A 69,671-nucleotide genomic window follows, 5' to 3' on the forward strand; every position below is an offset into this window, starting at 1 on the left:
TTTTTACCCTGATCATTACATGGAATACTTCGACCCCAGTAGTTTGCAATTGCTTGAGGTAAAAGACACACATATCATTGTGTTTTCTTTCAAATGTATTCTTGGAGGTCAAAGGTGGTCAGGATTAAATGTTTAGTTTTGAGAGACATTCTTTATGTGGTTTCAATGCAGGCATTCAGTATACAATTAGCCTCTTTAATCTCATGCTGACGGATGACTTGACATTCAAAATTCCATTATAAAAGCTCTGTCAAACACGACCCCACGCTTTGGGCCAAAAGAGAATTAAGCACGTCTGCCAGTTGCGCATTACTAACAGCATGATTCAAAAGTTTGCAATTTGAATGATGGTAATAGATTTTTTTTTTTTTTTTTTTTACCATAAAACTTGACTGAATACCTAACTGTGTAATTAACAGCATACTTTCTATAATACAAGCATTTGCTATAGGAGTGTCATAGATGACTCATTGCCGGTTTAACAGAGCCATAAAGTTGGATTTAGAATGTCAGTTTTGAAAACACCCAACCATCTGTAAGACAACATAAAGCCTCAATAAAATCCAATTATTGTTAAAGAATGATTATTAGGTGGCGAGAGGGATGATTCCAAGTTCACTGAATGCTGTGCAGACTATCTGGAATATTTAATGAAGGGTTATCATGCGCCGTGTTTGTTACCGATGCAGCACACCTGGTAAAAGACTCCTCCTGCTCATTTTGCGGGCCCGCCATTATTAGACACCTGCTGTTCTTCTTATTTTGGAGTGACTCAAGTGCATTACATCAATAAAGGGCAGGGAGAATTAATGAGAAAAGGAAAGGAGGGCATCCTGGGTGCTGGAGCATTAACATCTGGCGGCAGATTTTTAGAGTTACCAAAGCATGACAGCATTGAACATTGTATTTCTGATGAGTGTTATCAGTGCTGAAAACCCAAGTAATCACACGTATAAACAACTGGTCTTTGTGTTTTTGTTTTCTCCTTTACAACAGTGTTTACCGTCTGTGTATACAGAAGAGATCCAGCTGTTGAACTGTGAGCTGATAAGTGATCTGGATATGAACCTTGTAATGTTTCCCCTTTGTTGGTATGACTTTCCTCATAGCGGTTTCCTTTTCTTTTTTTTCTTTTCTTTTTTTTTATGGTGCGAGCAACCTAACTACTGAATAACAAACTGTTGGAATAAGAAAAAAAAGAAAAAGAAATTCAATAAATCCATTGAGGCCAAGAGTCAACAAGCGTAATTAGTCTCACTGAATTAGGGAGCAGCTCAGACTTTTCAAGCGCTGTGTGATGCATGCCCCAAACTGCACCTATAAATTCCTTCGTCATCACACAATGGTTAACAAGCTAATAACCACCAGCCGGGGCAGAGGGGGGGGGGGGGGGGGGGGGGGGGGGGGGGGGGCAGAGGGTGAGCCTATAATAACGTGCATGATCGGACTGTTTCTCCCCTGCAGTTGTACGACAAAGTGCAGCTTTTATACAAATTAAACATAATGAATTGAATCATTGATCCATAAACAATGCCTTCCTTGAGCCCTTGGGTGGAATTCTCTAACATTATGTAGAGTAGCAAATTACACAGCAACAAATCTGTACTCTGTACGGGGAGTCAGGCTGAATGAAACCTTATTTCTTAAAACTCCATCCGTCATTTTCACCAGTGAAAGCGTTGGCTTCATTCATTCAGGTGCCAAAGGCAAAGCGTCTTTGATGAAGGCCCCAATGTCTCAAACAGCACAGCGGCAAGAAACAATACCTCCGCCACATCCTTTTCAGTCCACTCAACTGATGGGTAACTGGAGTCGCCTTGAGAGGAGCCCCGTGCAGCGTTATCAGGGGTGGGAAGGGGGTGTGAACAGCGGCAGAGATGCCTCCGAGGTCAAGCCTTTAATAATGATTACAAACTGGAGCTGGCTGCTGGAGCGACAGGCTGCAGCTGTGGGCCGGCCGGCCTTTGAAGTGCCCCCCGCCTGTTGCAGGGTCCCAGGCCCCCTCGCATGAGGAGACGCTGGAACTATGTGGCTGCCTGTGGGAAAGAATGTCGTGCGACGCCAGGGTGACGGAGCGCAGGATGGCTGAAGGGTGGACGGCCCGACTGGTCCTGCTGGTGGGCTCGTGGCTGGACCGCTGGGGATGGCAGGGTGGGATGAGGGCGAAAGAGGAACAAGGCTGGATGAACATGCTGTTGTGGTCAAAGGCGGTGTTCTTTGGTTACAGACACACACACACACACACACACACACACACACAGGATGGGAGGCTCCATAAAGTTAATGGCGCCCGGAGATCTCGTCTGTGGCAGAAACTATGACGACACAGTGTGCGCAGTCCTCCTTACCATTTTTCATCAATTCCATTATCATAAAGATACATACACATTCACAGATTTAGCACATTATTGTGCTTCTCGCTTGAATAGGACTTTAGATAAGATTTAACTTAGCTAAAAAAAGAAAACTAAATTAAAGCTCGTACAAGATTTTTTATTTTTTATTTTTTTCGTCAACACAAATGTTAACACTTCTTTTGCTCCAGTTAGAGGAGTGCATATTAAACACCTCTATATTTTTCTTCCCTCAAACCACGAAGTAACATATAACTTGAACTTCTCAGACATAATTTATAGGTTGACAGACAACAGAAACCTTTTAACCCTGACGCTTCGAACATGAAATTCATAGGAGAGATTTACGGCTTATCTACATAATTATTACCTGCCCAGGGGATCCATGAGTGACTTATTATGCAGGAATAGCTATATGAGGACAGCGCATCAGAATGTTACAAAGCTCGAAAAAGGAACTTTGACAAGAACACAGCTATGATTTGCTGCAGTGTTGATGCGGCCGAAGCATGACATTATTTGATAGTTCTAAGTGCCAGACTTTTGCGTCATTAAAGGTCTTTTAACCAGCTCCTGGTTTTACCTTGTAACTGTATGTAATAATATCCAACAGACACTCGATTCTAAATACACCTGTGCTGAAATGTTTTTAACAGTTTATTTGAAATTGAAACCTCAGTAAATACATTTTTATTAGTCAGTTAATTAAAAGGAATCTTTCACTAAAGAATATGGGGGGGAAAAAATGGCAACACTGGGCAATAGACAATTATTTCTTTGAAGGGGAATCAGATTTTTCTTTTCTTCTTATCTCTTGATTAAATCAAAAATAAATGTCACATTTTAATCTCTTCTTTTATGATCCTTAATTAATTCCTTTCACATTTGCAGGAAGTTTTAATGAATAAGAGACATGACATCACCAAAGATACGTACAGATATAACAAGATAATTTTTTCTTGTTGGAAAAAAATGGGGGTGGGGGGGGGGGGGGGGGGGGGGGGTGAAGACGAGCAGCAGTGTGTGCAGCCGAGTCATGACTTCATCCGTTCCATAACAATGATCCATTGTGGTGTATAGGCTTCTGCTCTCTGGCAATTGCTGTCCATAAGTTTTATTTGGCATTTTATAGCTGTTAGATCACAGCAGCTCAGTGCCATGCTCAAAGGTGGCCACTCTGTGATAGTCCACAGAGGGGGGGCTGCAGCAGAGAGCTGTGAGGGGGCGGGTGGGGGCTCAAGGGGGTATCCACTTCTGGCACACACTGTTGAGAAAAAGCAAGTGTTGGAGGGCAGAATGAGAAAAAGAAAAAAAAAAAAAGGAGCGAGAGGAAAAGAGACCACCGCGGCTAACACAAGTCCAGGGTTTCAGCTCAGTCCCTCTGATGCAGCGTCGGCCTTTCATCTCCTTCGGAAAGGATTTCCGTCCCATTTCCCCTCAACAGACATGTAATTGCTAAATGACAGTGGAGCAAAATGGTTTAATATGCTGCAAATCCTCCTTTCTCTGAAAAGGGAAAAAAAAAAAAAAAAAAAAGGACTTTAATATGAAAGCAAAAGTCCATTGCTCCCGCTCATGTTAAGCTTATGTGAAATCGAACTTGGGGTTTTGAGGTCACTGTTGCATTACACACAAAAAGATGTCTCAGCTCTGCTTGGGCATATTCACCTGTGAATACTTTCCAGATATTATTTAAGCTGCAGCAGTTAATTGTATTTGTGGATTAGGTACCAGACAAGTTGAACTGTATAATCACAGAAGTGGGAACTGGTCCGTGTTAAGTAAATCCAACTCTTACCGAAAAGTACGTTTTATATTGTAATAGCCGTGGCTCGGCTTTTGAGATCATAAATAGTTTTCCAACTGAAACGCAAGTGCGGGCGGGGGACATTTTGACTGTCGCTGTTGTTTTTGGAGGGAGGAAAGTCATGTCGTGAATTTGCATGTAAGTGACCAATTGGGCCCAGTTGAGAAAAGCTGTAAAGCCACTCGATCACCAAGAAAAATAGACAGAAGTGTATTGTTTCACTGTGGCCAACCTGGCAACAAACCGACAGAAAAGATAAATGATGGCGCGCCACTTGACTTCTGAAGCTTGTTTCTTTTTTCTCCTCCATTCTTGCTTTTCCTTCTTTCACACTCAAGCCGTCAGAAGTCCACGACTCTTGTTGCATGTACTTTTTAATATTCCACTCTGATCCACCGAAGCCCATTACTTCAGCATAATTGAAACGTAAACAGGCTTCAATGGAGATTAAAGGGCTAACTTAATGTTATTACAGCAGTGACATGTCCCCCTGTTCAGATATTTTTAATACCCAGCGGCACCACCCCCAAACCCAACGTTTTATGACCTGCTTCATAAATGAAACCATTCTCCACAAATGTGCCTATGTCCTCTCCTGTGTCCAATAATAGCCAGTGGGCTGATTGAGTGTGCCATAATGTAATTTGGATATTAGACCGGGTTAGCTGTATATGTACTGGCAGACCTCTGGTCTCTTTGCTCAGTTTAACCACAGGACTTAAGGATAATGTTTCCCTTTACCACCATTAATATCAATAGCTTTAAATACTGCTGAGACTCCAAATAACAAGTAATATTGGGCTACCTGGCACATCTGGCTGTTGACATCAAATCGTATTTCTTATTTAATCTTGCATGGCGTCATTTTAACGGTTTCTGTAGAAACGCTGACTGTTTGGTAACACAGCGGCTGGGATTGTCTTTTAGTCACAATATGAGTGAATTACCAGGAATGATATATGACGGAGCGATCAAACAGGGCTGACTGGGAAGTTAATGAACCAATGCACATTATCCCACGTATTGACGTTTTAGTAGCAGATTATCCTCACCATCAGTCAGACCACGAAAAAATAGCCATGATGTCTCGACGGACACGTAGCTGTGGAATACATATAGTACTGAAGGCCCCAGTTCTACCGTCACCTGAGTTTTTTATGTTCACGAGGTCTTGTCAAAGTGCTCTGGCTTATTTTCTCAGTCCAAAGACGTTTGATGGGTGGACTCATGACAATAAACTGGCCTTATTGTGCAAGAGGCTGCGTCATTCTGTTTCTCTCATTGTCAGCCCTGCATTCCACCTGTTGACAGCTGGAATTAGCTCTAATAAAGAATCAAAGATAGGAGAATGGACGTGAGTGAATACTAAAGATTATTGTGCTTCAGGCTAAATGGGGAAAAAAAAATAAAAATACTTACCACAAGCCGATGAATAACAAGAGAACGTGCAAAGACATTTGGTTAATTTGTCACCAACAAATGTCAGCTCACTCTTAGAAAACAAGATGAAAGCGAAGCCATACTCGGTGTTCTCCTCAAATTCTACTTCCTGCTTTCCGAAAGAAAATCTAGTTCGTTTTTAATAGGCCCACTGCATCAGTGATAAACATTTCACAGAGCAAGACAATTGAATCCTAACCGTTTGTGGTTATTTACCTCGTCAATCACGCCGTGCAACCTGCGAGATATACAAGAATAGACGCATTCTGAGTTTCCTGGGGTAATTGCAGCCTGTAATCAGACTATGCGTTCCGGCTTGCTGTATAAACAGTTCCATTTCAGCCGTGTGACTCATTTGGTGTGTACCGTGCAATTCAGGTTCGGTGTAAATACACCCTGTCTAAAACGATGTTCGCTGGCTTTCATGACAGAGCCGGATGCATTATCTAAGCATCATAACTCTCAAATAAAATTACAAGGAGAAAAACACACGGTGGAAGGTGTAATCCACGCATTACCTTAAAACGCCACCTTTTCATTTCCTCAAGATCTGCATGCGCCAGCAATGGGTTCCGTCATTTAAAGGTTATAGACCGGCATGTGTCTGCCTGAGGGGTATAATTTCTGTTGTGAAGATAGATTTATTGATCAGTTGACGGATTAATTGAATGAATGAAGCGCTGGCTGGCCAGTTGATTGATTTATTAACTGAAATGAGTAACATTTCGAAAATGTTTTTGTTTTGCTTCGAAGAAATGGCCGGTACAACCGACCACTTCTGTGAACATAGTGATTTTGTGTCGGTATTTCCTGAGGTGAAAGCCTGTTCGCTTGAGGCGAAGTTGAGTGACAAGGGCAGCGTGTGCAACCACAACCTCCGTCTCTGATGGTCTGATCACCAGACAACAGTGGGAAATAGAAAAACAAAACAAAACTGAGAGACACAGACGTTAAAAAAAAAAAGGAGGAAAAACAGGCGAAGAGTCCAGTGAATGTTACATTTCACCTGCTGCAAAGTCACCCCAAAAGAGACAAACGCTCGTCTCCAACCCCTGTAGCTCGCTCACCTACTTAAGTCACTATTACCTCATCCTAACTGGATGTGAGCCAGAAAACACTTGGCTGCATGCCCACTTTCCTTCTTTCTTTGACTCTTTTTTTTTTTCTTTTCTGAGCATTGCATGCATATGGAAACATTTCTTAAAGTTGTTTTTTAATAACCTTTACACATTTCATTACCTGATGAACCCAGCACCCCCCCCCCCCCCCTTTTTTTTTTTTTGCAGACAGTCTGTCAGTGCCTCTAGCAAGGTTGACGGCTTATCTTTTATTTATGCCACTGCTCACCTCATGTGTGCCATCTCCAGAGACAGATGGATGTGTGTAACACCGGCTCTCCCTTCTGAATGGAGAATTGTACGTGTCTGTAAGGCAGCTCCTCAAGTGAACGCATGCTGAAAGATGCCCTCCTCCTTATCAGTCAATGGGCATAAGTCTATCAGCGGCTCGGGCCCGTAGGAAGGGCTCTGTTTTTTAACAGTTATGAATAGGTGCTTTGCTTCCTTTCCTCCAAACATTTCGCCCCGGGGCAGATACTGTAAATATCTCTCTCTTGGAATTGAACACAACTCTCGGTGAGAGGAACTAAGGGGAGTTAAACCTATGGCACTCTGTGACAGATCCTGAGCTTCGGGGTTTTTCTTCGATTTCGTGCAGAACAAAGTTTTGCTTTGTGTGAAACAGGTCACCTGTGTGCAAATGCTAAAAAAAAAAAAAAAGAAAGAAAATCGCCATAAAACCTTCATTGTGTTCTGAAGAATTACACTGGATTCATATGTGGATAAATTGGTGCCATCTAATCTCCTTGTGGCTTTTTTGCTTTATGATAATTAAAAGCTCACAGCTCGTTCATTTGAGCTCCACTTTCTCTAAAAAAACATAATTTAGTAATACCTGGCCTAAATGTGAACTTATTCCCTGAACTTTTTAATGTTTTTTTTATACTAACAAAATGCAAGACAATTTACATTTTTGGATAGTAAAGTACTAACAATATTTTAAAGCCATGTTATTGATATAAAAGTACATAAATAAAGTCAAAGCATTGCAATTCTATAGAAAATACATAAAAAAAAATTGAAAAATAAAAACAAAAGTAAAAGAATTAAGAAAATTCTATCTATATATCTATCTCTTGTAATTTGGAGAATTATTTATAGCCTGTGAACCAGTTTCATATGTTCTTTGTATTTGTACTGCCAGGTGAAATGGGATGGGCTACTTTTTTTTAAGTGAAGAAGTGAACGTGAAAGGTTGATAGTATTTCTTTCATTTTCAGGTTACACTTTTTCTTCTTACCAATAATCCCGCAATGGAAAAATAAACAATTTTGAATAAATTAATTTCATTCATTTGAATTTGATTATTATTCTCTTTTGGTAAACACAGTCACAACCTGAGCTTTGAACCGTTTTAAATCTTTACTTTTGTTCCTGACTTTATCCCATAATGAGTCGATGATGATTAATGAAACCACGGATTGAGTCACTATTCGTACACACGTCAAAACATCAATCTGTCCACGATGGATTTATTAAACTTACTGTTTAGAGCAATATGCCTTGAACGCTATGTACACTTCTATGAAAAGCTTCTTTTTAAATCTCAACTGTGCACATTGGTGGAAGGCAAATATTATTCATTGTTTGGACATGATTAGCTTTCTTCTTCTTTTTTTGTCCTCATATTGCTCACTTCGTATTTGTAAGGCCTCTTAACTTGTCAAGTCAGACATTTGCGAGTGCATTCAGGTGGAAACAAGTTAAAATTAACTCCCATTTTGTTATGAGTCTTAGGCATCGCTCCTTAGCAACAGCTCCTATATTCCCCTTCGTCTTATTTCTTTGCGTTTTGCCTATTTGCCAGCGTTCGCTCGACATAAAAAAAAGTGAGTGACGTGTATCAGTGAGGATCTGTTCCCACAAACTTACTGGGAACATTGGCGTCACTGGAACGAGGCAAAATAACACTGAGCAAAGGAAAAAAAAACATGAAAAACAAAAGTTGCATCGACCTCTTGTAAAATAAAGACAACCTCTAATTCACCTGGCGAGAAAAGGAGACAAGCGTGTCCAGTCCTGAGGTTCAATGCCAGTGCAGTGATCTCACCAGTCTGTTCCAGCTCGTGGAAAACAAGAAAACAGTCATCGTGACAGATTTTTCAGTACCAAGCCGCATCGCATATAAAAACGTCAATTCTTCGTCGTTCGCCTTTGATAATGTTTATGGACGTCTGGTGAAATATCAGCAGCGACTACTGTTAGTCATTTAAGAAAAAAGACAGACAGCTGAAGGTATTTTGAGCTAAGCCGGTGTACGCATTTGAGGCGAAGCGCTGCAGGACCGCGCTCTTTCTCGTCCTGCAGACGGGATGATTTACAAACCTGTTCACACCCAGAGTCATGTGTTGACAGCCATGCCAAAATGTCAAGCTTCACACACATGCACAAACTTTGTGCTTTGTCAACCAGTTGTGTAATTGCTATTTAATTTATAGACGCAGAGTGCCTCAGAGGCAAATTGCAACCTGTAAAAAGTGGGCCGCGGAGATTTTGCAGGGCAAAGTGACAAGAGATTTTATGCACGAGCCGTACGATATTTTGCACGCATCTTCGAGGCTTGGAGTGATTGATGCTTGCAGAAAAAATAAATATCGTATTGCATCTGGGACAGGTGGATCCATCTCAGTGAATCCTTGTGTTGACTTTGCATTTTTATGGTTTGGGCGCTAAAGGAGTCGTCTTGGGTTTTCAGACAGAGCGGTTGAAAGGGGGAGGTTCACCTGGAGGCAAAATAAAAAAAACAAGACATTTTTATTGCACTGCATCACTTTTTGTTTTGTTTTTTTGTTGTCTGAAAAAAATCGGAAAAAGTCTGAAAAAACCCCAACATTTTCACACGTAAAAACCCAGTGGACTTTGATCAGTATACTACCAAGTTATTGAAAGTCTCAATTAAATTGTGATTTCGTGTAACAGTTGGAGAGTCAATAAATCTTCCTGAGCCTACAACACGCATACACACAGACACACACACACACACACACACACACCAAATCTGCGCTTGAGGTTATTGCCTTGAGTTGAGCTGTGGCACTCGGTCGTTTTGGGGGCCTCGCTGAGCATCTCAATGAGCAGCCGAGCGGTGAAAGCTCCATTTGAAGGATACACCTGGGCCTTTAGGAAAGACTTGTCAACAATTCACAAGTAGAGCCGTAAAATCTCGGGGGAACGCTCGTTCTCCTGAATGGCTTCATTAGTGCGTTTCGCAGTCATTTTCGGCTGCTCTTAAATGGAGCAACACTTAGAAGTGCGATGAAGTAACCCGGGGGCCATTAGCCCGCTGCACGGCACGGCACTGCGCCGCTGGTGCCGAGTGATATTGCCAGCAGCTGGTTGGACAACATACAGCCCCGTATGAGGAGAGGAACTGCGAGGTGACCAGAAAAAAAGCAACCAGCAGACTTCCTTTTTCTGTGTGCTCATGATCGTGGAAATCAAAGCTCAGGAATTTTTTTGAGATCTGATTAAATAGAAACTAATTAACTTTCATTCAGAAAATGCTATTTGGACGGACCAATCCATAAAGTTCCTCCCGTGTCTCTTCGTAATAAGTCATGACGAACTCTTCCCTTTGTAACCCGAGACTCAACTTACCGCAACATTATCTGACACTCGACTGAATGAATGAGTTTAAGTCCCGAGTCCTGAAGTAACACTAATCCATGCACATGCAGCTCACGGGCCAAAGCCAACAGCCAAGTGAGTCGAAACCACTCGCACGATGACTGGAAAGGTTAAAAATAACAGACAAGACAATTTCCCAGTAAACGGACGTGCGGTTCCTAATAAGGCCGGTTATGGTTGCGCGGGCAACACCGAGAGCCAGAACTGATCCGCAGAGGGCAACAATGATCCGTGATGCAGCAGTGAAAAGCTCGCGGCCTTCTTGCGAAGCATCGCCAACACTAACGCACACTGGCTGTAAGGATTTGAGATTGCATTTGTTTTGGTTTGTTTGTTTTTGTAAGAAAATCAAAATTGTTTCCAAACCATTTTTTTTTTTTTTGCAGATGCTTTTCAAGGTGAACAATACCCAGATGTTCTGTGCAGTTTTCCCTCGTTCAGCCCAACTGAGATCGGACCGTATGCGTCTCCCAACTGCATCGCCGTGACTGCAGTAAAAGTTTCTTACGCCGACGTATCAGGTAATAGAATACTTAAGCAGAGGTACTGAACTGAGAAACAACTGTGTGTCATTTGGGTACGTCTGTCACACTGAGATTATCAGGAGGTGCTGAAAAACGGGCCACTAAGCTTGGCCGAGGCCCTTTTTGCCATCCTTTCATGCACATTCCTCAGCTTAACATGTCAAGGAGCGAAAACACATTACGGGTTGTTACTGTCGCCGTGGTTACGCATTAAGCATGTGGCGGGTGTGTGCAGGTATGTTTAAGTGTGCCCAGTTCATTGGAGGAATGTCCCCAGTCCACCCCATCGAAACCGGAGCGCTAGTATCGCCTCAGCAACACTCGGAGGCCACGGCGAAGAGCAGTTACCTGCATTTCACGTTCGCGTCACTTCAGCCTTCTGTCAACTCTTCTGTCATCTGCCGGAGCAACTTAAGCGGAAAGAAAATTACACGCTGCGAGCTAAGAGTCGGTGCGTCACCCAAAGTTCATATGTTCATTCTGCTGGCGTGGCTGCTCTCAGATTTGAAAAGCTCGTCTTTAGTTTCAAGAGGTCAGATGAAGCTGTTAACCCTCCCGTGTGCGGAGAGAGAAATGGTTTTGTTTTCAACAACTGTGAACAAGGGTGAGAGGGCAGCAATTAAAATTTATGGTCACTTTATGACAGGCTAATTTGAAGCTGCCACACGCATCTTAGGGTAGAGATTATTTTTAGAAGAAAGGTGACACGTAATTGCGCCGACACATCAAAACAAAGTGAAAGCGGGTTTTCTTTTCCCCTCTACTGATTAGATGTTCTGAAATTTACAGGAACATATCAAAAAAAAAAAAAAAGAGTTAATCTGACCCATTGCATTGAATGCTATTAATCCAGGACTAGTCCTGGATTTAATGAAGTAAGGGAGGAGGGAAGGAGGTCTCACACACACGAGCGCGCGCACACACACACACACACACACACACACACACACACACACACACACACACACACACACACACACACACACACACACACACACACACACACACACACACACACACACACACACACACACACACACACACACACACACACACACACACACAGATTAACAGCTGTTGTTCACATTTAACAGAGCAAAGAGACAAAGATGGATGGCAACATGAAATGCAGAAAGCAGAGGAGAGAGAAAGAGACAGGAAAAGGTAAACGATTAGCCGCTGGTATTTCGCGCTGGATGATACTTGGCTGGGCCTCCCCTGTGAAACTGGCTCATGGCTTCAGTGACTGGGCCCTTGTCCCTTCGGGCTGATTTACACCCAGCCTCCCGTCTGCAGTTGCCTGTTTGTTTGCCAATTCCCTAGCAACGGCAGGTTGTTTTCCTTATGTACTGTTACCTGTCCTGTTTGTCTCTTGACAAGCACGGCGAGTGTCTCATGTCATTCGTTGCTCAACAGCATTGTTGTCTAAAGGGACAGTACGCGTCCTGCCTCTCGGTAAAGAAGGAGCTTTTGTCTGTTCTGCAGTCAGGGCATCTCTCGCAGACAGGCCGAAACACCCATCCCGTGTACTGTACACATATTACAAATGCATTTCCATCACGGGGCTCGTTTGCTTTCAGGTAATTGCCGTATTTCAGTGAACATGAACCTTGTAATTTGGGGCTTTAATGCAGAAATAAGTGTCTCACATCCTTTTATTCCACCTTATCAAAACACAGTAAAAAGCACTGCAGCGCTGTGACTGACAGGCCGTGGGGCACGCTGATTCAACCGCAGTGCATTAGCTCTAAACCATTACATGCTCGTACAATTCATCTTGGCATGACTGAATGGTTGCTATTGTCCATGCAAATACCTGTGCAGGGAAATCTTGCAAGAGTTAGGTGCGGTCACCCTGAGGTTGACTGATCCGCACTCGGTAGCAGTTGGGGCAGAAGGGTGTGATCGGCCCTTGTTCTGTTTAATCCTGTTATTGTATCGCACCATTGTATATCTACATCTGATTGATCGTTTCACCATCTTCAGCAGATTCATCCTTAAAGCTTGTGTAGTGAGCTGACAAGACTATAAGGTGGCATTTCTGTTAAGGCAGATATAGTATCACTATATGTAGTGTAAAATCTAACCAGGTCTACAGTGCAAGTGAAATAGATATACAATGTCTTATGCATAAAGAAGAACAAAGGGTCCAAGAAGTGATGGTGTGCCTCCCTACAGAGCCCCGATAATCACGTCTGTGGGGGTTTACATGAAGGGATCGAAAGATCTGAACCAGATTACATTCAGTAGAGAAACTGTGGTTCATCTTCCAAGATGTTTTCAAACAACCACAGTGCAAGTTCCATCAAGAGCTGTGTGAAAATGTGCAAATACTGGTTCCTTTCCTGCTAATTCGTTATATGCACATGAAGTAATTACATATTCAGGTCAAGATTAAACAAACAAATAAGATTCAATACACTACTACGGTTACATAGACCAAAAAAAAAAAAAAAGAACACCGATATGCAAACACATTAACATATTATAAGCCAAACTCTTTCAAAAACACAGTGACTTCTCGCTTCGTATTTCTCCGGGATGCACACATTCTTGTGGCTTTGCGTGTTGCACCTGTAAGTCTCGGCATTTTAAGAGAAGTAGTTAATTGTGAGCACTCGCTCCCTCCTCCCTGCCATTACCACAGCTTTAGCAGTCCTGTGCACGGTTATCCATGTAAATAACTCCCATTTTTATTAAGTTTTCTTGACACCATTTTCTTGAAATTGCCATTTTTATGGTCTACTTTTTCAAGATAATTGCATGCACGTGAGTTACTGCACATACAGCTGGTTGTAAAATGCGCGTAGGGACAGTAAAGAACCTTCTGGTGCTGTGCGTACGTCCACGTACTGTTGGAGACATCTTTTGCCAGGGTATGAAGTCATGTTATAAAAAGAAAATCACACGCAGTGCCTTAAAAGTCTTGCCATTGAAGGAGAAATACCACAGGTTAAACAAAACACATCGTTTTTATGGTAAACATTCAAAGGTTTAGTTTTGTTCTTGTTAAATTGTCCTCAGAACAATTTTTTCTTTTTTTTTCTTTCTCCAAAAGGAGCCTAAACTGTCTCCTTTCTTGAGGCTGTGCAGCAACAGGTGCGGCCCAATGACTCCTCTGATGGATATGATAGCTGCTCTCTGGCTGGGATTCTCAGAAGCATTGTAATCCAGCCCTAATCTCCCTGTAATTCAGGGAGGATTGGGTTCTTCAGATGAGCAAGTGGAAACCTTTCGGCGGAGTGTGAGAGTTGAACACGTCTAAATTGGCTCCAAGCACTAGTTTGTTTTTTCATTCATGTTTTTTTTTTTTTTTTTTCCTCCCTCGTCCACAATGCATATATGAGGTGTTAGCTATCAAAACAACTGCCGTTATTGTGTTGCACGTTCACTCAATTTCACTCACTTTTTCACCGTCGAATGTGCCTAATATCTCTACATCTGTAGCTTTGTTTTGCATACATTGTGTACATGGTTTCTTCGTGTGTGCACAGATATTCATAAAACGGATTCACAGATGAAGGAAATGTATTGTGCGGAGAGATCTGTGTCAATGTCTGTGCAGATTAAACACTGAAACTGTCACAGGGGTTTAAAGGCTTATGAGCAGATTTATGAGTAAAATACATTACAAAAGGTTCAGGTCTAGTCGATTGTATTCATGTTACCAAGATACAAAAATACCTCAAATAAAAGGAGACACCATACTGTCTTGTCTATTGTTACATATAGGGGTATAGTATTGTTGTGGATTTAAAGTATGCCAGTCTTTAGTTTACTTTTCATGATAGCTTAATATGCTTTTTTTTTTTTCCTTACATTTTTAACTTACTTCATTTTATTTAATTTTGTTTTGTTTTATATTGTTTTTTTGATTAACATAAGAATAAAGTTGATTAATTCACCTTTGCAACAAATTAATCCCAACATTATCATCCATTACCGAACAATATAACTTCCTACAGATCTTAGTTTCAACACAGAGCCAACTTGTGCCCTGGCATACAGAATTTATAGCATTTCTGCCCTCGCCTTGTACGCGAAACTCATCTGAAACAAAAACGCAAAACAAAACACGTGTTTTCACTTGAAAAACAGATCCTTGTTATAGTGAAGTTTACTACTATTTATATTAGTGAAATGCTATATAATATAATGTGTCGAGGGTTTTGTGCAAGCTGTTTGAAATTTCTATTAATAATAGGTCTCCACACAGTGGAGCAGCGGTTAGTGCGCTCAACTCCGGTTTCCTCCCAAAGTCCAAAAACATACATGTGAGGTGAATTGGTCAACCTAAATGGCCCTTAGGTGTGAGTGTGTGTGATTGTCTCTCTGTATTTGTCCTGCGATCGACTGACTTTGCCCATAGTGAGCCGGGATTGGCTCCAGCGACCCCGAACATGATAGAGAGGACAGAAGATGAATGGAACAAGTATGATCGCTGGTTCGACTGCATGCTTTTACAGTAAGTCATTGTAACTTATACCATAACCTTCTACACAGGATGTTCTACTGCCGCTACTGCGAACAAGATTCAAGCCCGGCCCACCCATACTCAAACTCACGACTTTCCACGGGTGTTAGAAAATAAATATTCGAAAAACAACATTTTCCTCCAGTGAGGTTATGATTTTGAAGACATTTTTTGTTTTCCCCGTCTCATCTCACAGGAAATGAATTAACACCAAAGTGTGCGTTTGACTCGTCGAGTATGTGTCAGTAAATAGTTACAAATGACTGCTGACTGAACAGGATGCTTTCACCTGACATGTGTCACAGTGTCATCAGTTCAACTCACTGCGAGCAACTAAGCTCACCCAGCAGGTTGCTGTCAGCGCACAAGTGCTCGAACTCAACTCGTATAAACAAACACACACACACACACACACACACACACACACACACACACACACACACACACACACACACACACACACACACACACACACACACACACACACACACACACACACACACACACACACACACACACACACACACACACACACACACACACACACACACCTATGTGCACACACACTAACGCAGAGATCAGCCCGGATTACTGTCAGTTTTATACATCATGAATGAGAAATCCACGTACATGTGCCAACAATTTCCTTCCACCTGGGGACAAAGGGGAGGGGAGGGAAGAGCAGGGAACAGGAATAAAAAAAAAAAAACTGGGTGATGGAGAAGATAGGATTTGTTTATTTATCTGAAATGTCTTAACTGAGGCAAAAGAGCGAAAGAGAAAAAAAGGGTTATATTCCATTCTGTATTGTACAGATGATAGATTTATTACCTCAATAAAATAGAGAATTTGTAACGAGGATCCTTGTCTAATAGCTATTGAGAAACAGAGGTCCTTAAGAGATGGAAATCTACGGCAATCCAGCTTGCTTTTTCCACTGTCTGCATGTGGGAGGTCTACAAACTCACTTTGAGGTTTTAATCTAATTAAGAAAACAATAATTTATGTGTGCATTGTGGTCCAGAGAGACTGCAAGACCTTTGTTCTCCATAACTCAGGCCTGATGTTACTCTTATAACTGGATCGTGTAATAGCTTTGAGATCTTTCCCGATTGACCGACTAGGGGATACAAAGAAACACTTAAAATAACATAGTTCATTTAATGGTGAAATTATCAGACGGTTTGGTGGAAATAAAAGATAAAGAAAGAAAGATGGGAATTGAAAAATAAGCATTTGTTGGGAGTCAATAAAACAAACTACTATTTTCAATCAAGGAGCTCCAAAAGCACCCCAGTGTTAAACATTTCCGGGTAGATATTGAAAGCCTAATGTTGACACAATGTGCACTGGACTAGAAGAAAACCTCTGAAATACTACAGTTGTGTTTATCAAATCCTTTATTCTTGTTATAAGAATCATATACATCAAATGAATTCATGTTGAAAACCTCCAATCTCTCTGCAGTATAGCAAAGTGCCTTAAAAACCAATGTGAGACTTGTGGTGACAGCAGAAAGGGGATTGAAAATGTTTCTCGAGCAGGGCACCTTTATATAAAGCCACCAAGCATGAGTTGTATGACCATATTACTAGAAATCCATTCCAATCATTAAAGAGGGCCTGTCATGTCTCTCTTTGTTGATATAACCTGCAATCTTTTGAAAAAAAGCTTCTAAAATTCCTATTTTGTGCTCTGGGGTCACACACAACCCAGATGCTACATGCTAAACTTGATTAAAGTATGACTGATACAGCGAGCTGGAGTGTGTTGAAACATGGTCTGTGTGGAAGAGGTTCACTGTGATGCATAGTCTTCACGTATCATTTCCATACGGAGCATGAATTAGGCTTTATGGTATTTAAGAAGTACTCGGTATTGGCAAGAAGCTAAAGGCACTTTTAAAAAGTGGTATCAGTGCGGAAAGAAATGCATACTAAAATTCACAGAAATCAGCTGTAAAGACATTAATCTGAAGGATGAGGCAAGAGTTCAAATTACTTTTTTTTTTCCTCTTTGAAAAATTCATATTCATAATAGGATTTCTTGAAAAAGTAATGGTCTTAGCTGTAAGATCAGTGAAAGCCAGTTCCACCTACCAGTGTCAAATCCTCAACATTAAGGTGGGTTTGTGAAGACATGCATGCCAAAAGCTTTTAAATCCCCGTGTTTTACAAAGCTCCAGCCTGCATTTGTTTGAAGAAACAAATCTGTGGCAGGTAGGATGTCACTTTCTCTTTTTTTTTTTTTTTTTTCCATTCAATGCAAACAAAGCATAAGAAGATTTGACATAAAACCACACCTGTTTCAATATATAGTCAACAATAGAAATAGGAAAAAGAAAAAAGTGAGGGCTGTTTACATCTCTGTTGCCTGTACTATTGATTTCCATCTTCTCTTAAATTTCTCTCTAAAGTTTCACTTGGAGTCTTGCAGTAGTTTTTTTTTTTTTTCATAAACAAAACAGTTCAGATGTCACTTTCTTTCCTGACAAAATGTCCTAATCAGAGGTGAACACTGCGTATGAGTTGCACTAAACTTAAAGGTCCCAAATGCTCTCATTTTAAAGCGCCGACCCTGTCGTGATCGAACTGCGCTGCAAGTGGCTCCTGAACTCAGATGAGTTTGACACACCTGCTGCAGACGAGAAGAACAATGAGGTGAAGGGTGAAATACTCAAGCAGTTGATGTGTGTACACGCGGTGCCATTAAATATCATGCATTGCACCTTTCGAATGTGGACAGAAACCCAGAGTGAAAAACATTGCTCAATGTGTTGAAAGAGCCGAGTGTCAGAGATGACAGTTAATGGAAAACACAGAAGTATCAGGTGCTATCCGCTGTATCTCTTGGCTGTCGCTCTGTTTTAATAACCCTGCACATGGACAACAAGCTCACAATACACACACACATAAATACACACACACACACACACACACATTCTTTGCAACATCCCGAAAGAGCAGTGCGTGCAGACACGTGTAGATTATGCATAAGTGACTGCACACGCTTGGAGCCGTGCTTGAGTATGTGAATATGCATTTAGGTACGCGCTCTTAACAGTCTTTGATTTATGTGAATAGTGCATCCATCTGAGTTTGCACCACCCACCTGAATCTCTGCAGTTTCACTGTACGACTCGCTTCTTTCCCCGGGTTGGTATGCTGCTCATGCAAGGGTGCCCAGCCCTGGCACTTAAGGCCGAGTAAATCATTTATGTCTCACAGATTTAGTCAGTCAACACAGAACACTGCCTTTCTTTGTGCAGGACCATTGAAGCTAAGAGAAATTTACCAGATGTGTTTTGAGCCATTGTTGATAAAGATAGCAACCATTAGTTGGTATCCAAGGCCGTCTGCGAACAATAGTCCCCATTGTGTATTTTCTTGACTCACTCAACCTGACTGCCAGCTACGCAGGCGCATTGTAAATGACAGCGGTTCATGTTAGATGTTTGTACACATCACAATGTTAAAATCAAACGCTGGCCTCGGTTTATAATATAATATTTACTCATTCCCCGTGAACGCACTCAGACCTGTTTCACATATCTTTTCACGGTAAGTAAACCTAATGTTGCATTTGTAGTACTTAAAAAGCACTTTCTTTTATTCAAACTGTCTGCTGTTGTCTTTGTTGGCAGTTTATGTCGGGCGTTTTGTCGCCGCTTCTTGTCGTTAGTTTATAAATCCGACACTTTAAAGTTCTGCTGCGGAGCGTTTGCAGTTGAAACTCTCAGACCCAAAGAAAGACGTCTGAATTCAGCTGGACAATGTCTTAAACACGCAGTAGAGAAGCCCCTCGCCTGACAACAATACACACATTATCAACACATCATAGTGCCTGTAAGAAGTAGACAATTAAAAGTAAATAAATCGTTTTATTCTCAGGGACAAGCCGGAAGCTTCACTGCAATCTAAATACGTACACTAAGTGCTACAGTAAATGCTGTAAATTATATGAAAGCATGGTTCACTTCCTGACCATAGCGAAGTATACGTCGGATACAAATCAGATTAGAACCATTAGAGTTCGTAAATTTATTGCGGACTTAATACCTGAATTGTGTTTATGTTTGATTGAATACACGCAGAAAAGCGGATGTCAGTGATGAATTATCTGTGTAATCAGAGCAGAAATTCGCAACTGTAATTTGTGTCATGGCTCCACCACAGAGCGGCCACTGTGCTCATGTGAATAAGTTGATGTCGGCCCCAGAGGCCGAGGTGCTGACAGCACTGGAGTGATTTACCGTGAAGAAGCAAAAAGAGAGAGGATTCAAATGGCAGACACTGGTCAGAGAATAAAGTAGACGGTGGATCTAAGAACTGAAGCAGCTGCGAGATTGAGAAACCCTGTAAATCAAGAAAAAAGGAAGCCGAGGAAATTATTTTGAAACTGCTGAATTGAAAATCACACTCATCCCCCCCCCCCCCCCCCCCCCTCCCCAAAAAAAACAAAATTTTCTTTAACTCACTGAAACTCGACTCCGTCCAAAAGGTGAGGGCAGATCAACGCTAGGTTTGGATAACCGTGTGTGACAAGCTGACCTTTGACCCCAGCACCAAGTCACTCCAAAATCTGGATGAGAAGCAAAACTAAGAAAACACTCCCCTCTACACCTTTATGTTGTTTTTGATCCCATTCTTCTGTCCACCGTGAAATCAGTTTGCCCCAGAGCCAAGAGCCACAGATGCCTCTTGGATGAATCTCTGTGAGACTGAATACGTGCGCGCGCGTGTGTGTGTGTGTGTGTGTGTGTGTGTGTGTGTGTGTGTGTGTTGTGTGTGTGTGTGTGTGTGTGTGTGTGTGTGTGTGTGTGGGGCCTGAAGGGGGTCACCGGTGTCTACAGTCTTCTTTCTTTCCTCTCCGACATCCCAGAATGCCGCAGCACATGAGAGGAATGAGGATTAGAGAAAGTGTCCTCTCGGATGACTCGTCCATCTGTGCCCAGGATCGAGTTATAAGGAATTGTGATATTGGGCCGATTCATTTCAATCAACAGCAGATCCAATTCAAATAAGCCCCTCGACTGCAAGGAAAATCCCTCCTGAGGATCCGTTTCCGTGCTCCTTTGGCCAGGGACAAACAGCGTAATAATGTTTTTTTTTCCCTCTATTTCTCTATTTTTTTTTTCTTGATCTGTTGATGAATACATTACCTCCTCTGTCTCTCCATCCTTACCAAACCCATTTTTCATGATTTACAACCCCCCCCCCCCCAACCACAGTTTTGTCACTAATCAGGAAGAGCCTCGTCCCTATTTATCATGTAAACTGAATCATTACCACCCACACCACAGGAAAGAAAAACATCATCATGGCCTAATGCATTTTGCGGCTACATTTATAGTGATTGTCATTATGCATTTTAACAGATGCAAGGAGTTAATGATAATGCTTTGATCTTCCTTAAACAAGATGACTGGCAATTTCAACTTTGAGCATATCCGTGTGCCAGCTCAATGAACATGCCCGGCGGGGAAATATTCCAGATTATCTCGCTTCACATGGTAAATCCCCTTAACATATGAACACTTGTGGATTTTTATGAAAAGGAGAAAAACATATTGGATGTACTGGGATTCCCCCTCAATCCTCAGATTGTTATCTTTGTACGATTATTGAGATTATGTGTGGGTGATTCTCATCAAAGCTTAATAAGCATGTCTGAGTCATTCTTTTTCCAAATCCACATTTAATCATATTATTTCTGATGTTTTCTGCAAATTAGAATGTCCGAATGAATGCAGCTTTTGCAAATTTTTTTTTTACAAATTAAACAAACTACATGCTTAAGTCTCATTCAACAAACATACAGACCCATTCTTTCTTCTTTTCTTTTCAATTCTACAAGGAGTCCTTTTCATATTGAAAAACATTTTTCTTTTGGCATTGAGTAGAAATGTGTATATTTGATTAAAAGTGATGTATTGTGTGTTTACCAAAATAAAATATTGTTTTTTTTGTCAACTTGATTTTCCTCATTAGTCACTTGATATCTCTGGCCTTTAATATCTGCACTGTGTCTTTAAACTGACCGAATACTCCCATGATGCATCACATGCAGCAGAAGATTTAAAATGGGTACAAGGTCAATTTAAATTAGTTTTTTTTTGTTTTTTTTATGTTACTTGGAGTTTTCATGAGAATGACTCACACCACTTTGTTGAGTTATTTTTAAGAGTTCAAATTCCAACTGCAAAAAATTCTAAATTAAAGGTGAATACTCCAAGAACAGAAAATTCTATTCTTTTTTTTTTTTTTTCTCTCTGAGGTTTGAGGAGGGAAAAAAAAACTGAATTAGTTTCGACCTGGCGTTTCAGATTTAAAAGAAGCAACGCATGCAGAACTCCAGTGAAAAAAATAGATGTGTGTGTATAGCGTGTTAGCTTTCCTGCACTAAACAGACTCAGTTCAATTCACACAAGAAGAAAAGATTGAGAGACTTTTTTAACTCGCAGCCGAGAGAGAGCAGCTGAATAACGGTGATCGCTACAAAACGCTTTCAGAGACTCCTTACGCTCCCCCAGAATAACGCAGCCCTGTGGGAGCATTAAAAAAGAAACTATTTTTTTTACTTAGAATTTGCGGTCTCACCAAAATTGTTCTTGCTCATGTAAAAAGATGTACCTTTGCTCTGATATTTTTATTTTTTTTTTTCCTTCCATTCGTTCTCTGTACAACATGAGTCTTGCAGACATCAGGTGGTTTCGGATGTTCTTGTGAGAAAAAAAAAACAAAACACTGCGTCAGATGACTTTTATTCCGCAACATCTCACATTAATAAGAAGACAGAAGGGAAAAAAAAAAATAATAAAAAAGATCTGTGCAAAGCTTCACAAGATCTTAGGAAAACTTTCACCTTTTACAACATTTCGCAATCAAGCTCCCAAGTCTCATTAAATGCACACGGTTTGAATTTAAGATCGTGGACACAGGTACCACGAGAACACTGAGACTTACAGTCCCTGGAATTCACAGATATAAATCGGGGGTTCGTTATATCCTTCTTTGTGCTTGAAAAGATCAATTCTGAGGGCGAATTCACCCGGGGCGATCAAATCCCAGATAATACAGGAGGTGTTTGAAATTCCCACTACTTGCAGAAACTTTTTCTCAAAGAGGTTTGATTCATGTAAAATCGGTTGGAGATCCCTTTAACAGCCTTTGCCTGGATCAGAAGCCTTCGCTGCCGGTACTCTGAAGGCCACATAGGGCCCTTTAGAAGTTCTTACCACATAAATAGCAAAGAGAACGTCAGACCCTAAGAGACGGATTGAAATACGAGTGGCTCGGTAATTTCAACCCAAAACATTTTTTTCCCCCAACATGCTCATTTATTAAGTAATTTAGAATTTACAGAATTTAAAGAGCGGTTACAGTAGATTTGTACTTTTTTTTTTGTTGTTTTTTTTCCCTCTGACTAATAATTTTCTGTTTATAATGAATATAAACAATCTCTTTGAAATGGCTGGCAGTATCAGTATTTAACTACTTCAATTACGTTCGACAACCCCAAAGGCTTTCAGGTGATTGGCAAAGCTCCAGAGTCCCGTTTTAACGGTGGATGCCATTGTTGAGGCGGTTCACAGGAATCAAACTTTGAAAATGTCCCCTTACTGACGAGGTTCGGTTTGGTTTGCAGAAAAAGTGGCGTCGTTCTGAAACGGCTCCAGGCGAAGCAGGAGAACGACCTAACAGGGAGGTTTCTGCTTGTACCACATGGCCGCATGTACACGTACGGCCGGCCGACTGGAAAACATAGGGGAGCTTAAATCATGCTGTCGCGCTGCGCCCTCTGGTACCGGAGGCATTGAATTATCAAATTAAATATGAAGGCTGCCATGATATTTTACTGGGAGGTGTGAACGAAAACAAAATTAGGTGAGGCTCTGAGGCAATGCTTGGAGCAGCAGCACAAAAGGATAGATCAAACCTAAAGGGTCCCCTGTAAAAACTACCCAAAGCTCACAGTCCTGAGAGCTGAAATATGACACTCCAGACAGGTGTCATGCAAAAAAAAGAAAAGAAAAAGAAGCACGGACGCCTTGCAATGAATGAATGTCAGAGACCTGCAGGAGAATGAAACATTTATTATTATTCTGATGATGCGGTTTGTTTATCGTCATATTGCAAAATTCCTGCTTAAAAACTAAAGACAGTTTTTATGTCAACTCCATTGATAAATTCGATTTTGTGGACAATTTTCATGATTTATGATAGCAAAACCTTGTTTTAAATCAATCGCTTCCCTGATTTGCATCACATTTCACCAAATCAACATAAAATAAAAAAGAGCTCTGGTAAATACCAGTTTTTGAACAAAATTTTTACCATAAACCTCCTATTGTGTCTATAGTTTGTCCCCTAGTTTGTCTATTTTTTTGAAACGCAAACATTCATTGTCATTAACCTAAAATGATCAACCAAATATGAAGGAACGGCGGTTGCCCTTTTTAAAGACAGCAATGTGTTGTGCTGTACAAGTAATATCTACTGAAGTGTTCAAGCGAGCAAGTTGACCAACAAGTCTCAGCACATCAAGTTGCAGTGCTGTTTCATGCCACTAGATGGCATGGTGAGTAGCTCCAGGATATCAGCTTTAGAAGAGTGAAAATCTCTCCACTAAAAGATGGAGCATTAAACACAACTATGTCTCAAACTCTTAACTTTTTTCTCACCAAAAAAGAATTTTCCAAAACTCTGAGAGGCAGCAGAATGACAGAATGGAGGCATACATGTGGTAGTGACTTGGAGTCTTATAGAGAATGGAGAACTATATAAATGCTGTCATGCAGACAGTGGGTGAATTTGCCCTTCATTACATTCAACATAAGTGAAACTGAATGCAAACTGAAAATCTCCAGCATGAATGAAAACCATCATCCTACCAATTAAGATGCATTGATTTCCCACTCCCTCTGATAATTTAATCTTTATATGTTGCAAAAACAAACCTAACCTGCACCACACAGCATGCACACAAGAGCTAAAACACACTCTTTTTTTTGCAGCATCTTTACAAATAGTTTGCTTCTCCGAGGGGCTTGAACTCCTGACCTCTCTCTACCTATGATGGATGCATTCTTTCTCTGCCTGGTGCATGCTGGGATGGGCACTGGTATTCAAAGCGGACTGGTGGTACTGACGGAGATGGATTAATAGCCGAAAAGATTAGGCCTAAATTATGAATGAATGAATGACGAACAAGAGGATTACGCCACAATTTGTCACTCTGAGCCCACCTGAGTTCCTCTGCAAGGACCGCTGGTGAAGTGAAGAGAAACTTTACACGCCACCGACGATCCGAGGGCATGAATAAAATGAGGAACAGGTGTGTTGTTTGAGATATGTTGTGAATTGTCAATGAATTCCCTTCTATTACTTGTTTTCCTCCTTGGCACGAGCTGACACTATGATGAAGTGGGGCTGTCTTTTTGTCAGTTAACACACACACCTTCTGGGACACACACACCCCCCTCATCTAAGTGTCACTCCTCCCTCAGCCATGGCCTCACGTTTCATCACCTTTAAGTGCTTATGAAATTATCTATATTCAGTGATGGCTCAGAGCATTTTCCTTTTGCTTCACCAAGCAGCAATGTTGCTTTGGGGCAAACAGAGTTCAAGGAGTCAAAACCGAGGACAGAAACACGACCTGTCCAACCTTCCTTCATCTTCTCCCTATCGCTGCTGTTTTTCCTTCAAATAAATTTGTATTTATTTGTTGGCTTTCATTTGTCTATATATTTAACTCCGTCTTTACCTTCCGACCGCACGAATGCGTGGTTGCTGGTTTTGTGTATGATTAAGCGTGCATGTGCCTCAGCTTGTGCGTACACCCTGAGTGCATGGCGCGGTGCCAGAAGAAGGGCAGATAACATCTTGAAGGAAACATTACAGTATTGCGTCGTCAATTGAAATTACTCAAATGTTTATAGCAACCAGCGCCACAACAGGTGGAGAGGGATGAACCCTTGGCAGACTGGCAGGTCCTGCATTGCTCTTCACAGAGCTGTGGTTTCTGATGGCTTATGACAGCCAGTCAAGAGGAACTGACTCACTTCACAGTGTGTCACACATAAAGGAGGTTTTGTCTGCAGCTGAGAAAGAATAGAAAGTTCAGAAAGTGAGGTGCAACGTCTTAATTTCGCGTGCTGCAATTTGCAAAGAAAAACAAAACAAAAAAACCCCAGACGTTATGATTTCATCTCTTGTTGTGGCCACGGGCTTCCACTCAGGAATGGAAGTACACCTTGTAAAACAAATTGCATGCAATCTTATGATTATTTCGGCAGCTTTCCGTCTCTCGTTCAGGCAGTGTGCATGTACCGTGTCATTTTCTGAAATGACCCTTATTTTAGAGGTTATTAAGCCATCTAAGTGTGTGTAACTTCAGAGAAACAACTAATTGGGTCGGCCCCTGTCAATGGATTCTAATTTACACTCGTTATTTATGACAGTCATGAGTAATGTGCGATATATATTTCCCTTTTTGAATAACCCACAGATGACTCATGCGCAAATCTGCCCAACAAGCCGCTGCTTGCGCGCGCCCTTTACCATGCACAGACGTTTTAGTACATCTGACTATAATGACAGCAGTGCAATTATCTCCACTGAAAAGGAACTGATAATTAACAGTTTAATGTTGTGAAATCCCTTTCTGTTGTTGTTTTTTTCATTCATTCATAAAACCGCATTTGCGATTCAATAACAACGTCCCGAACAAGCAGTGCCAGGGGTGAGCGAAGAGGCTCCGCCCCCCTCGGCTGACCCCTGGCTGCTCCCTGACATCAGCCCTGACAAGAGAGGCAGAAGAGCCCCTTTCGTGGATCACTGACATGCTCTCCTGTCAGAGCGGTTGACAGAGAAGAAGCTAAACATGTTGAGAAAATAGGAGCTTCTCACAGTTTGCCAATCAACAATGCCCATCCTGTCTTTTACTTTTTCTTTTTTTTTTTTTTTCCTTCCCCGCCCCGAGTGGAAAAATATGAAGAGAGACGACAGATTGCCTACCTGAGCTCATTACCTTCCTGCTGGCCCAGCACAACACAATTTAAGTGACACTAAGTCCTTTTACAAACAAACACACGCACGCTTCCCCGTATAAAAAGGAGGTAAGTGTTCATCCGTGGAAAAGAAAAAAAACAACAAAAAAAACCACAAAAAAAAACTGGAAAGTCGATTCTGTCAGCACAGGAAAGTATCTTGGTGCAGATTTGTGTCACAAAGAAGTCTTATTTGAAGAAATGTTGACGAGGAGGAAGTTTTCTTTGCTCTGTCAGTGGTGGTGGTGGTGGTGGTGGTGGTGGGGGGGGGGGGGGGGGGGGGGGGGTGCATCATTTTTTTTGTCTGGATGTGTATAGAGAGTATAGATGAGTCTCTCAGTGACGGAAACTCTCAGAGAAACCAACTGTGCACACACACACACACACACACACACACACACATTTCCCTGGTTCATTTCATTTTATTTCAGTTGGGCACAGACCTATGAAATGAGCTTTCGACAAATACGTAATTGCTCAGTCATTCTGCCAATCTGTTGATCCCACATTACATAGCCAGCAGCGTTGCACTTTTTTTTCTCTGACTCTCTGTGACATTTCCCTGGCTTTTACAGCGACGTCTTTTATAAGCCCAAGCCCGGGTGTAAAATGCGGATTACAAGCGCACTGAGCTCAGTTTTTCATGTAGCTCTAAATGAAATGCATTAGAGGCAGCTTTTTTTTTTTTTTCTTTTTTTTTTTATCAATAGGGAAAACCCTGAGTGAAAAGCAAGAGCGGATGAGGGCGGGCGAGAGAGAAAAATCACTTTGCTCAAGTCTACAAACCTTCACGTGTAAGTTTAGTGGTACTGTTATACTGCGGTCTGCTTCTTCCGGGAAGCTTGTAAGTCCAAACTCTTCCACCACGTACAGTCAGCAAGTCAATACGTTGCTCGCTTTAAGCACTCATTCCTCTCAACAAACACTAACAGGTTTGATTTGTTAACCCTGAAGCAAAGCGAAGGACAGCGCCATAAAATCCCCTCTCTAATGAGAGGATTTCTTTCCTCAAAGGCCAGACCAGGTCACAGCAGAAAGAAGGAAGAAGAAAAAAAAAAATTAAAAAAAAATGCATGAGGCTTTGGTGGATTTCGTACGGACGACTCCGGGGCTCTCAGCTGTGCCTGAGAATGAGTTATGATCACAGTGAGAAACCCCGACAGTGTCTACCACCCACATGGCCCTGCTCTTATTTTGGCTTTTTTCTATGCAGTTCTTTTTTTTGTGCTGATTTCTTCTTGTATTTTGTCCTGAAAATACATATTTGCTGACAAAAGCGTAGTGAACATAAGAAATGTTTGAATGCAGACAGCCAGGGTGGAAATCATGCCTTCCAAAATCTTCACTACACTGTAAATGAATAGTAGCTTCAGATACGTTTAGTCGTAGTTGTTTCATGTTTACCCATACTAAATTCCGTTTTCAGTCTGGGAAGCGGACAGTTTCTACATTTACCAGCAGGCTTGACGAGTTCATATGACACCACTGCATTTCGCTGTGGCTCAAATCTGCTCACGATTCAAGTGTATAAAAACAGAAACAAACCTGATATTGCTGATTTACTAACAGGATGCACTGAACATCAACTGTCAGGCTTTTGCAACGGATTGCACAAAACGCAAAGAGGAGTTTATGCCAATACAGTAATTTACAGTCGGCAAATATATTCAAAATGTCTGATCACGGCGGGATTGTTTATGATTTCGTCCGTTTTTACGGCGTTTCATGAACTTTCAGCAGAGCGGCTCAGCTGGCCCCCAACAACTTTCACTCTCAGACATTATTAGATAGCGTATCTGTTTTATTTGATATGTTTGTCATTACCCTCCAATATGTGTGATAACGTCCTCTGAGAACACAAATAAATCCGTGGGGTCACATTTCATTTCACGCTTGTTCGACATTCGGAACTGTAAATGTACTTTGGTTCTATTTGATGCACTCTTTCCACTTCTGGTGAAAACTCCTGGTGCACAAGTTTCAACGTTGTTGGTGTTCAAATGAACAATTTTACTGCAACGATGGTGTTTCTGAAATGAAACGCAAAGCAAAACACAAGAATTTAGCATTTCCCACCAAAATTTGGATCCAGTGATATCAGAAGCTCCGCAGCAACTGGAGAAATAATAACTTCTAAGTTTCTTTAACAACAATTTTGCAATACTTTGCAGCTGATTACTTACAGTCGATAGAGAGATTTCACAAACATGTTTCCAGTGGGAAGAAGCGAGGACGCGACAGTGGGCTCGGTGATGAATTTCGAGCTCATAGTTTATTGTACGTGGCTCATCTCTGGCAGTGTTTTAGGTTGAGAGCACACAGCTGTGGCTGCATGTTGTTTCTGGACGGGTTCTGTGATTCACTCTGCGGCGGACGTGTCCAGATGTTACGGTTTCAACCTGTACTGCTTCGTGGCACACGTGTAACTTTGCACATGTGCAACCGAGCTCACGAATACAGAACCCCACAGTACAACTCTTGAATAGAACCATCATTCCCGCTGCCCTCTGTTGGGGACACGGTTTTCCTACCTGAAGCAAAACTCACCAGGAAGCTGCTGTTTTCTGTTGCGCTTTGGTCATTTTGGACGACGTGGCTCTAAACAAAGGAGATATGTTATTGATTTAACAAAGGGCAATTCGATTTTTTATTTTTTTTTTACATAATCTATGTGAAATGCAAGAAAAATAAAACGTATAGAAATGTTTTCATAGTAAATATATCTTCAATAACCAGTGATGGGAAATTCACTCACAGTGACGTGGAATCAAACACATGGAACATTTCACTCAGCGGATCAAGATGGACGCTGGGAGTCAAAGGGAGGAAGTGACTTGCAGACCTCTGCTTGTAGTACAGGAAGTGGGTGGAGTTACAAAATTAGGGCACGTCCCACTACCTGAGGTGGGGAATCTTACAGTTTTTAACACCCTCTATGACCTGTTGTGTTTTAATTACTTATTTATTTATTAATTTTAAGAAGTAAAATATTTCACAACACTTGTGATCAGCTGTAGGGTTCCTAATCATTCTAAGGTTTCTCCATTCCGAATGTATTTCTATTAGCTTCATTTTAAATTATTTACTATTTATTCTCCTGCTTTAATTCCCTTTTTTTCCCCTCAAATATACTTTTATTTGTACTTTTTTCATAATGTATGGAAGGTATCTCAATAGTGTGTGACATAAAGTCAGACAAGCCAAGACAAAAGTTTTTTTTACCCCCCCATGTATGAAGTTTAGGTAGAATGTACTTCCTTCCCTTTAATTGTACAACTTTGACGTGAGTTGATCTCCCAATGGATCTGGACGATCTCAATGGTTTCTTGGTGGTTTCTTGGTTGCTACCTTGGACACTCAGCTGGTTTTACTGAAAAACATACATGACAATATCCAGTAACATCTCAAATTACAGTTTCAGAATACAAGTTAAAAGGAAAAAACAAAAACATTCAGACACTTACCTATGCTTATGCATCTTCACTTTTTTTTTTCACTCAATTTTATCCAATGCAGAAAAGTCTGTTTATCTCACCTTTTGTGTCACATGCGGCTCAACTTCCCGAAAGGACCCCAGACAACATCCCATATGCATCATTTTGACCCTGACCTTATTGGACAGAGGCCTATCAGGTGATATTTACAATGCATATAAAGACCAAAAATTCATATGGGACGAGTCAGGGATAGAAATGCGGTTTGTTGCCTGAGGGCAACACTATGCTGTAGGGTTTAACAATAGAATCTCATAATGATCAAAACAGCCATGTGAGAGAACAGGTTTTATCACGTGCGCCAAGAACGTATGTCTGTATGTCTGTTCGCAAGATTACATCAAAACTACTGCACGGAGTTTGTCACAATCTTCACCACAGATACAGTAGATGTTAGGCCATGGAAGTTTCAATTACATTTTAGAGGTGATCCGGAAAGAAAAAAGAAAAAAAAGAAAAAAAATGTTCTGAGTCCATTTCAACATTTGGTGGACGTCCGAAATCTCTGATTACTTTTGCTCTAAATGCAGCGACGTGTAGTCGCACACATGCACAAGGACGCAGCTGTCAGTGGGACTGTAGTTGTTACAAAGTCTGGCTGTGGCAGCTCACATCTCCCCTTTCCATAATCTTTATAGGTTTCCTTTAACCCTTTCACTCCTATCCTGTCACAACAGACAGGAATTCCCATTGCTTACTTCCAGTAGCCATAACACTTGGACTCTTTAGGATAACTACAAAAAACTAAAATACAATAGCAAAAAGTATCCATGTACAGCCATTATAGTGAACCGCAGCACTAAAGATCACGGACAAGAGTCACACAGTTTTAACATGAGCTTCTATATGCCATCGAAAACACTCGGTTATTCTTACAAACTATCAAAAAGGTGAAAGATGACGCATTTAAAAGAAAAGAAAAAGAACAATCGTAAAATCTACATTGATCAGTGAGTGTAGTGGTGAAAAGGGTTAAAAGTACATGAATGAGACATGAATTATTTGTATGAATCATAGATGAATGTAAAGCTTCTCCGGACAAAGCATCGTTCTGAGGTGGCAGAAGAGAAATAAAAAGTAAAAGTCAAAACTTGATGTGATACTGGATAAGACGAACATATTTTTTTAGAAACATCATCGCCGTGGGTCTTGTCATGTCATCGCCTTGTCAATGATTCATGAAATGATAACATGAGTAAGATTTGAGATACATTTCATGTGCAGATACTGAAACAATTAGTTTGTATATGATATGCTATTCAGTTCTATAAAATGTTGTTTATATAGTGCCAAATTATTCCACAAGGTGAAAACCAAAAACTATACAACATTTCAGTGACACTTCTTGGATAAATAAGTGGGATTGAAACTTTTGAGTCTGTAATCAGTGCGAAAGCCGGAGAGCACACTGGTCTAATTCTTAATCCACACATTTCTTGGCTGGAGATTAAGTTATAACTGACAGGGATCTGTGGGATTTCGGAAAACTGGTGGCTTTGGACATAACATCACACAGTAGCTGCTGGGTAAAACTGACAGGTCTATTACCGCCCATCTCCTCAGCGGGCGGATATACAGCCTTGAGCCAGTGATTATGAGGTCCATGACAAGCACTCTAGTATCTTTGCAGCGAAAATACAAATACAGACGCACATATGCTGAGGAGCTGATTTATGTGCTCATGAGCCTGGAGGTAGGAGGCAGTACATTTTACCCCAGACATGTTGACCAGAGCATGAGCTACCGAAAGAAGACAAGGAGGCGGGCAGGACTGTAATTAACAGACTAAATACATCAGACTGAAAGATCCCACAGTACATCAACAGAAAATACATTGAGAAATGATCTGGGCACTTAGTCCTGAAGCATCTGTGTTAAGGAGGATGGTGTAAATGGTTCAGTGAAAACCTGATTCATGAGGTCCCGGTAACGACACAGGAGAGCTCCCTTTGGATTGTTTCCCAGTTTGAAATTTACAATTAAAATGCTCTGTGTATGAAAAGATAGAACACAAAACATTAAGACATCATGAAAACACCTCGAGGTGTGTACTTTGTTTAGAAATAGTTTTTTGTGTAGTTCTAAATTGTGAAACTTTAAACAGATAAAACTGATTCACAATAAATAATAAAGGACTTAAAAAAAACCCCGATGCAATTAAGTTAATACATTTTTGTCCAACAATAAGGCCAAGGGCTTTTTTTTGATCTTGTAAATAAAGAACTTATTATGGATAATTCACATTGATTTGGTGTAAAAGCTGCAAAACTAAGGGCCTGTTTGCACAATAACTTCAACGGAAAACTTTTGTTTTGTTTTGGGTGTTTGTTTACACAACAGCCGTGCTCAGAGCCACTTCTGCTCTGACTCCATATCAGTGGAACCAGGGGGAAACGCAATTTTACTGAAACCACATGGATTTGAGCATTTCTGTCATTTCCGTATAAATTGACTTCGTTTTCAAAAAGCTGCCACGTAAAGGCCAAACTTTTCTTAAACAAAAGCATAAAATGATCCGTTTTCACTTGAAACGTCTTCATGTAAATGGGGCCTAAGTTGGTTCAAGGCTCTGGGGAAGGGATAGAAGACAATACCCATGCTCACAAGTATTTACTTACACAATGGTGGTGTCTGATGGCTGGAACTAACTGAATGTATCAATGTATCATATTAACTTTTGGAGGTTGAGTAACTGTGACTACTCGTGTAACATCCAAGCTGTCGTTGTGGCGTCTCAACCAAATTGCAAATATTCCAGGATGGTGATGATCCCTTACTCTCTAATGGTTGTAAATACTAAGTCATTTTGGCCCGATTTCCTTCGCTGTGGTTTAAGTATTGAATGAATCCTGGCAAGAGTTACAACAAGACACACTACAAGGCTACAGACTACAAGTGGATTCAAATTACTGGATTGAAAAAATGTCACATGGCATCAAACCCACACACAACAACGAGGGACAAACTGGCCACTGAGGAAAGCAGAGACGTGTATACACGGGGCGTGGGGAGCAAACCAGACACTGCTGGCCTCAATCAAGGGTAATCCCGGGTGAGACACATGGAGGGCAGAGTAACAAGACACCTGAAGGCAGCTTTAACAACATATTGTCATTAAATGTGGCAGCCACAATAATGCTGTTTGCTGGTTGTAAAGCTTTCTGAATCTCATCATGGTGGTATTTATACAATCTGAGAAAATATTTTATTTAAAAAAAAACAAAAAAAACTGTGCTGTGATACTGCTGTAATAAAACTACATCAGTGTCTTTCCACTTGCTTTGCTCCTATCATCTAGCAATGCAACTGCACCGGAATTCTTATCTTGTGTTTTTAAAATAATCAGCAGTTTGCAGGGGAGGGCACTTTTCTTTATCTTTTCTTTTTTTTTTTTTAACTGTTCTTGCTCAATACATAAATCACAACTGCAACAGTCAGCAAGGTCATAAACGTGAATCTCGGACAGGAGGCGAATCCTCCTCCAATTCCAGCGATGACTGCCTCGCTTCAACTGTTGCAGGAGACAATGAGGAGCATTGTGCGCGGTGTCAAAAGCATCCGCCTTTGTTGACCTAACTAAGCTGTGCTGTTGCTCCTGCACTCAACGTTTAGAAATAACTTCCTCTGTCATAACACAAAAGAGGGTGAAACAACGTGAGCTACGCCCACCTCCCACCCCTGTCACATCAGCCCCTGCTAATTACCTGAGCATACGCTAAGCTGACAGGTGAGGGTGTGCGATGGATGTCTTAGTGGGTGGGGGAACGGGGCTGCCTTGGGTTGACACCGCTCCACCAGCGGTGACCTACAGCTGAACTTGGACCTGTGAGAAAATAACAGGTTCTCCAATTAGGCCGCCAGTGTCTCACCGCGGGGCTTTTTCTGGAAGTCGCTCTTACCTCGCCACACAACAATTAGCCTGGAGGAGCTCGCCAGCTTGTGGAGGCTTGCTATGTGTGGTTCCACAGAGCCGCCTGCCTTACCTGCCTGTCAGCCCGCCTGCCAGCCGGGGCCTGTGCTCTCAGCACTGTTTAATAGAAAAAAAGCTTTCCACTGGGTCCCAGCAATTAAAGCAGATGTGCTCTTCCTCAAATCAGTTTCATCTTAATTCAACCAGCTGGCGAGGCTGAGTCACAACCAAATGTACACAAGCCCAGCAAGTTAAATGGTCTCGTTTTATGGTTCAGTTGTTTAATAGATTCTGAACAAGGAAATATTGTAGGGGTCAGGAGCTGCTGACATGGATTTAAGAAAACCGGGTGACTTTCTTCCGTGAAGATTCTGCAATAAAAACGGACATGATAGAAGAATAGATTGGAATTTTTTTTTTCTTTATTACAAAGTGCATGTTTTTTTTTTGTTTTTTTTTCAGAAACAGAACTCATTCAATAAGTGCATTAGGGTTAAAAGAAAAAAAAACATTTGGTTTTGTTGAACCCACTTCTTATTTTATATGTGCATGTTCATGTTTTTGGAGTTATGTTCACGTTGCTATAGTACCGTAATACATTTGAAAGGAAAAGGGGAGAAAGAAGGTTAAAGAACTGATTACAAATTACTTATGGAGTTTGAAAAAACAAACAAATGATATACACACTCTATCAATGAGAAATACAAGCGAGATAATGAATAACTGTAAAAATCGTAAAAAAAAAATCAGTTCTTACGGATCAAGTTGCATTTTTTCAGAGAGTTGTAATTATTATTCACTGAGATTCATTGTTCAATACACTTCCAAGAAGTCTTTGGATTTCTGCTTGTAAAAACTTAAAAAAAAAAAAAAAAAAAAAAAACATACGGAGAGTGTTTACACAAGGCGTTAAAGCACAGTGCACATTACTCAACGCTACCTTGCACTGTTTGCCTTAGAAATCATCCATGTCCGGTATCAGGCACAGAAAAATCCACTTTGGAGAGTTCCTGACTGGCTCAGAAATGTCGAGCAGCCCTCGGGTGCACTGCAGGCCATCTTGTTAGCTGTACAGATAAAGATGATAAATGCCACAACAAGGAGTGCTTAAATGCTTTGTTCTCCCGAACGTGATTTATTACGAACTTTGACTACGGTTAATACATCCTCAAAAGCCCCATCAGTAATGGATCCGCCTCAACCTCAGCCTGCCAAGCTACTGTAACCGCTTGATTTAGAAAACGTTTAGCATGACATGACAGTACATTTAAAAAAAAACCTCAGTTAAAAGTGACTTTATTTTGTTTAGAGATCTTTGACGGTGGACTTTTAAAACTGACCTGCAGGAAAAGCATCATTGTGCAAACTGATTTGACATACGAAGCTCATGATTTTACTGCAGGAGAAGGAATCTCAGGTAAAAAAAAAAAAAAGAATTCAACCGACACCACGACCTTAAATGATAGCTATTTTATTAAGTGCATTTAAATACATAAACACACACTTATACATAGTAAAAATAACTTTACATAAACCTAAAAAAAACAGCAAACAAGCTTACCAAACACACATTATTTACATCAGAAAAATACTGCACTTTTCATATGAACAATAACAAAGGAAAAAAAAAAAAACAACAAACAATAAAAATAAATCTGTATAATTCAAAAAGTGACACTCTGTAAAATGACAAATCTTTGAGAGAACAGAGGGAGGGAGAAGAAGTGTAAAGTCACTGGCAGGCAGTTGAAGACAGTGTTATGTTAATGCAGGTCTAACATACCAGTTGGAGCACTCATGCAAAGCCTGCAGGCTGAAAATGTCTTTGAGATTTTAAATGTTCAACATTTGCTGCGTATCACTGGCACAGTCGATGATTTATTCCGTCCACGACTCTCGACAGCTTAGGAGTCTTAATGCCCCCATGGCTGAAAGTCATCCTGTCTCTCGTGAAAGAAAAAAAAAAGAAAAAAAAAAGAAAAAAGATCGTCTGAGACGTTCTACACAGAAACTAGTTTAATCCAATTTAAAACAGCAGCTAAAAATACTGTGTTACATAGATATCCAAAAGAGCATATATCTTATACTTTATACATCTTTCTACAGTGTATGGCTTGGCAGAAATATTGATTTTCAGTTTTGAAAAGAAAAAAAAAATACAAATGTGACCTCGATCAAACAGATAAGGAACAAATACGTGCCTCATTGTTGCAACACTGAGGTGTCCTTTTATAAACTTTACATTCCCTATGTAATAATATGGCACTTATGATCAGAAAGGACTGTAAAAAATATACTGCATCTATTGGTTATCTTTTAAAGCTTTCCTCTGAGACCAAGAAGGCACTGGAGCCATTTAATAGGACAGTTTTTGGCAGTGAAGAGATTCATAATAAAAACCTACGTAGACACTACAGTAAGGCAATGTTTGATATTCTTAGGAGCTTTTAAGACCGAGAGGTGTGCGGGACCTCCCAGCGATGAAAAGCAAAACTTGACACCGGTGATACAAGTCACTATGTTGTTATTAAGGCTTGTCTGCTCGCAATCTGACAGACCTCCGCTGCAATGCAATCAGTGTGTGTGGAAGTTAGCTCTTTGTGCCGCACTTATTTTTCCGGTGCGTAAAAGAAAACCTACAAGGCTACACTGGCTAAAGACTGGACGCCGCCGACGCGCATCCGGTCGAAATTGCAAAAAAAAAAAAAAAACAACAAATGGCTTTTAAACGCCGCACAGGCTGTTTTTCTTTACAGTGATCCTGAGGCACTATGTGTTTTCAGGTTGAGATTAGTCTTTGGTGGGTTTGTTCTGGCTTAGCTGGCTGTGTGAGTTTCTGACACGAGGAGTGGCAGCTCTCGCCCCGGTTCCTCCGCCGGGGGAGCGCGAGTGTCTGAGGTGAGGTCTTGAGGTTCCTGCTGGGAGGCCGGTTGTCCGTCAGCGAGCGCCTCGCCCTCGGCTCCCCTCCTCATCCTCTCCTCCTCCTCCATCTTCATCCTCCGCTCTTCAGCCTCTATTTCCTCCGTGGTTGGAATGGAGTTCTTCTTGGGTCTTCCCTTGGGCTTAGTCGGGGCCTCATGACCTCCCTTGAGCACCTAGAATAACACACAGATAATCTTAGTGGAGTGCTCGGGTAATAAATGGCAGCAGGAGTCAAAGGCAAAGCTTTCTATTATAGTAATTAAGGGAAGACTTATTGCTGCTGGCTGCACCTTGTGCACTCATTTGTCTTTAACGATTTCAAGTCGTTTTTGTTCTTCCAGTTGTTAACCCTTCCTACATAAGTGTTTGCTCTCCGCGCTGTCATCATCAGTCACACCACACTTTGCCTTTCCACACCCTCTCTTCCTACATTATTACTCTCCGTTTGGCCCTCTCTTCACTATAGCCACCATTATATAACACTAAACTAGCACTACATGCAATGTCTGGTTAGCAATTCAAAATTTTGGAGGGACTGATTGCACAATAACAATAATTATAATCTTTTTTTTTTACCCTGCTGCACAAACCACCAATAAAGTGTTACACAAAATATAAACAAAGATAGCAGGCTGTATATAGTAACTTGCCGCCAGTAACTTCTATTAAATCATCTCTAAAAACCCACTTCTATAAACTTGCTTTTATTTAAAGATTAAGTTTAACTATAATTTGTTTTAGTGTTTCATTGAGTTACTTTGATGCAAAATTATGCCTCGTTTATTTTCTATGCTCTCTCTTTTTAGCTGCCTCGGCCTTCGGAGTGTCATCAAATATAATTATCTCCACCAAGGAGGTTATAAAATCACCCACGTCGATTTGTCAGTACGAGGGGATCTTCTTGGAAATTGGTACGCAGGCGCATTTCGATCAGACAAAGAATCTATAAAATTTTGGTGGTGATCCGGATCAAATCCTGGATCCTGGATCTTAACCTTAACCCTACCCTCAGCGGAAGTCAAGAAATTACTTTAAAAACAAAGCTTCGTTCATTTCATATGTTCTGCTCAATGCCTGTATTGTACTCAAGTAAAAGTTAATTAAACAGTCCAGAAAAAGTACCAAGTACCCCAAAACTACTCAAGTAATTGTATTTCATTGTGAGTGGCAACCTGCACAAAATGAAATATGCTCAAAGCACATCTCTGAAATTACAATAAAGTATAAAGAAAATAACATGAATATAAAGAAAAGTAGCTAAAAGTGAGGGATTCTTAAAGGAATTGGCTGCAAAAGTGCAGATCAAGGGTTGTGTTGATACAGCAGTCTAAAAGGTACAGAGAATTATTAAACACTGACAGTTACGTTGGTGTTCTGAAATTGTTTCATTCGGCTCTGCTCTAATCTGAAACACTTTGAAAATAAAGCCGGCCGTCCAAAAAAAAAAAGAAAGTCGATTATCAGTAGCTGCAAATGTGAACATTTTCCATTTTTTCTTGTCCGTCAGTGCCAATCAGAAATGTAGAACTCTTATCAGGTTACGATAAGCCAGTTTTTTGTTTTTTTTTAAATCCCGCTTGTATCAGCAAATTCCAGGCAAGGAAAGTGAGCGAAGTTTGAAGAGAAGAAAGTTCTTGCATGTTGTCCTTACATCACTCACCATTTTCTTCCACTTCATGCGCCTGTTTTGATACCACGTCTTCACCTGGAGCTGTGTGAGGCCGAGGGACTGCGCCAGGTCTAACCTGTACAATCGGCAAACAACACAGACAACTCAGTTAGGAAGCGTTAATGTTAATTACACTGTGAGCAACTCGGGTGATCCAGGTGAATTTAAAAACTGTTTCTGAATTGTAATTGTGATAATTATGAGCTCTGGTTTTGCAAGAAAATTAGGAGAGGAGGAGCATCTAAAATTGGAAAAAACGAACTTCTCCATTGTATTCCGTACACTGTACTAACAGGGTTCAACCATTCATAGTGACAGTACTTTTTTTTTTCTTCCATCTGGCTGAAAATGGAGAAATGATGCACCCTCTTTGCACACTTATATCTTTATCCTTGGATCAAGACCATCATGTAACGTTATTCCTACATGTTTTAGGAACTCCGAGCTGCAGTAAAGTATAAGACCATACTTCCACCCGTTGGACAGCCTCTGCGTGCCACTTCAAACACGATTTCCTGGTGCTTTTGCTGTGACATTGTGCACCTGCAGCTAAAGTTTGAGACATGTGTCCAGCCTCTGTAATCCAATCACAGCGCTTGTAGTTGGACGACCTGGCTGCTGAGAAAACATCTGAATGCATCCACCACATGTGGCGATCCATGACTAAAGGGGCTATTGGTCGGTGTGTAATGTGAAACCTCAGGAAGGAACAGATAAAATGAACAAGGAAGGAAAAGAGTGCTTATCTGGGTTTTTTTTTTTTTTTTTTGTCGACATGATTTCCTATTCGCTGCTCTTCTCAAGATCGTTACCAGCCAGACGAAGGACTTTACATGTCCACCACCCCCCAGAGGGGAAGGAACTGACTTTTATTTGATGGTGGAAGTGGAAGGCGAGATACGAGAAGCCGAGTGAAGAAAATCTAAAAAGCAGAACAACCTAAAGTCCGACAGATTTGCTGGGAGCCTTAAACCTCGGAGGCGTGCGTGCGTGCGTGCGTGCGTGCGTGCGTGCGTGCGTGCGTGCGTGCGTGCGTGCGTGCGTGCGTGCGTGCGTGCGTGCGTGCGTGCGTGCGTGTGTGCGTGCGTGCGTGCGTGCCACACAGCCAATCAAGCTGTCATACTTCACAGCCATACATGCGCTTGTCGATAGGTGAGCAACTGGAGGCAAGAAGAGGTAATTGCAGTAAAACACCCCAATTATTTATGGTCATTAGTTTTCAATGGAGAAAAACCACACACTTTCAGGGAAAGAAACAGTATTTGAGTTCCTCCCTCAGGGTCTGATGGAGAGCTGCCATTTTGATCCCTTCTTTCACTTCTAACTTTGGTGGAACTGAACAGTTTTTAATGAAGACGATTAGGATGATGAGCATGTGGAGGTGGGGGAAGATGATGATGATGACAGTGATTATTGTTATTGCAGTTGGAAACGGTAAAAAATTATGATGGCACTCTGATATAAATAATTGAGGTTTTGTTTCTTTCCAGGGATATTTTTAGTCTTCTACCTCAAATAAATCTTCTATTCAAGACCACAAAGGTTCCACACCAAGAAAAGGAAGCGAAAAGTTAAGTTACCTTGAGATCACAACCTGAGCAGGGAGCATGCCACACCTTTGATGTGGGGTTTTTAAAGGGGATTTTCCCTCTTGATGTTTTTCCACCAGCCAGGTATTTAATTAATTTTCAGTGCAGTGTCAGAGTCGTGTATTTTGACAAGGCCCAGTATTTTGGATGGGTGGTTGGTTTTGATCACTGAGTTGTGCTCTGCCTCGGGGCTCCAGCTTTAAGAGAAGGCATGGCGTCTCTCCAATGGCTCCGGGTAAGCAAAGATGTGATATATTTACTAACGCATCGTGGGAGTTTTCCCTCCAGATACGATGTAAGTGGAATGACAAATACATCTGGTTTATTCCAAATATGCTAATGTTTAGGTTTTTTTTTTCTCCACATTTAATGTGGTTAAACAACCACACTGCAAACAGGATTCAATGTTTTGTGACATCTGCCTGGAAAGAGCAGCTATTTGTGTGTCTAATCTCATGAGCATATTGTATTTTAATCCAGTTATTTATACCTACAACCACCAGTGATTCACTCGCTGTGTCTGCACTTTGAAAACAATCCAGGATGAGATGTGAGAAGCAGGGGTTCATCAGCAGTTGAGAGTCCTGGTGTGCATGTGAAGAGCCTTTTACAACACGCATGGTTCAATACTCTTCAGCATTCTAATGGAAAAGTAGCCCGCAGGCCAAATATAAAAATGAGTTCTACAATAAAACTGGAAAATATGGTGTAACTTCATGTCAGGTCCCAAAAATGACCCACAAAATGGATCGTAAGACACAGGTATTAACATATAGATTACTTCATCGTATTGTAGAAAGCTAAATGTACTTTTTAATACACCTGCACATGTGTGAAATGATTGGCAGTAAATCAATGTAATACATTTAAGTTTGCTTGTGTTGGCCACTGTCCCCGATTTCCCTGAATGAGGCAGTGTTTCTTTGGTGAGGCCTTTTTTTTTTTTTTTTTTTTGCTGTTGGAGAGCTCAGGGTTAAAACGTTACTCTTGCCTGAACTAGAATGTTGAGGTAATGCTCTGGCTGAGACAAATTCACATTACATGAGACATTCCCCACAGGATAAATCAAAAAATTATGATGTTAGGTTAACCGCCCCTTGATAATTGCATCGGTGGCTTGGTGGGAGCGCTTGTGTGAGCGTGCAGGTTCTGTATTCTTCACAAAGCGCCCTAAGCCTGTCATGCAGGTTGTCGAAGTGCTATAGCAAAGTGACAATTAAACAACTTCAGTGTCTGGTCCACTTTGATTGAGTATTAGTCACTGACCCGAATCAGTGGTTAGTGTTCCTTTACTTATCTTGTTTACCATTTTTCATATATGTACTATTGTGCTTCCTGATGGAGTGTTTCAATGCATTCACCATATATTTTAGTGGCTTTCAGTGGCGCTCCGGGGTAAAACAGTAGGTAAAATCTAAGGGTCAGTCTGGGGGTGAGGTAGATGCCCTTTCCCAGGATTCTTGATAAAAACTATACCTTTTTTTTAGTCGAGGGTTCTGAGAGTGGTTTGGCTTATCCCGGATCGAGTTGAATGAAAGTGCCTGAGCTCCACTGACCTGTCAGGAGTGGACAAGTATTTCTGCTTCTGAAACTTCTTCTCCAGGCCCATCAGCTGCAGCTCTGTGAAGATGGTGCGGCTGCGACGCGGCTTCTTCAGGCGAGGTGTGCTGCGCTCGGTCTCCGACTCGCTGCTGATGCTGAGCGGCGTCTGGCTGGGCGAGGCCTCGGAGCCCCGCGGGTGCTGCGGGGAGAGCAGGGGCAGATGCGAGTGGACTGCGCCGGGAGAGGACGGCTGTGGGAGGTGGGGGGTCAGGTTGGGCGGCTGCCTGGTGATCACCGAGAGGAGCGGGTAGGCACGTAGGGCCGAGGAGCCTGGGCGAAGCAGAGACGGCGCAGTCATGTCAGCAACACAGAAAAATCCATTAAACTCTCGCGATAAAATCTGATGTCCTTCTGAATCATTTAACTTTTTAGTGAGCTCTCGTGAACCCCTCAGTCACCTGCTATCGACTGCCTGTAATCACTCGATCAGGGTTCACTTTTAATTGACCGTCGCTTGCTATGAAAAGTGTTTTGGTTTTGACCCCCTGCATGTAGAGGGCTGTGATCCTGGTGACGTAGGCTGTGTTTTACACTGATTCTCTGAACCCTTCAAATGACTGATTATTTTTCCGAGGATGTTAAGTACTATCTCGCTTCCCAACATAAAACCATCATATGGGCACACTGAACCACACACACACACACACACACACACACACACACACACACACACACACACACACACACACACACACACACACACACACACACACACACACACACACACACACACACACACACACACACACACACACACACATTTTTGCCCTTTATTAGGGCATGCAGAGGGAGCAGACGCCAGAATCAATAAAAGGGACCACTTGTCTGGAGCCTAAGGGGAAGGGATGGAGACCTGGAGGTTGGCGTGGAGGATGCAGTAGGTCAACCAGAGGGAATAAACCATTTACTGAAAAAAAAAAAAAAAAAAAAAAAAAAGTCCCACTGCTTAAATTTTTTTATTGTTTTTTAATCTCTAAACCAAAATTTACAAGCAAGCCGAGCACAGCGCAGACTGTAATACATGGACTGATAAGGAGCGGTGGAGGGGACATGAGAGGAGGATTATAGGAGCAGGAGAGGAAGATAGAGATGGAGATAAAAGGTTGAAATGGAGCAGAGAAAATAGGAGGTTGTCACACATTGAAGCACACAGCATGTGTGTTCTTGATTGTCTGGGGTAGATCACTTCTGTTAAGACATACACACACACACACACACACACACACACACACACACACACACACACACACACACACACACACACACACACACACACACACACACACACACACACACACACACACACACACACACACAAGACACTGCCTTGGGCTTGACATGACATCATGGTAAGGCGCTGAGGTCATCACTAATCCTCCAATGTTGTTAAATTGCGGGTATTGCAACAAGTCTAGACTTGAGGTCCACTTTCCTCTGGTTGTATGTGCTTGCTCTTCTTTTATGCCTTTTTTCCATTCATATAGTTTTTTTGCCTGTATATACAACTGATCTGCTTTAATCCGTTCCATAAATCACCTGCTTTATTGTTTCTGACTCCTCGTGGGATCATTTTACATCAACTGTTATTGGGCAGTGATTCATGGCATGAGTCAAAAGTGAAGGGACGGTGTCACTCAAAAACAACACGCCTCAGTTTGTCTTCGCAACTGTCATAATATCTCCTGTCAGCAAAGAGCTTGAATGTGTCTCCGGACCCCCCCCCCCCTTACCCCAGAGGGAGTATGAGAGGGAAGGAAAGAAAGCGCCAGAGAGAAAAAGCAAAGAGGGAAATGTCAACCCTCGTAGTGACTTTCCACTGACAGCGAAGCCATCTCTGTGACATGTTGTTGACAAGTGCCAGTGTCCTGTCAATAGTCTACAAATAAACTTTTTGAGTAGCTGCAAGAGCGCAACTCGGCCCCACGCAAAAGCACACTGATACTCTTGATAATCACGACTGGAATGCAGGCACCGGCGCAAGCGCTTATAGTAACCATTACAGAAGACATACCTGCTAAGAATAGATCAAGAAGAACAGATTGTTAAACATTCCTCTTAATACCAACCGTTTTTCTCCATTAATGACCTGCTTGTCATGACAGAACGCTGATTAAACAAAAAAAAAAAAAAAAAAATCTTTCTTCTATCAATTTCTTCCCAGGAAGAAGAGGATGCTATTTTTACAACTGAGAAATTCCATCGATGCCACAGCTTCTTTTGCAAGCATTTGCCGCCATGTGATAACATCTATGATCTTGCTATTTTAGTTGTTCAATGGTGAGCTGGAATGGGTGATTTATTACTTGGCTATGACAAGATGTCCTTTGTTGCGTTTTACATATAAATCTGCTGACAGGTCTTAATTAAGTTGCCTTCCTTTGAATGCGTGTAAATAGTGCGAGGGAAACAGGAATTGCAGGTTTCCTTTTTTTCTTCTTCTTCTTTTTTTATATCTAATTGCTTTAAAATTCCAAGAACAATTCTTCTTCGGAGGATGACAAATGAATAAAATGGAAGAACACTGAGGCATTTTGTCAAGTGTAACTGTCACAACTTCTTCAAATCAATAAACGTGTCCTGCAAAAATGTTAACTGCTTAACCTGAAACCGGAGCCGTATAAGTGACAGCAGAAACGATCCTGCAGCGCAAACTGTTTTTAAGAACTGATTTGTGGTTTAGGCATTTCAGAGAAAGAAGAATATGATGACAGTGAGGGGAGCAGGTAGATGACAGGCTGTCAAACACAATCCTTATCTGGAGAAAGGAGAAGTGTGCGTGTGTTGGCTTACGTACATTTGTGTGCATGCGTGATGGTGTGTGTTGACGTGTGTGTAGTCAACCTCCTTAAGTCACCTTTATTCCTAATAAGACTCTTCATTGTTGGTGGCAGATTAGGCTTTAAGATGCATTGAAAACCCTGTTGCTCACTTGGATTCCCACTGTAAACCCCCGAACCAATTCAGGACTCACCCCTCAGGCAGGCAACGCACACTCCTGCGTGTGCATCTGTGTGTGTGTGTGTGTGTGTGTGTGTGTGTGTGTGTGTGTGTGTGTGTGTGTGTGTGTGTGTGTGTGTTATATTTTTCATTACGCTGTCAGGTGAGATTACGCCACAGTTGATCTTAATCTCTCTCACCTCTTCCAGAAAACCCAACTAAAAGCCCTGCCCTGGGTCCCGCTGAGAGACAGGATGCCAAATGAAATATTGTAACCTGCCATTACATCGCTCACTGTTCCGCACCAGGTCAAGGCTCACTGTGCTTGATCCCCCTGCAACTGACAGGGAATTAACTCCATGAGTATTAGTCATTTTCACTGTACTAAATGACGGTTTGTGTTTCATCTAACTGGCCGTTGAGCAATCAGCGGCACGGTGCACTACAGAAAATACTACAGAATAAACATTAACCAAAAGATGATTCAGCTGAGGTTTTAGAGTGGCAAACAACTCCCTGGACACCGAGTCACATTGGTTTTCCCACACTGTCTTCCAGCGGCCTCCTCTGGCAGGATTAAGTCATAACATCACTTTCTTTGCAGGATGAAGAAGTCAACTTTCACTGTTCAGGGGCCAGCTCCTTGTCTATAAGCCTGCGAGCTTCTATATCAAGCACCAAAAGCCATTGATGTTGGTGAATATACTGTGTCTCACACCCCCGCTGCTACAAATAAGTGGTGGGCACAGTGTTCCGATATGCAGGGCGGGTTACTCTATCCGCCCAAACAGAGGGGTGCCAAAGCCCAGTCATAGTGCCTTCTAGCACACACCAAGCCATTTCAGTCAGATGAGGGAATTGCTCCCCTCCCTATTTTTATCCACCCATCGCTGTCATCATCAGACCGCAGTGGCTATTATTTCGGACTTTAGAGCAATTATCCTAATGGTTACTGGTGCGCATTGACCTCTTGAGTTGTTTAGATTGGTTAGGATTTACCATGAAGAGTCGATCGGGAGCTTTGGATTCGGGAAGAAACCCCTCAGAGGATTATAATGTCGTTAATTACCTTTTGAAGTGCACTGAACAACGACATCCATAAATCTAATCTATCTATCTATCTATCTATCTATCTATCTATCTATCTATCTATCTATCTATCTATCTATCTATCTATCTATCTATCTATCTATCTATCGATCTTCAAGAAACGGGGGACAGGCAACCTTGAACAAATGTTGTTGTTTTTTTCAAGAAAAATATGAATAATCCAAAACGGTTGTTGAAATTATTTTTGCATTTATTTTAATTATTTTTTTCGAGGGAGGATTTACTCTTTTTTTTCTCTCAATTGTATTATTTTAATCAAGCAGTGTTTTTAAGGTGCACTCGCCATCACTGTGCGTCAAGACACTTCTGAAACTGAAAACATACACACTGATATCATTCACTAAAAAAAATACATCATTTGGTCATTTGGTCATGTCACATAGCAATAGCCTATACAACTCATTCTTCATAGGCCTTTTATCTCGCCATATCAGTTGTAATACTAGAAGTTGATGAGATTCAAAGCTTACCCGTGTTCTGAGGTGAGATTTTCCTCGCTCTTTCTTATCGGTCCTGCTCATGCATCGTTGACTTTTGTGCCACACAAACTTATCAGATCAGCTGTTTATCTTCTTACCAAACTGACTCCGGGGCTTCTGTTCCCAATACTTAGATACTACTTTATGATGGGAAATACCGACTAAAAATGTGAACGTTTTGGTGAAATAACGTGAGATAGACTCAAATGATTGAAATTTATTTTAAAGCACTCAAACAATTACGCCAATCCATTTTCGTAAGAAATAATTTGGGTAAATTGTGCGCGTAATATTTACGGATATCAACACTTTCGGGAGCACAGTGCACGAAGAGTGATCATTGCTTTTTTTTTTTACTTTATGACACCAAATTAATTAATAAAACCCGGAATACACTTGAGTGAAGACTTTTAATTATACTTTCTCCCCTATGTGTTTAAACCAACCACATTGTCACCACATGTAATTAATAACATGACCCTATTGATACATATGGCACCATTTTAATGGGCCAAAAAAAAATAACACAGCTTGTATATTTGTTTAAGATTGTTTCATGTTCTTAATGGTTTCCTTAACCGAAGGGAAATAAGAATAGTTTCTTACCCGTACACGAGTGAAGAGGCTTTGGTCGCACAATGAGGGAAGGGCACACCGAGTAGAGAGAGAGCTTCTCGAAATAATCACAAGTCTCCTTGGAGAGGATCTCGTCAATCATGAAAGTCTTGTAGCGCCGCCTGGCAGCCTTCAGCTGCCCCGGGGAGGAGAGCCTCAGCTCGGCTTGACAGTGCATGGTCTGTCCCTGTGCGCCGTGCGCTAAACTCTCTCCACTGCGCGTCTCTTCGGCGATGTCTACGCTTGTGCAGGCTGAACCGTCTGGAGAGGCGACTGCTGAAGTTCATGCGTTTCAATAAGTCATTGTTTATCTTGTTAAATTCAGTTTAGCTTTCCCTGAAGTGCCGTGGTAAGGATCAGCCCTCAACGTGAGCTGCGCACCGCTCCACAGTGAGACGAGAAGTGACTGAAGGTCTGAGCGCACACCCACCGCTATATAAACCATCCCTCAGATCACGTCTACTGCGCTCTCTCACTCACTCTCTCTCTTCCTCCCTTTCTTTCTTTCTTACAAATACAACCCAATGTTGCCTAAACAAATTCCACACCACTGGAACTGATTTTTCCCAGTCGTGCGTTGTTGAACAATCAAATCAATTCAGAGTTATGATGATAAACATTTTAAAAAATTACTTCATGAATGTATTAACACTCTTTAAACACCCGCTGAACCTGTATGGGATATTTTTCTAACTTTTCTAACAAACTTTAGGAAATTCTCAGTTTAAAGGGTTTAGCGAAATTGGTTAATATATTTAACTATCATTGAACGCGTCTCTATTTTTCTTGTAAGCGCACTTATTTCACAGACAATGAGCTTTTTTCCCCCCCATTTCTTTTAAGATTCAATACGTACTGGGACACTATAAAATAATATGATATAAATGCTGGTTTTCTTTCTTTATAAACTTTTAATCTTTTCTTTTACAAAATGGATTTGGTCCCGCGTCAACAGTAGAAAATACGTTTCTTTTTAAGAGAAGAGAACAAATATTTTTTATTATTCACAAATTGTTCAACTACGCCTGTTCACTTAATGTAACTAAAATTGAGTTTCCCAAATGTTTTGTACGAATATGTATTCTTAATTTTAAAAAAGTATCAGTCATTTTAGGAAACACCATCAGTTGTTATCATTATTGTGTAATTTCTATTGTTAATATTACATCTGTGAATTAATTGTAAGGAAATATTTAAAAAGTATAGCTGTGCTATGAAGTTATAAAAGTAGGGCGATGCCGCTTAAAGAAAAGCCACTAAATTATTATTTTTTTAATGTCGTTAATGTAGTCTGCCCTATATTATGACCAAAAGTCCAAATGAAAGTCGTGTAGCCTTGTAAACAAGTATCTTTAGGGAGAAGATACTAAATAAAACGTGTTTTATAGCCTTCATTAACAAAAAAAAAAAAAAAAGTACTTTTCTCATTGTTTTTGTCCATATAATGAACATGGTTTCTTTCATGAACCCTCGCCGTTGACAGTTTGGACAGTATGAACTTTAAAATCGAGCTCTCCTATGAAGGAAACGGTTAATATCCCAACTGGAAATGCATTTAACCCGCCGGCGGTTTAAAGCTGCCGTGTTCAAAGTTGTGCAGGATTATGAAGAAGGAAATAAAGGAGCCCTGCACAGAAGAAAAAAAGAAGAAAAAAAAAAGAGCCTGGCTTTTTCTTGACTCGATCAAAGAGGAGACAAGAACAACTGCAGCAGAGTCGCGAGGGGCGCGCGTAATAATGCGTTCACCTTCTGAGTGCGCGGAGCGCACCAAGAAACGTGTCGACAAAGGTTCATAAGCCTGCTTTTTCCAAAAAGGTTCTGACAAATTAAATAGGTTATGCCAAGTAATCTTGTCTGTGGTGCAAGTCCAACAGCATGGTAATATTTTCCTGTTTATTAGGTGACTAAGACGCAATAAAACACAAAATATGGCCAGTAGGTTATAGGCCCGGATACCACGGAACCAATGAACCCAACAACCTGGAGTGGCTCCGACCGTCACGGCTACAGGCATCTTGTCACTTGTGGTTTTAGTCGCGGAGCTGTTACAGGGGGTGGGGGGGAGGGGGGAAGAGGGTCTCTGGGTGTTTCGAAGTGGATCATTTCAGGAGACACGCTTCTATATAAGTCCACACAGCAGCGGCTACCGAGTGGCCTCTCTAATCCGCCCGCTCCAGGGATGGAGACGCCAGCGAGATCAAGCAATTAAAGGAGCTATGCCCAGGCCAGGAGCGCAGCAATAATAAGGGCCTTCCTAGTACTGACACCGAACAGAGGATACTCTCTATTAGAGCGATTTGGGAGCATCAGGATGCAATCAGACACGGGGCAGATTACCGACAAGACAAGGAGCTTAGTGCACAGGGTGCAAATGCAGCTCCACTTTTGGACACCGGCAGATTTATTGGAGGGGGATGTAGTTGTCGATACTGCGCTGGAGCTGCCGTTAGGACCATAAGCACTTTCGGAAGGGTAGATTATGACCTCAACGCGGACATTAAGGGATTTGATCACCACTTTGTTATAAGCAAGTCGGAACAGAGGCACTGACTGTGGCACTGTTAATGAAAGACTGATGCACAGATCAAAGTGCTGCTAATTCTGGGACAGGACAATAGCGACGCTTCTTTCCACGTTTGCAATTTGAGCAAAACCAGCGTCCTCCTCTTGAACCTAATTGCATGTTATCAAGGGAACAGAAGGGGAGAAGACATGAAAGTGTCCTAAATAGAAAGGTCAAACGCAGGAGCTGATCATGTGGCACAGTTATATTTACCACCTTAATTGATTCAATAAAAGGATGTGTGTGGCGCCACCTGTAGATTATGCCACAACCCACTGCACAAGCATATTTAGTTACACTTTGTCCATTTATAGGAGCGGCCAAGGCAGCGTGGGCATGCATTACAGCATGTCGCATCAACATACAATAGCTTACTTGGTTAACTCAGTCGCATACACAAAGGCTGTAAATAGCATTCCTGATGTACAGCCAAGACCCGGGGAATTTGTGTTGTAGCCACATGAAAGACAACAGGAGGCTCCAATGGTGGCAGCTTTATCATAGTGAAAATGTTCAGCTTTTAAAATTGTTTTTACAGAGCACAATTTAAAAAAATAACATAAAGTCCACGTTCGGGAAAGAGAAAAGTCTCCAGGTCAAACAATAAGAAAAGTCGGTGCCCCGGTGTAGTAAAAGTGTCGCTGGTGGAATCTTGAGCTGAAAATTGTTCTTCCTTTGCAAAGTACCTGAAAGATTGGTGTAATCTAGACAGCACCTTTTTTAACAATTGCATAAAAACAGACAAATACCCAAACTTTTTAAACAACTTTTTTTTTTTTTTTGCTTGTCTTCCAAAAATGACTACCAATAATATCAGATTTTTGTCCTTGCTCGACTGACAATACTTTCCCTCCCCTCAAAATATTCGCTAGATCTGTGAGAAAAAAAAAACCTCACATGGAAGATGTGTACAATTTTTTAAAAATACATTAAAAAGTCAACAAAAGATGGCTCTGAGGCATGAGTTAATGAATCCCTACTGAGAAGACTGCGTCAAACCTGAGCGGACACAATTATTTTGCCGAGATAGTAGATGTTCAAAATTGTTCAGTCCTTAGAGAAATCATCAGCTTCTCTCAGTATCGCCGCCATTTGTTTTCTTGGTAGCCGCGGTTGCCAACTCTCTCGTCGTATTGTCTGTTGCCTCCTCTGCTGTCATGGTGACGGCTGCCGCTCCTGTCATTGTGGTGGTGGTGGTAGCCGTCGCGACCTTGACGACCAGAGCCCGCCTCGTCCCCGCCGTAACGCTGGCCCCTGCTGTTGCTCTGGGACGAATAGTGCCGATAGGGGGCGCTGTCTTGTTGTCTTCCTTGGCCACCGGTGGACTGCAGAGGCTTGGGCGTGCCGCCGCCCAGCTGATCCAGCTGCCGCATGTGAACCTGCCACATGATGTTGTTCATCTGCGAAAGCGGGAAAACACAAATGTTTAACAGAGCTGACTCAAGCTGAGCACTTGGATATATTTTCATTAAATCGGGCAAAAACAATGTTATGTTAGGATAACTGCGGTTATCCAGCAGTTCAACAAAACAATTGAGAAATGCTTACCACGATCTGCTTCTGGAGATTATCAGAGGATCTCTGCATTTGGGGCGGCGTGTACGGCGGAGAGCTGAACTGCGCCGGGGTCCTGCAACAGAAAAGTAAACCACGTTCGAAACTTTATTTAAAAAAACAAGCAGCAACAAAAGCGATCAACTCATGTTCTTTCAAGTTCAACCCTTGAAGTATTTTTTCCCACGCTTTCATAAACTTTCTGTTTTTCAAGACACGTTCTCTCAGTGTTGACGCCTCTGTCATGAGATCTAAGTTCAACAGTTTGCTGGAAGAGAGCTCAGTGACGACACAGTTGCTTTTTTGTTTTTTTGTTGACAATACAGCCTCGCCGCCACAATAAACACACAAAGCAAAACTGACATCAGGTCAATCCAGTCTCTCTGAACAAGATCAGTCAGGTTTGGATTGTTATCAGCGCTGGATGGAGTCCTACAGCATCAACACACAGACGTCTAAAACCTGTTTTATTTAAAAAAATAAAATAAAAAATGGTTCAATTAATTCTAAAATCTGCTGGACAATATTTCAAACAACTAGAAATGTATGTGTGCTGCCATTCTCTCTTTAAAGTACCGACAAAGCCGTACAGTAAAGTACCTAGTACAGAACAGTCAAAGACCTACAAAGTTTAACCTACAGTTTTCCCAGATGGTCTGATTTACCCTGTACTACGACAATGTAAAGCGTAAAACTCAAAGTAAACACGAACAGTTTGTGTAATGTATTATTCAGAGTATGTCCAATACTGGCGGAGCCAGCGGTGACATTAGCTAATCTAAACCATGTTACAGACGACTAATAACAAATACATTTGTAATGAGGAGAACTGAAGTCAACTTATGGGATTTAAGGGAAATTCTCAACCCGTCATTTAGGCACATGTACCCTCACATTTCTATCTGAGCAGATAAAGACATGACAGCATATGCGCCGAAGATAAAGTCAAATGGAGAATGAAAGCACACATCCTGTAGATTCCTGGAGACTTGCCAATTCACTGATCAACTTCAAAGATTTTGATGGCTGGTACCTAAATGAAACTAAATATGCAACAATGACAATATTTGAATAAAATGTCAACATCCGTCTTTACAGATTTACAGTCCAAACAGACTAGTAAGTCCAGAAATGGGTCTCTGTGATAGTCTGACCACGCTGTTTTATGCGTCTATGTGCATCATGTAGTGAAAGGCTTGTAAAGACTGGTGGCCACATGTGTTGGGATTATTCCTTGACATTGTGACTATTGCCCACATGCATGATTACAAGTTGCTGAAAAGACGTAACATAAAGCTCAAAGTTCAGCACCACAAAATGAAAAAAAAACTAGAAGCCCAAACCTTATTGACATTAAAGCATTTAATTTAAACCAAAGGCCGACATTACCAACTCTTCCACCAAATGCCCAAAACAGCTGCAGCACATTTGGCATGAAACGTGGAAAGGATTGCACGCCGAGTCCCCTATACGTGCAAACACAGAGCAGCTAAATCCTATTTAATGCCACAGATTTTGCCAGAGTTCTAATTTTAGAGTCGAGGCGGCAGGCAAGTGTGTGAAAACAAGGAAGATATCAAATTAAATCATTAAGAAAGACGATTCTTTAAGGTTTGGGGCCAGTTAATTGCCCAATAATGTCATTTGACCACGACATTAACTCTGAACAAACTGAGCTACCAAAGGACAACATTGTCTTAGCCTATAAGAAAGCAGTGTTCACTTGGTAGTCTGAATTATTACAGTATAGTACAGTACAGTAAAGTATAAAACACTTGAACACTGAAGCCAAGTCACGAATATGAGGTGTGCTTTGTGGAAGTGACCGAATACACAAGTGGTATTTGGCAGCTCGGGCCAGTTTGGTGAAGCAGCAGGTCCATTTCAGTGTAAAGTGAAAGTGAAACTTGATCTGAAAGGAGCTTCACATTATTCAGATCCCAAAATGAATATCCGGATACCATAACAACCAAATATTCAGATATTCGGGTCACCTTCATTAAGTTTTCGTTTGGGAGAGCAAAAAAGAAATAGACTTTAGGTGTAGTGAAACAACGTCTGTGTGAAAAGCAGCCGCGTTGAATGACTCTGGCTCATTTACAGAAACACACTAACGGGGGTGAAAGTGCCAGAAGAGGATGAACATCAAGGACCAAAACTGCAGCAAGTGCCCCCAACAAGTGCTACTGAACTAGGTGGTACTCATGCTGCCCTGGGCAACACGAGAGGGTCTGTACCACAACAACAATCGACAGAATCTGCTTTCAGTACAGTGGTGTCATTAGAGAATCCATTGAAAAGGAGCTGAACCATATTAGATGCAATGTCATACCTTTGTGCCTGTCAAACATTTGTCCTGTGAATTTAACGTTATAAACTTGATTTAGGTTATTTCTATGAGTTGATTAGAAAAAACAATGCTAGAGGTAGCAGTTCTCAAAAAATGGAACCAACACTGATGAAATAAACAAAGCTGGGGGATGTTTGTATGAGTTGTAAGGTTCATTACTGCTCTTGTATGTTTCCAAAATGTTTACTGAGTTAATAAACTACATTCTAAGTTCAACTATTGACTCATTTTGTTTCTTCAGGTGTCAGACTATATAACCAAATTCTATATTAAGGTAGATATCAATAGAGATCAATTTTAGAAGACGGATAAAGCTCATTTAGGAGCCTGAACGCTACTGATAATACCAGCTAAGCCAATTCTGAGACTCCTACCTCTGGCCATGGGGATCTGGGGTATTTGCTGGACTTGAATTTTTGGAGTTTCCCGGACTGTTGCTGTGACTGCTGCCTGTAAGGAGACCAGAAAAATATTTTTTAAAAAACGGTGAATAAGAAAGATTTTAAAACGCAGTGCAAGAATACTAATCTGACACCTTTGTTGTCCTATATTTTGTTTAACAAGGGTCAAAATAACAGAAATGCTGTGGCAAGAGGACCTCACATTTTATTCTATGTGATGCCAAAAACTTCAAACAAACAAAAAAAAAAAGCCTTTGTTAAGACAGGACAACATTTAAGCCTCATGTTTCTAATTCCATTTACAAGCCATTTGTCACAGCCTGCAGACATAATTAAAGAATCACAATTTTGTTTTTACTGGACCAGTAAATATCAATCATGAATGTAAGCGGACAGAGAATGGTCATGTGATGGTGTGTAGACCAGTAGCCATGCCTCTTATCAATTTCGAAGTTGAAAAGAAAGCCGGCAAGATTAATAAAATAAATTATAACTACAGCTATGAAACAAACTTTACACATTCTTATTAAATCTATGTCAAGATGTAACATAAAAGAACTAAAAAAAAAAAACTGCTCCAGTTGAAACTCATTGAGATCAACTGAGATCATTGAGAACACTTTGCTGAACTGTTTCAGTAATAAAAGAGCACGTTTGTGTCCAGGCAGTGATGTTGGTCCAGTTTAAACCGCAGGAGCTGCATCGTGCAAGTCTGCCCTCCGACATGTAAACGAGCCACGGGGCTCGTACAGTAGCGAGGTTACATGCTAAACACGATTTCTTGTTCTTATGGAATATGTATCGGCCTTTGAAGATCACAAATTATTTCCCTCATAAGACTAATGAGAGCACATTTCTAATATGGCATTTTTCTGATAGATTTTCAACGAGAAAGATAGTATAGGCCGTAATGACTGCTTCTGATAAGCAACTTTATTATTCAGAAGAAAAAAAAACTAAAAAACATGAAGATGCTCAATGTTACATCCTCTGGTGAACAGTTGGGACTGCATCCAGATGTAGGCGAAGTCTTGATGTTCAGAAATGTAATAACAGAAGCAGATCTTCTCATCATGTTAAATTTGTATGCAGACATTTCCACTTTCCCTTCATGCTCAACTCAAACAAAATGCTGTTGTATTTGAATGGATCATGATCACGTAAAAACGATCATACATGTGGAACCAGGTTCTCTGGGATATGTTAAAAGCATTTGCTTGGACTGTACAGTTCTTTTAAATGTTGTACCTACCCATAGACATGCACGGACTGCACCAACAAGTTCACTGTTTTTAGCAATGACAACAAAGACTAATCCGATGTCACGGCTAAATTAGATCTCCACAGTAAGTATTTGGTCATGATGAATACTACAATCTGGTTTAGTAACAATGTTTGATTCAGATTATGAGATTAAAGGCAGCTCACCCGATCGGAACTGCACGTGGATGTTTTTCCCAAACAGCTGCAACCCGTCGAGTAGCTGCATGGCGTAAGGCACGGAGACTTCATGTTTATAAACGGCGAAACCAAATGTTTTCTGTTTCCCGTCCGGGTCTTTCGGAATCTTTGTTTTCATGAGAGGTCCTGCCTATAAACAAAAACACACAGGATTAGGGTATTGGAAACAACCGCGGCTAGCATTAGCAAACTAGCTGCACCGAATGACTGAAGCAAACAATCAAAACGGCTCTCGTCGTTAGAACAACAGACATTTGCGATTAGGGAAGAAAACAACCGTTCTCTCCCCCACATGATCTCTCTAGGATTATGGTGCCGTGGCAACACTGTGTATGGCTTATCAATTACGCCGTATGGATGTTATGCTAAGCTATGCTAAGCAAACAGCACCTGTAAAAACAACTCGAACAAAAGCTCCTCCGACACTCTGGTGTCCAAGTTTCTGATGAAGAGCGTCCGGTCAGCTTCCTCCTCGATCCCCATGGTATTTGAGGTATTTGAAGCTTTCTGAGCAACACGAATTCTAAAAGCGTCCGAGAGGAGAAACCTCTATTGCGACATCAACACCGGAAGGCCTGCCCGTCTGACCGGAAACGGAAATCAATCCACACAAACACCTCCGACGCTAGACAAGAGAGAGGCGAGAGAGGGGGTACATCATAGGGGGTACATCCGAATGGTCCCTCCTTTCTCCTTTCCTTTCTACTTTTCCTTAACCCCTTGGAGCGGTTATTTATTTTTTTATTTTTTTACTATTTATTGAACTATAAACTAAATACAATGAAACAGGTAAATACAAAAACCTCGCAGAGAGAAAATACTTATTCACGTACAATAAGATATACAGTATACAATATAAAAAAGAAAAGAAGAAAAGAAAAACACTTGGGTGTTATGAAAGAAACAAATATATATACATACTGTACATGTATAAACAACAATATTTGCAAAAGGCAAAGCATGTATTTATGAATGTATACAGAGCATATGAATAGAGCAAAAAAAAAAAAAAAAAAAATCAGTAGCAATCACCAAGAAAGCAAGGACTAAAATAACAAAAATTTGAAAAGTCTGCACAAATGTTTCTTATATCGGTCCAAAAGGCTTGAGTAACTGGACATGAGAATAATAAGTGTTCTAGGGTTTCGTCAGCTTCATTACAAAAGGTACAGGGTTCTACTTCGAATTTAAATTTTTTCTTAAAAAAGACTGCAGTTGGATAAATATTATTAATTACTTTAAAATGAGTTTTACTTAACTTTTGGAGAAACTGGCCATTTATTTTGAGCATGAGTTTTCCAATGTAGGTCGGGTTGTTGACTCTGAAAAGTCAATAACCTTTCCTCTGTAATAATCATGAAAGAATTTAGATTTAAAGACAGTTGACAAACTTGTTAGTATTTTCTGTCATTTACAATTTTCAATAACAAACTTTAGCAATACCGCTCTGGTGTTTACATACCTTATACGACTTTTGATTAGCTGAATCAATGGGAAAGGAATCTTCTCTGCATATTTAGTTGAATCCTTGAAGACCACAGGTAATATTATATTTGTTATGGAAAGTGGAATGGTCTATTATGTCACCATTACCAACTAATAAATCTGTAACAAACAAAATGCTTCATCCGAACCAGTCACTCTTAAAAAAGGATTTCCTGTTGTTCATTCTGTTATTCCACAAAGTTAAACCATGAGGGGAAAAGTTATGGGATAATATCATTTTCAGAATTGTAGAATTGTAAAGTTTGACAGATTGATGAGAACTTTTTTTACCTTGTAGTCACATTTTAGGAAAAAAGCAGAAGCCTCCTATTTGAATATGGACCTTGGGATGTGAAACCACATAGATTCTGATTGCGACTGACAGGCTTTTATCCAGGTAATCTTGCATGAACCAACCGGTGATTCAAAGTCCAAAGCTTTAATTCCACCCATATCAAACTCCTTAACAAGTTGTGACCATTTAATGTAGTGGGTTTTATTTCTCCATAAAAACTGAAAAAATAATGGAATTGGCTTTGTTATTATGTTAGAGGAGACATAGGGAGAGGCAGGGGTAAATTTATTAGATATGCCTTCAGGTTTAGATGAGATAATCCTACCAAATATGGTAAGATCTCTAGTTAGCCAGCGACTGAAGGATTTTTTCATATCAGTTATACTTTTGGATGTACTCACATCTTCACTTCGAATATGGTTTTTTGATACTGTTCTGCCTAAGTATTTTACTTCGGATACTACTTTTATTGAGGAAATGGCCGAGTCAGAACTTGAATGGATGGGAAATAGTTTGTACTTTTTGATATTAAGTGAAAGTCCTGAAGCTTTTGAAAAATATGAAATCAAGTCAAGTGATTTCTCAACCATTGATTTGTTACTTAAAAAAACAGCCGTATCGTCCGCAATTGGCCTTTTTTGGATTCTTGGTTCAAAATTGTAATGTCTACGAAATCTGAAGAGTGTTTAATAAGAAGACCAATATGAAAAGCTTGGGAGATATGGAGGAACCCTTGTCGAATGCCTCGTAGGACCTTGAAACGGGGGGAAGTTCCAGAATTCAAGGACACGCAGCTGCTGATATCAGTGTAAAAGGTTTTAACAATATTACAGAATGTTTCCCCAAATCCCAAGTAGCATAGGACTTCCATCAGGAAAGGGTGTTCAATTCTGTCAAAAGCTTTATAGAAATCCAGAAATAGAGCATAACTGTCTGTGTCATTATCAGCCTGGTATGATTATATATATTTCTACATTTTATAAAAGCAGACTGACATTCATCAATTATTTCAGTTAATCCCTTATCTAATATGTTTGAATAAACCTGTTCCAACAATTTTTTATCATTACATAATAAGGTTACTGATCTCCAGTTATCTAGGAAAAGACTATCTTTATTAGGTTTTGGTTTTAAGGTGATCAGACCCCTTTTCATTGTAGGAGATAGATGACCCGAATGTATACATTCTGTTAGAGCATTATATAGCAACTCTCTAATGTCGGTCCAGAAAAAGGTGAAAAATTCAACCGTAAACCCATCAGGTCCTGGAGATTTTCCTTTAGGCATCTGCTTTATTGCATGATCCAAGTCTTCAAGTGTAAGTTTGTCATCCATTAGTTTTTTTTTAAAGTCATCATCTATCACGTGTCTCAAGTCTCTCAAGAACTAGGAATTATCAGTCATAATGCCATTCATAAGTAACTTTTGCATTTTCTTTTTGGTTTGTCTTTCTTTTTCCAGGCTAAAAAAGTAAGAAGAGTTTTTCTCACCTTCTTCTAACCACCGAGCTCTTGACTGGACAAATGCCCCTTTTGCTTTCTCTAGATAAATATTATCTAATTCCATTTGAAGATTGTTTAATTGTATATATTCATCCATTGATAGGTCTACTCTATGACATAATTTGTTAATTTCACTGATTATTTTGAGCTGTTTTTCCTTTTTTAGTTGAGTTTAAATTTGAACCATGCCCAGCCACTTGAGGGCGACATTTCCATTTCTGAAATCTCTTAGGCCAAATCACTGACTGATTTCCAGTAATCAGAGTTTTCCAAATAGGGTATTATTGAATTGCCACGTCAAGTTAATGTAAGATTTAGTGTTACTAAATTGAAGAGAGATAATAACAATACAGTGATCTGTTAAGGGAGATGCTGAGATTTCCCATTTCAAGACATTATTAATGAGGAAATCAGATATTAGGCTTTCTAAAGGTGGTAGGGAAAGGCGATCGCGTTGTTTCACTAGGTGATGCAATAATAACCTGATGGCGGCGCAGGTTAGAGACGTTCACACTTTCCCCTGTGCTCCGCAAACTAATGTGGCGTTGGCAAAGGTATGAATGTGAATGCCATCCGAACCAAATGAAGGTGTGAAAATGCAGCCGGCTGCTGATTGGAAGTGGCGATCGCCACTCTCGACTTACCCGCAATATTTAAATATTTCATCAGCCGTAAACCCTCACGTTGTTGTTTACATACACCGCTTTGCGCTCACTGTTGTTTTGTCAACTGGGTTTATTGAAACGTCAGCGCGCGACACAACATGGCGGTCTTTCAACGAGGTGCAGACGCTCCTCTCAGTAACAGGAGGAGGAGACTCAGCAGGAGCTGGACGCTGCTGTTTACAATGAAAGTTTGTGCTGTGTCACAAAGAGCGAATTAGAGGTGTACATCAACAACTGAAACTGGGTCCTAAATATTCAAATTTTTCCGGTGTGGCTTCTGGTGGAGTAACTTTCATGTAAAAATAGAAAACAATTGTCATTTTCAAATAATCTAAGCTTGTTGCTTCAAAGATTGTTGCTGCAGCATTTATTTTTCAGTAAATAAATGTTTTCATTATTTGTCCATTGTAGTATTCACTAGCAATGGCAGTATGAAAGTGAGCAAACACACAAAGACATCTGCCATCATGACGAGGTTGTTTTTTTTCCTATCCTAAAATTTCTTACAATCCATTTTGTGAAATATTTCGCTCTCAATGTAGAAATAAATTGTCAGTAACATATAAAGAGGTGGAGAAACAGTTCCTACAGATGATAACTGTTGGTATATACTTCTGATCATCTTTCATTTATTTTTGCGCTGAGAGTAGAACCAGATTTGACCTAAAACTCTATTTTTTAATAACCTTATAACAGGTGTTTTATTTAGTTATTTGCTTGTTTGTTTGGCTTTCTTTTTTCTTTCTTTCTTTTTTTTTTTTCTTTTTTTACTGTGGATAGCTCTGATTAGGTCAGTGACTCACGTGCATTTAAGCACTTGCTTCTGTTGCTTGTGGCAACATTGGATGTGGAGCACGAGAGGCTTTACTTCCATCCTGATCAGACGGGCTTTGGTGTTTGCCCTCCATTTTAATTAAGCCAGTTTAAACTGATTTTCTCCTTCATGCTCGGCAAGCAACATGAAATATTGAGACACGCTCGGTCTTCAGTAGGAGAAACGGTGACGGCACATCAAGTATTATTTGAATACCCCCGCCCCCCCCCCCCATCCATTTATTTTCTTGTTATTAAATGAACCACATCGAAGATCAGAGTAAACTGCATTCCAACGCCATGAAAGAGAATTTAATCTCCCTCTTGCATTTTCCATGAGGAATATACATTCCACGCAATGTGGGGTTTCCACCATTTATTTGGCAATAAACATTGCAGTTTAAAGATAAAAATCTTTGCCGTCACCGTCACGCCTTGTGGGATCTGCACTGTTGTGTGTAGCTGTTAACACTTGATGTATTGGGCAGGAAGGCGAACTCCCACAAAATGCTTATGATTTAAAATGCTGCAAGGTTGCAATGGAGGCCATAAAAAAAAAAACCTAAACCATAAAACCATAAAACCATACCTGGGCAGTACACTACTTGATGACTAAAGCCCTTGAATCTATTTTAAGGTTCCTTGCCATTACCCCATACATCAATTCCATCTCCTTGCCTACACCGAGCTTCCCTTCTGTCTATTTACAACGTTTGGATGGAATTCAGAAGAGTGCTAGTAAAATGTATTATACAGCACAGTTTATACTGAGTGGAAAAAAAGAGCCAGAGGTAAGTTAGAGGAAAGATTAATCAAATGCGAGCACAGATGTACAAAATGTGATTATTTTGAACTGAGTGATATCATGTCTGTCTTTCCCTGCAACACATGATGAAACATGACTCAAGTATTCCAGAGGTGCCTTTTAAAATGACAATTTCATTTATTTTAGTCTCAGGGTGCCTCACACCCAGCAAAAGGTTGAAAAATCAAAACCATGGCAGTAGATGGCAGCATAGCTCCAACTATGGGTATGCTTGCGTTTGCATAAGAGAAGGCTTTTTCTGTGGGACGCTGTGCACTGGACAAAAAACCCAATTCATTCTATTAAGGAATGACATTTCACTATTTTAACTGGAACCTGCATCATTTTGCATTTTATCTGGAGAATATCAGTATAAGACATGTGCCTTAATGATCACTCTTTTAAAATAAATTCTTGTTTCTCTTAGGTTTGAAAGTGTTAAATGACAGAAAGTAACAGCAGAGTGTAACCGGAAAAGGTGCAGCATATTAATAATCAAGTCATATATTGTTTGCCCAGTAATTAATAACATGCGAGCACATGTTGCCCAATATGAAGATTTTTCATGTGTCGGCTTAGCGCAGCATTGGAGTAGTGGGAATGGCTTTGGATTGGAGTTTTGTGTGGGGGCCGTTCTGTGTGGGGATTGTTCTCCCTCTGCTTGCATTGGTTTTCTCTGCCTACTCTGGTTTTCTTCCACAGTCCTAAAAGAATTTTGAGGTCAACCGATGACTCTTAAATTGCATGTAGGTGTGACTGTACTTGTTTTTTCCTTTTTTTTATTTTTTAAAAATGTTTTTTATACTTGTTCAGCCTTCTCACCTTGTTCGCTCTCCTTTTTTTTTTTTTTGCAGGTCTTAATGTTTGCCATATACGAGGTTTCGACCTAGTCTAGTTTTAATTAATGGCGTGGATAGAAAACCTGACAAAATGAGAGCTATGCTCAAGGGCAGGACAGTAAACAGTGAGCCTTCGCCTGAGGGGGAGCAGTTACAGAGCAGGACCTCCTGAAGTAGGCCATGACCAGCCACGCCTCGTCTGGTCAGACATGGTTGAGATCTTGAGGCCAGTCAAGACGTCTGTAATGAGACGACATACACACTCCAATTATGACCTCTGGCCTGGAGGCCTTTGGTGAGACTGTGAAGTCATTGACTGGTGGCTGGACACATCGTCTGTAACACCAGCCTTTCCTCCAGGCTCCTACACATACACAACACATCTTCCCTATGCCCTTACCTCCCATTCATTAATATTCATAATTCATGTGGAATGAAGTGATTCAGGATCATTAAACCCGCATGAATATTTGTCGGATGAAAGTTTAATTAAGCCATCCCTCTTTGGCGGCGTGATGTCACAGAGCAGATTCCCATTCAGTGCATCCAGCACGCGGCTTAATGGTCTGTACCTTTTTAAGTGCCTATCCCGCAACAACCTCCTCCTATACAAAATCTTATTTTACACCTGCTGAGCTGATACTTTAGAGAATCAATTGATATGGATGGCGTTTGAGTATTTCCTATAGTTCAGGTGGCAATATATGGATCAATCATACTTAATTCAAACAGAGCAGGAGAACCACCTTTTGTGGTGGATTTCATTTATTATTCAGGACTGCAGACTGTACATACGGGCTTGCTTATAGATGAGCTCTATACATACTGCACACAGCATGTATCTCCAATAATACTAGTATGCAGTACCTTATGTATGCTGAATCCTTATAAGATTTGAATGTGATCTGTTAAGAACTCGGTGAATTAGAAAGATTGTAAGACAAAATCAGAGGTACGAGGACAGTATATTGCTGTAGGGGAAATGCACACAGTCAGCCACGCAAGCTAAGCAATGCTCAAACCTTTTGGCTCATAGTAATGATCATTTTCAGACAATCAATTTTTACGAGTTTGTTCCAAATTTTAAGTGCAAGACTTTAGGGAAATGTCGTGTCCTCATCTGATGAATTGGAAATACTTGTGATGAATTCTCTCTCTCTCGCTCTCTCTCGCTCTCTCTCGCTCTCTCTCGCTCTCTCTCGCTCTCTCTCGCTCTCTCTCGCTCTCTCTCTCTCTCTCAGGAACTGGCAGCATGCCACCCCATTTCAGCAGCCTTTTAAAACAAATGGATTCAAAAGTCTTCTGAGGGGTGTCCAAGCAGCTTCATATCTTTCACAGATTTTCCTCTTTTTGCAACATGCTTGTTATCTCAATATCTGTGCTGCATGTTGCCGCTGCCCTGACATGCTGTGACTTCATTTTCATTTCTGTGACTCCCCACTCGGGTTATGTCTCCCTCTTTCAAGCACGCACGCACGCACGCACGCACGCACGCACGCACGCACGCACGCACGCACGCACGCACGCGTAGTCACATTAAGGGAGAGATCTATCCTTTTGCTTCAGTGCTGCAGTGCTGAGTAGCAGTATCCGAGAGAGAGAGGGGGAGTGAGAGGGAGGAATATCTGGCATCGACCCCACACCACAAAAAATGGACTGCAGAAGGGCATCCAAATCCCTTTTTTTTTTTATCCTGTTCATAGCTTCGCTCAAACAGCACCTTCTTTTGTATTTTAACATTTTTCCTCCCAGAAAAAGCGTCCGATGGCTAAAATGACCTCAAAGCATAAAAGGAAGATTAGAAAAACGATGCATTTGTGGTAATAGAAGAAAATGTGGGCATTTCGTGTGCATGCACTAATCATTTTACCTCAGCCTTCCCATTACCCCTAAACCTCTAACTGTTTCGAGAAGTTAGGTGTCAGCACATTCCAGTAAGCCAGCTCACCCTGATGCCTGCCTGTTGAGAGGCAGAATAAATGCCCTTTGCCAAAGGTGCCATATGGAGGATGCTTTATAGCGGGGGAATAGCGGGAAAATGACTATCCTGGAGGAGTAATTAAGAAATGGATCACTATAATATAAAGTTCATCACGTCACAAATCTCCAGCCTCACTTGATATTCCATCTCCAGCTCCTCACTTTGCCGCCTTGCTCCTCCCTGTACTTCTGCTGCTTTTTAAAAACCTGAGACACCTTCAGAGAAGATAATGAGATATGTCAAAAAAAGGTCTTCCTCTTTTTTTTTGTTTTTCCAAAAAAAGTAAGCTTTTGGCTTCTCTCCACTTTATTATAACCAACAGTGGAGTGTCCCACATTTCCTGCTGCTGAGCAGAACATGCCCTCAGAGACAGTCAATGCAGCAGCTTATAACCTATAACTCTGAGCTCAACCCCCAGAGAAGAAAGTTCTGCCTTTGAAGATTCTCATCACTATGGTAATCAGCTGATCAGAGGATGTTATGCCAACTCCTTGTGATGCAAATATTTGCTTTACACGCAAAACCTTCAGATTAGAACTCTTTTGCTAATTCGTACTTGAGCTCAGGCTGGCAATCTGACTGTCGCCAATGATGTAATTGCACTGAGGAAATTACACTCATTCGATGAAGCAGCCTGCAGTCAGTGGGACCTCCACACACTGAGGAAAATTGTAATGGAACAGATTCAGATTTTTAGGCAGCAGATAGAAAAATGTCTTCATTTAGCCAAGATAACACAGCTGCTCCGATATCCAGAACGCAAGTCAATCAAACACTACTGGAAATGTTGTAATTTCACCATATTGGTGGTGTCATTATTCATACTATGCTTAAAAAAGAACTGTAGAAACCAAGCATGACTGACACACACTTACGAGGTTGTTAAAATATCCTCAGCTTGGGCTAAAATTGTCAACCACCATGAAGGCAATGATGCAAATGAAATAAAACTTCATTTAACCATGTCGTTTCAAAGCAAGGCTGCCTTGGCATTTAGGAAAAGTCTAAGAGGGCTCATTCTTTTCGGTGTAATATTTAGGGTGTAAATTAATTGCTTGCAGTAGCAATGCAGACCATTTGAATTGAACTTATGCCTTCTGTAGGCATAAAACTGCAACGCTTACCCTAAAATTCACAGCCAGCTCTTCTTTTGGGATTCTGAGTTGTTGTTATTTCTCATCACCCCCAACCCAGGCCCTTTATCGTCACTGTCAGGGTAAAGCACATTACATCAAACCCATGCAGGAGCCGCTCCAGGCGATACTGTTTTCCCCACCGCAAAAATAATAGAAAGAAAAGTTCAAGAGGAGTTTGACAGATCCGGCAAGATGGGATCACATCAAATCCTTTGAAGGCACTTCCAGGGGTTTGGATCTGTCATTGTCACAACACATATTGTTTGGTCTTTCTATTCTTCACTTGTGGGTTTCCCTGCGTTGACGTTCAACTAATTTAATTGCGATGTCAGAGATGGGTAGATCGGCTATAAAAAATCATTATGACGGACTAACTTAAATGCAATTTATATTAAGATCTACCGGGTGGTAGTCAAATCCAAGATCCACATGCCAAAATTGTCCTACAAAGGTGTCAAATCTGACCAAGCAGGATGACAGTGAAAATTAATGTGATTTTTTTTTTCCACAGAGGATACTGGCTGTCCAAGCCAAGAGATCAAGGCTGTATCATTGATAGCTATGTGCATTATTGGTATTAGCATCAAATCAAATCATAAATAAGACCAGCGTGTGGTTGTGCAATAAATGCTGTTCTGAGAAGGCATTCATCTGAACAGAAACACTGTGGCGCAGTGCTTTTAAATTTTTTTTTTATTCCAAAATGTCTGTATTAAATGTGAACATTTTCATAATGTACTGATATTTTTTGGACTGCAAAATTACAAAATGTTTGAGTTGTCAGTATTTATTCGTAATTACACTATCATCTTACTATGAGATCATACAAAATGAATCATCATTTGTAGATGTTCATGGGGCATCCGGAAATTCTCTGAAATAGTACCTACGCCTTTTCTTCACCTTGATCAGTATGAAATGCAGCTCAATGGGGAATCAGAGATTATACCTTGTGACAGAATGAATCTCCCAAAATATAGACAAATAGACTTTTAGATCTTTGCCCTTTTCTGTAATTGGCCACTTTGAATATCTATTGAGATTTCAAGGATGGCTGTGGCCCCGGAAGGCAACCCTCTGGGCACTTGCCCTAAGCCTCACAGGTCGAAGACAAATGTCAGAAAGCCAGACAGCGCAATGATAATTTCGGCTCATTAATCTTTTAATGCGTATTCCATGGACATCTCAATTTCAGGATTATGTTGCAGCCGCTATTCATGAATCCATTTCAGAGTTTGTTTCATTACGAGATGTGATGTATTAAGGCAGGTTCTTAGAAATACATGACTGCCTCAGCGAACAACTCCAGTCACGTGCACATCTGTAGCCTGGAAACATCTGTGATACTTTCCAGTTAAAGGTGCATTTCTTAGCTTTTGGGGTTAAATATAATAACCATTTAAAAAAAACCCTCTATCAGTGTGGACTGAAAGGAAATGATCACAGATTTAATATGTTACTTTCATCGATACCAAACCAAATTAATTTCAGACGTGACGACTCGTTCAGCCAGTTGAGCTCTCAAACAGTTAAATTTATTGACATGTTTCAACCAACTAGGTATGTTTTTTTTTTTTATTTTAAAACCACGATTCTTAAATTAAAAACCAGAGTCCAGTGCAGGGATATCTACAACCTGATACTCTGGAGCTGTATGCTGTTTTTTCATCTTCTCTATAGTTTCAAGTAATAGCAAGCAAGTACACCTAATTCTAATATTTATTAAATACATTTTGTTTCACAGAAAACTCTTTTTCAAAAAGATGTTAAAATTATAGATCACCTCCCCTGCACCATCAATTTTTATTATCAATGTGGCGTTGCTAACAAAACCCACTATAAGTCAACAATGGATAAATACCCAAAAAAACAGAGGACTCAAAGGAAAAGAGGACATTTCATTCAAGATGGACTGGGTCATCTGTCGTGTTTTCTTCATTTCCATCCATCTTCTATACCATTTAATTGAATTCCAGGTCATGGGGTGCTGGAGCTGATCTCATCTGACTGTGGGCGAAGGCAGGGTACACCCAGGTCACCAATCTATCACAGGCCAGAGACAGAAAAACACCCACACTCACATGTACAGGTCATTTGGAATTACCCATGAACCTGGAGTACCTGGAGTAACCCCCCCCACACACACACACAGAGAGAACACAGTGTAATGCTAACTACTAGACCACTGTGCAGCCCTCATCTTCCTTTTGAAGGTTAAATATGCTTTGCTGCTCCAGATGAATATGATTTGGAAGGAGGGGGAGAAAAAATATCTCTCATAGCAAAGGTTGCAAACCACACAGTCTGCTGGAACCCACTATTCATTTTGTACACATAATATAGTATGTAATCAGCAGCACATAACATAGCCAGATGGCTCATAATTTGTATATCCTCTGCTTGTTACCCACAAGGGTTCTGCCAAAAATGGTATCGGGAGTGTTTATGGCATCCAGTTGTTGGGAAGTCTTTCCGTTAAGTTTATTAAATACTTGCATCATCAAACGACAGCAGGAAATCTGTGTGTGTGTGTTTTTAAAGCTTGGCAAAGATACTTGCACACACAAACAGTGGTTTACTATTCACTTGATGATGATGCCAGGTTATAAAGGGTGGGGGTGGGGGGTGGGGGGTGGGTCTCCTTTCATGCCGCGATTTCCTCCCTGTCCAAAATCATGCATCCGAGAGGTAGTGCTGGTCGTTGTGATTATGAGTGTCTGTGTTTACCCTTGTGACTGGTGATCTGTGCAATGTGTATCATTCGCCCACAGTCAGGTTTGTAAAGAGATTTGTAAAGTAAATTCTAAAACAAACATTGGTGTGTACATTGTACTTTTCACTTTTATTTATGTGTTTGAGCTACCACACATTCTTTGGAAGTTTTTCACACTTCTTCTGAGACACGTCAACGGTTTTGAAAAACAACAGGCCAAGGAAAGGAAGACCCTGGACAGGTTGCAAATCCATCGTAGGGCAGGCGCAGAGGGACAAACATTAGCACACATGCACGTACGCATGCACACGTCTTTAGACTGTAGTAGTATACACAATTTAAATTCCATAGAGTATGCACCCTCTGCATAGTTTTCTTAACATACGCCCTTGAAATGTCAATAAACCATGATGTAAGAGAATATGACTTACCCACTGATATCTAATTAATTTAAGGTTTATAATCTCAGATCACGCACGTCTTTAACCTGGCTCCTCAGAGTATATATGCCTCATGTCACTAAAATAGCTCCCACCGTCACACTACGGATGGTACATTCCTGCAATGCCCTCCTGCTTTCAATCTTCCCAACACATGTGCGCACGACAATGAATCAGTCGGCTGCCTCATAGATTAACAGAATGAACAGGGGATCTTCCAAAAAATTGTATCAGCACTCCCACCAGCTGCTTCATGCTCCACCCGCAGATATCACATTCCATCAATCTTTCAGCCAGTTATTGACGGGACGTCCACATAAATTTGTCTGACGGGCATTGGAGCACTATGAAATATTAATTTTAGATTCTGTGTGTGCTGCATCTGGCTGTGGGTGCAAGTGCTGTACCTCTGGCAACAAAAAAAGCAAAAGTTCATACATTAGCCAACAGATAATGTTGATGGAATCCTGAGCAGTAGGAAATATATTGATGAAACAGGCTCATATCCCATATATGCACAGTGTGGCGTGGGGGCAAATGACGAGGAAGTCACATTGTAATATGGCCAACAGGGTGACCTACTTATTAGAGGGATGGAATTATGCAGTCATACATTCAATCCCCACAATAGCAAAAGTGCATTCATACACTTGAAAGCTTCTTGAGTGAGACACGGAATCGCTTGCAGCTCACTTATGATGTTGCTTCAGCTTGAGACGTCAAAAGGCCTGATATCAAAGTCGTACATTTCCCCGCATGTGCTGTACGTGATGCAATGGAGGTGTTGCCACACCTCAGGGAATATAAAAAATCTCACTTGGTGCACAGTCTATAATCAAGGACCTGCCCAACAAAGTCATATTTGTGTTAAGTGAATGCTAAAAATAAAAATCTAAACAACTAACTGCGACCCTTGTAAGGGTATGTAAAACAGAAAGACATTTGCATTTTCACACTTTGCTTTCCTCAAAGTGACAACCTTGTATCTGCACTTGGATGAGGCACTAAGGTTCCTCCGTGGTTTGATGCTTTCTATTTAAAATCTGTCCAAACGCAAATAAATTATGTACATCAATCCGTGTAGCAAGTACAAGAAAAATGTTGTTGAGTATAATTATAGCAGTGGATATAGATGGGAATCGAAGAGGTGATGGTGCTATTCCATAAATCATGTGTGTGTATTAAAGCCCTGTGTGTGGCTCTAATGATACTGCCTTACAGTCTCCCGACCGCAATACTTTGAGAGCGTGCTATCGCAGGAGAATATGTAAATAGCAGATTTACGGTTTTCTTTCTTATGTTTTACAAAGTGTCTGGTCAAAGTCATAAACTGCTGCATATCAACAGAGTGCCGGGCCATGGAGAAGCTGAATATATCACTGAATAGACTGAAATTCAACATTCCGACAAGGAGTGAGTGGAGTGAGGAGACTTTAATGATGAAGGAGTAATCCTGAACCAATTCCTCATTTATCAACAGGGTCAGGGGGGTGTCAAGTCCAGATTCTGAGGCAACTGTGGCCCAATACAAGAGTGACAGCAGCAGAATAAGCAGTCTTTACATTGATCTACAACTTTATCAATGGGTGTCATAGGAAAAAGGAAAAAGGAAAAACTCTGGTTATGGTTTTTCTTACGGATCAAAGACCACCAACACTGAAATCAATTTGAAAAGCTACCACACAGCAGGCCAATGGCAAATCCACGGGATTATTCAGCTCACTGGTGTGAATCAAGTTGATATAACCACAAATACAGGAAAAAGTACAGAAGCAGTTTCTGTTTGCGTCTCAACTAAGGTTTGATATTTCTTAGTGAGATAAACAACATTTCCATCCCCATAAATATTCAGCATAATGTTCATCTCTGGCAAATTAAAGCAACATCTTTAACTTTTTCACCCTCCACAGTCTTTGCATGGGGGGAGGTCTACTTATTATCTTA

General features: G+C 40.9%; 2 protein-coding genes across 4 annotated transcripts; both read right to left on the reverse strand.

Annotated features, from left to right (window-relative positions):
- Positions 1 to 35,254: 35,254 nt before the first annotated feature.
- barx2 (BARX homeobox 2) lies at positions 35,255 to 47,132 on the reverse strand. Of its 3 annotated transcripts, none has more exons than XM_080460485.1 (4): positions 46,716 to 47,132; positions 41,538 to 41,853; positions 38,384 to 38,468; positions 35,255 to 36,896 (listed from the first exon to the last, which is right to left on the reverse strand). In XM_080460485.1, the coding sequence occupies exons 1-4, from the start codon at positions 46,900 to 46,902 to the stop codon at positions 36,618 to 36,620; spliced, it is 867 nt and encodes a 288-aa protein (XP_080316611.1). In that variant the 5' UTR covers positions 46,903 to 47,132; the 3' UTR covers positions 35,255 to 36,617. The 3 variants fall into 3 exon arrangements, with proteins under 3 accessions (XP_080316611.1, XP_080316609.1, XP_080316610.1); XM_080460483.1 differs by having other exon boundaries at positions 35,259 to 36,896; positions 38,375 to 38,468; XM_080460484.1 differs by having other exon boundaries at positions 35,259 to 36,896; positions 38,375 to 38,468; positions 46,722 to 47,028.
- A 2,636-nt stretch (positions 47,133 to 49,768) lies between these two features.
- On the reverse strand, positions 49,769 to 55,645 carry rbm7 (RNA binding motif protein 7). Its single transcript, XM_080460482.1, has 5 exons — positions 55,444 to 55,645; positions 55,021 to 55,183; positions 53,566 to 53,641; positions 50,836 to 50,917; positions 49,769 to 50,687 (listed from the first exon to the last, which is right to left on the reverse strand). The coding sequence occupies exons 1-5, from the start codon at positions 55,534 to 55,536 to the stop codon at positions 50,364 to 50,366; spliced, it is 738 nt and encodes a 245-aa protein (XP_080316608.1). The 5' UTR covers positions 55,537 to 55,645; the 3' UTR covers positions 49,769 to 50,363.
- Between the last annotated feature and the right edge of the window lie 14,026 nt (positions 55,646 to 69,671).

Source organism: Lipophrys pholis (assembly GCF_963383615.2).
Source record: "Lipophrys pholis genome assembly, chromosome: 3".
NCBI classification, from domain to species: Eukaryota; Metazoa; Chordata; class Actinopteri; order Blenniiformes; family Blenniidae; genus Lipophrys; species Lipophrys pholis.

Excerpts from the sequence above, each read along its gene's own strand:
- barx2 (XM_080460483.1), bottom strand. The coding sequence starts at position 46,902 with ATGCACTGTCAAGCCGAGCTGAGGCTCTCCTCCCCGGGGCAGCTGAAG. Across the intron at positions 41,854-46,715 it reads GCCTCTTCACTCGTGTACGG|GCTCCTCGGCCCTACGTGCC; the intron begins GTAAGAAACTAT and ends TGCTTCGCCCAG. Across the intron at positions 36,897-38,374 it reads GGAAGAAAATGGTGAGTGAT|GTGCTCAAGGGAGGTCATGA; the intron begins GTAAGGACAACA and ends GTGTTATTCTAG.
- rbm7 (XM_080460482.1), bottom strand. The coding sequence starts at position 55,536 with ATGGGGATCGAGGAGGAAGCTGACCGGACGCTCTTCATCAGAAACTTG. Across the intron at positions 50,918-53,565 it reads CCAGATCCCCATGGCCAGAG|GACCCCGGCGCAGTTCAGCT; the intron begins GTAGGAGTCTCA and ends TTTCTGTTGCAG. Across the intron at positions 50,688-50,835 it reads ATCTCCAGAAGCAGATCGTG|ATGAACAACATCATGTGGCA; the intron begins GTAAGCATTTCT and ends CCGCTTTCGCAG.